The 72,089-nt window shown below is 40.0% G+C and overlaps 3 protein-coding genes and 1 pseudogene across 3 annotated transcripts; 3 read left to right on the top strand and 1 right to left on the bottom strand.

The window, feature by feature from the left end:
- The first annotated feature begins 44,148 nt into the window (after positions 1-44,148).
- LOC145073910 (histone deacetylase-like protein) lies at positions 44,149-45,378 on the top strand. The gene is made up of 3 exons (XM_079020384.1): positions 44,149-44,384; positions 44,811-44,936; positions 45,027-45,378. Exons 1-3 carry the CDS (start codon positions 44,191-44,193, stop codon positions 45,205-45,207), a joined length of 501 nt encoding a protein of 166 aa, XP_078876510.1. The 5' UTR covers positions 44,149-44,190; the 3' UTR covers positions 45,208-45,378.
- A 3,736-nt stretch (positions 45,379-49,114) lies between these two features.
- Positions 49,115-50,334, top strand: LOC145076461 (uncharacterized). Its single transcript, XM_079022330.1, has 3 exons — positions 49,115-49,356; positions 49,481-49,612; positions 49,875-50,334. The coding sequence occupies exons 1-3, from the start codon at positions 49,115-49,117 to the stop codon at positions 50,332-50,334; spliced, it is 834 nt and encodes a 277-aa protein (XP_078878456.1).
- An 11,784-nt stretch (positions 50,335-62,118) lies between these two features.
- On the top strand, positions 62,119-63,600 carry ERV1 (Erv1/Alr family protein). The gene is made up of 6 exons (XM_079020033.1): positions 62,119-62,420; positions 62,699-62,776; positions 62,895-62,942; positions 63,047-63,111; positions 63,205-63,282; positions 63,381-63,600. Exons 1-6 carry the CDS (start codon positions 62,205-62,207, stop codon positions 63,499-63,501), a joined length of 606 nt encoding a protein of 201 aa, XP_078876159.1. The 5' UTR covers positions 62,119-62,204; the 3' UTR covers positions 63,502-63,600.
- A 4,251-nt stretch (positions 63,601-67,851) lies between these two features.
- LOC145076460 (FH protein interacting protein FIP2-like) lies at positions 67,852-69,977 on the bottom strand (annotated as a pseudogene).
- Between the last annotated feature and the right edge of the window lie 2,112 nt (positions 69,978-72,089).

The following is a 72,089-nucleotide window of genomic DNA, read 5'->3' as shown; positions in this document are numbered from 1 at the left end:
ATGCGATCACCCCGAGCTCCTCCCTTCGCTACCGGAAGTACCTGAAAACAAAACTGAAAATCGTAAGCACGAAGCTTAGTGAGTTCCCCAACTTACCACATACCATGCATAACCACATACTGCACATACTGGGCCACGCCCGCTATCCGGGGCCTCGCCCCCTACTTCGGGCCTCGCCCGCTACATCGGCCCCGCCGCTCCAGGCCCCGCCTGGCTTCGAGCCCCGCTCGGATACATATCTGTTTCACTTAGGCATCGCCTGTCACAGGGCCCTGCCCACTAACATATAATAACACATACATATATCACAAAACATCACATAAGCTAAACATATACTAACAACTCTTGCTCTAAGGCCTCGCCTATCTCCGGGCCCCGACCGTGTCCTGCTACTGATGAGTCATGGAACCTCGTCCATACTCCTGCTACTGATAGTGAGATACGGGCCCCGCCCGTCCTCACTCCTTTCCTAACTTGGGCCTCGCCCCTGGACTGCTGCTACTGAGATGTGGAACACCATTCACACTCTGCTATTGGTGAGATACGGGATGTCGCCCCCACTCACCTCCCTACCAGGCACATACAAGTATCACGCAGACAACAAGTATAAACTATCACATAAACCACTCCTTGGGCACCCGCCCTCTATCATTGGACCTCGTCCGAATATCATACTAGCATACTGTGCCTAGGGCTAACCCCCGGGTCTTCTATTCATAACTACATGGGCCGACATTGTGGCCGTAGACCCATTCATACAAAGGGAAACTCACCTGCACTGGCTGAACTTGCTGATGATCCCACTAGCTGCTGCCTGACCACTCACTGAACTCCGGCTCTACTAGCTTCCCGAGCTATCAATATCAATGCAACACTTAGCATAACTGACTGTGACATCCCCATTTTCACGGCCAAAAAAGACCGATGTTGTTTATGCTTTATAAAAATCAGAGTACTTCATTTTATAAAAATGTTGCGGAATTTGTTCCCAGAAAAACATGGTAAATACGTTATTAAAACATTTTCGAAGAAACGTATTTATTTCATTTTAAAACGTTTGGGATGTCATCGTTAATACAGAAACATAAGCATAAACAGAACTTACAATTATTTACACTAGTGATCTACATCTCTTTAAATCTCTCAGTGTAATGTCACTTCATATCAACACCTGTGATATAAATAAACTGAGTGGGTCAGGTTGGGAAACCTGGTGAGTACATAGGGTTTTCAACCCACAATAATATAATTATTATGTTTAAACAATCAAACAATCAACCCAATTACCCATCCCCATTATCTTCTTTATTCTTAAGGATCTACCCTAAGAATCAGCTATTTCTCATTCATTCATTCCTAAGGATCATCCTAAGGAAACAACATGAAGTCCATTGTTGCCAATGACACATTGGTCAAGCGCAGCTGCTAATATTGTCACTTAGGCTCAGCTGCCAGAATTAGGACATTTTCTATGAGGCGCTTCTGCCGGTATTGACCTTTAAACACTACTGTCATGGTCATAAGGCTCCTTATTAGGCGCAACTGCCGATACTATCCTTAGAGCGCAGCTGCTAGGACGTTTACCGTAGATCTAAATCATCTACAGGTTGTGGCGCAGCTGCCAGTGCTCATCTATAGGGTACTAGGTCCACTGCTGCCAATGTATACCTATAGGGCACTAGGTCCGTACTACTAATGTTCCTCTATTTCAGCTTTTATCCATCATCATTCATCTACCCATGTTTTACCCAACATATTTTGTAGATATAAAATACTTTATACAGTTTACATCATTTAAAACATGTATAAAAATCTTTCACCAGCATAGACAACAAGTATTCAGACAATATGCACACATAACACGTAATTTATATTAAAATACTTCATATCTATGTGTAAGATGAAAGAGACCATGCACTCACCTGATTAGGTGGTGATTCCGAACTCAGACAGCACTTCGTTATCTCAAAACAATTTTCCTCGACAAAACCTAGTATCAATACCACTAGGGTTTAGTTTTTAACGTTAACCACGACTAATTAATAGTCTAGCTATTATTACTATTATATAAGCGTTAAATAACACTCAATATAACTCATAATAATAGCCCAAATAATTATTTTAAGGTCCTAATAATGTTACTATAATTAAATAAAATCTATATTAAATATAGTATAGGCGTAGCTCACTTACAGCGAGTTTTTATTAAAAACCGGTCTTCGCTGGAGCAGCGTTTCCAAGCCGAAAGCTTTTCTTCTCGGAGCCGTCGGGCGCTCCGGGGCTTTCTTCTCGTGCTAGGGAGGTTCCGTAGACTTGGGAGGGGTTTAGGGAGGCTAGAGAGAAGTTAGAGAGAGAAAGAGAGGCTTATGGTGTGAAGAAAATATGAGGAGTTCACCCTTGTATTTATAGGAGTTTTATAGTAAAGTAGTCTCTAAGCTTCGTCCGTAACTTTTGCATACGAGCTCCGTTTTTGTCTGTCTTTTTACCGTTGAGTTCCTATTAATGAGATCTTCAACTTTCATTTAGACCTCGTTGGCTAATTCTCATTCTATCTCGGATTTACAAAACTGTATCGAATTCGCCGCGCTCGAAAAGTAGGGACTAAGCTTCGTCCATAACTTTCGCATACGAGCTCCATTTTTGTCTGTCTTTTTACCGTTGAGTTCCTATTAATGAGATCTTCAACTCTCATTTAGACCTCGTTGGCTAATTCTCATTCTATCTCGTATTTACGAAACTGTATCGAATTCGCCGCGCTCGAAAAGTAGGGACTAAGCTTCGTCCATAACTTTCGCATACGAGCTCCATTTTTGTCTGTCTTTTTACCGTTGAGTTCCTATTAATGAGATCTTCAACTCTCATTTAGACCTCGTTGGCTAATTCTCATTCTATCTCGTATTTACGAAACTGTATCGAATTCGCCGCGCTCGAAAAGTAGGGACTAAGCTTCGTCCATAACTTTTGCATACGAGCTCTATTATCGACGTTCTTTATATCCACGCGTTGGTATTTACGAGTACTACAACTTTCATTTAGATCCCGTCGGCTAAAAATCGACCGATCTAAAATTCAGATTTCGGGATGTGCACTGCGATGCTAAATCTTAGAAAAATCATAACTTCCTCATACGAAGTCAGATTTGGGCGTTCTTTTTATTGATGTTCTTAGTTTAACATATTCTACGACTTTCTTTTAGATCGCTAAGGCTAAATCTCGCTCTATCGTAAATTCACTATTTACGCTTCCCGGTATCGTGCCGATTCCGTCGCGAAACTTCAACGGGTCATAACTTCTTCGTTATAACTCGGTTTTCGGCGTTCTTTATATGTACAAAAACCTTGTAACATACTCTACAACTTGGTTAAGATTATTTATTCTAAATAATCTTTTGTCGAAAAGTTGTTTTCGACCCCTATTGCCTCTAATTTGACTAGCCCAGATTTGCGGGCGTTACAATTATCTCCCCCTTAGGATGATTACGTCCCGGAATCATCAACGAAACAGGGTCGTATAATGACTCCATACGTCATCTCTTCATCCTAGGTAATAATTATAACTTCTACATTCCTTCGATTCTATCTCTTGAACTCATTGACTGTAAGAGTACTCGATCGTGCACCTGCTCTCTACCTCAGGTTAGACTCCAAATTATGACCTTCAAGTCACAATCTCGATCCTTGTTGGATACGGACTTGAGATAAGTTCTTTTATTACTACTATAGATCGATGTGTCATATTCTAATGACCTATCATCGTATGTTGCAACACTTAGACTTAGGTCTCTTAGAGTTAAATTCTAAAACAGACTATGCCTTCCTTCATGTTCTAATGTGATATAATCACACTTTAACATTAGGCATTTCTAGCCACCAACTTCTTTAACAACGAGTGTGATACTTCTATTGATCGCTTTGATTTCAACCGTTTGGTTTAAGTCGGACGCTACATCAAACTTGGTTCTCTGAACCACACAACATACTCATCGTAGTCGGACTCGATTCGATATGACCACTAGGGTCGGAATATCAACAATCTTCTTAGTCATTACCGAAACGATGGTAACAACACACTTGAATAAAACGAAATCAATTACTAGCTTCTTGGTAACCTTGTGACTTTCCCTGATCCAAGTGTGAGTCCTGTGCTTCCGGTAGTATAGGCCTCTACTACCATCCACACCTACTCATACCCGTCCCAAGTATTGTCTCGCAGTTTTCCAAGTCACCATACAAGAAAATCACATAACAGTTTAACACATAAAATATCAAAACGAAGGTTTTATATTATTCCTTAAAATGTTTACATAGGTGTTCAAGTTCACCCTAAACTATGCCCCTAACAGGCTACATCGCGAGGTACTATCTACACGATTACTCCATAACTCGATCCTTGGATGTCAAGCGTTAACTCCTGAATCTTCGCATTGTCATCTGCTTTGTCAAGAATCATTTGAAATGTTCTCGCCTTTTGCTTTGGCGGCACATATGGCTTTGTAGCCCCCTCTCTCTTTGGGTAGTCTTGCTTTCCTTTTTGGACCTTGAAGATCCTTCAAACTTCCGCTTCTCTCCTGACTTATCTTTTTCTAGACCATTTTCTCTTACCTGGGCCTCTACGTTCTTAGCTGCCCTAACAGTTGTTTTCAAGGTAGTTGCCATTTTGACCATTGGGCCAAAGTCAGTGGGCAGTCCGTTAGCAAACCTATCAATCTTGGAGAGTTTAGAAGGCACCAAGTAGGGGAATAGCTTCATCCTCTTGGTGAATGCGGTGGCATACTCATCAACACTCATCTTCCCTTTCTTCAGGTTCTGAAACTCGTTGTTTAGGTCTATCAGATCTATCTCCGAGCAGTACTGCATTTTCAACTGTTCCAAGAACTCTTCCCATGACATCCTTAAGGCTTCTCCTCGTGGCATCGTATCTGCCAATAGCTTCCACCAGCTCAAGACTCCAGTTTTCAGTTGTCTTACGGCGAAGACATTCTTCTGTTTCTCGCTACAGTCGCAGCTCTCAAACACCATTTCCATCTCGGAGATCCAATCCATAATCTCAACAGGCTTTGGGCTTCCTGAGAGACTTGGTGGTTTCGCACCCAAGAAATTCTTGTACATTCGCCCATCCTTGTCGTTTCTCCTCTCCAGGCCATCTTGAGTCCCCACTTGACTCACTTGGCGACTGTAGTTCCCTTCCTCCGATTGCTCGGGAATCAGCTCGGGTTGCTCATTGGGCATAGTAGGTTCGTCCCTATTCGACATCCTCCTCATTTCTTCCCTTTATTTAGTTCGCATAGCCCGAATCATGGCTTGAACTCTAGCCATCGTGACTGGCTCAGGTGCAACTTCTTCTACAACAGGTATTTGCTGAACCACTAGGGGTTGGTTCCTATTCTCATTTGCATTCACGTTTCCGCTACGGGTCCTTGCCATCTTGATCTATACACCGAATAAGGTGAATCTAGACCTTTACTTAGGATTGACGTTTAAATCATCCTTATCACTCCGAAACGTTTACATGCTAGTTCTAATATCGTAGTCGTACGTTTAGAATCCTAAACATATAAGGTTTCCAGATCCGGTCGGCAACAGACCATAGATCCGAATAAATAACAGCATATAAGGCATAAAGCATTTAGCACATAAAAGCATTTTAGGCATAATTCCTAAAATAAGCTAGTGCTCACACCTCACAATCATCGCTTAGCATTCTAAGTTTAAGTCTAGAAATAAATCCATATTCCTAGTTCGCTTAAACTAATGCTCTGATACCAACTGTGACATCCCCATTTTCACGGCCAAAAAAGACCGATGTTGTTTATGCTTTATAAAAATCAGAGTACTTCATTTTATAAAAATGTTGCGGAATTTGTTCCCAGAAAAACATGGTAAATACGTTATTAAAACATTTTCGAAGAAACGTATTTATTTCATTTTAAAACGTTTGGGATGTCATCGTTAATACAGAAACATAAGCATAAACAGAACTTACAATTATTTACACTAGTGATCTACATCTCTTTAAATCTCTCAGTGTAATGTCACTTCATATCAACACCTGTGATATAAATAAACTGAGTGGGTCAGGTTGGGAAACCTGGTGAGTACATAGGGTTTTCAACCCACAATAATATAATTATTATGTTTAAACAATCAAACAATCAACCCAATTACCCATCCCCATTATCTTCTTTATTCTTAAGGATCTACCCTAAGAATCAGCTATTTCTCATTCATTCATTCCTAAGGATCATCCTAAGGAAACAACATGAAGTCCATTGTTGCCAATGACACATTGGTCAAGCGCAGCTGCTAATATTGTCACTTAGGCTCAGCTGCCAGAATTAGGACATTTTCTATGAGGCGCTTCTGCCGGTATTGACCTTTAAACACTACTGTCATGGTCATAAGGCTCCTTATTAGGCGCAACTGCCGATACTATCCTTAGAGCGCAGCTTCTAGGACGTTTACCGTAGATCTAAATCATCTACAGGTTGTGGCGCAGCTGCCAGTGCTCATCTATAGGGTACTAGGTCCACTGCTGCCAATGTATACCTATAGGGCACTAGGTCCGTACTACTAATGTTCCTCTATTTCAGCTTTTATCCATCATCATTCATCTACCCATGTTTTACCCAACATATTTTGTAGATATAAAATACTTTATACAGTTTACATCATTTAAAACATGTATAAAAATCTTTCACCAACATAGACAACAAGTATTCAGACAATATGCACACATAACACGTAATTTATATTAAAATACTTCATATCTATGTGTAAGATGAAAGAGACCATGCACTCACCTGATTAGGTGGTGATTCCGAACTCAGACAGCACTTCGTTATCTCAAAACAATTTTCCTCGACAAAACCTAGTATCAATACCACTAGGGTTTAGTTTTTAACGTTAACCACGACTAATTAATAGTCTAGCTATTATTACTATTATATAAGCGTTAAATAACACTCAATATAACTCATAATAATAGCCCAAATAATTATTTTAAGGTCCTAATAATGTTACTATAATTAAATAAAATCTATATTAAATATAGTATAGGCGTAGCTCACTTACAACGAGTTTTTATTAAAAACCGGTCTTCGCTGGAGCAGCGTTTCCAAGCCGAAAGCTTTTCTTCTCGGAGCCGTCGGGCGCTCCGGGGCTTTCTTCTCGTGCTAGGGAGGTTCCGTAGACTTGGGAGGGGTTTAGGGAGGCTAGAGAGAAGTTAGAGAGAGAAAGAGAGGCTTATGGTGTGAAGAAAATATGAGGAGTTCACCCTTGTATTTATAGGAGTTTTATAGTAAAGTAGTCTCTAAGCTTCGTCCGTAACTTTTGCATACGAGCTCCGTTTTTGTCTGTCTTTTTACCATTGAGTTCCTATTAATGAGATCTTCAACTTTCATTTAGACCTCGTTGGCTAATTCTCATTCTATCTCGGATTTACAAAACTGTATCGAATTCGCCGCGCTCGAAAAGTAGGGACTAAGCTTCGTCCATAACTTTCGCATACGAGCTCCATTTTTGTCTGTCTTTTTACCGTTGAGTTCCTATTAATGAGATCTTCAACTCTCATTTAGACCTCGTTGGCTAATTCTCATTCTATCTCGTATTTACGAAACTGTATCGAATTCGCCGCGCTCGAAAAGTAGGGACTAAGCTTCGTCCATAACTTTCGCATACGAGCTCCATTTTTGTCTGTCTTTTTACCGTTGAGTTCCTATTAATGAGATCTTCAACTCTCATTTAGACCTCGTTGGCTAATTCTCATTCTATCTCGTATTTACGAAACTGTATCGAATTCGCCGCGCTCGAAAAGTAGGGACTAAGCTTCGTCCATAACTTTCGCATACGAGCTCCATTTTTGTCTGTCTTTTTACCGTTGAGTTCCTATTAATGAGATCTTCAACTCTCATTTAGACCTCGTTGGCTAATTCTCATTCTATCTCGTATTTACGAAACTGTATCGAATTCGCCGCGCTCGAAAAGTAGGGACTAAGCTTCGTCCATAAATTTTGCATACGAGCTCTATTATCGACGTTCTTTATATCCACGCGTTGGTATTTACGAGTACTACAACTTTCATTTAGATCCCGTCGGCTAAAAATCGACCGATCTAAAATTCAGATTTCGGGCTGTGCACTGCTATGCTAAATCTTAGAAAAATCATAACTTCCTCATACGAAGTCAGATTTGGGCGTTCTTTTTATTGATGTTCTTAGTTTAACATATTCTACGACTTTCTTTTAGATCGCTAAGGCTAAATCTCGCTCTATCGTAAATTCACTATTTACGCTTCCCGGTATCGTGCCGGTTCCGTCGCGAAACTTCAACGGGTCATAACTTCTTCGTTATAACTCGGTTTTCGGCGTTCTTTATATGTACGAAAACCTTGTAACATACTCTACAACTTGGTTAAGATTATTTATTCTAAATAATCTTTTGTCGAAAAGTTGTTTTCGACCCCTATTGCCTCTAATTTGACTAGCCCAGATTTGCGGGCGTTACACTGACCCACGGCAGTCAACCAAGTCAACTCTAGTCTAAGTCAAAGTCCTGGTCAAAGTCAACTTTCCAGGTCAACCCTACTCGCCGAGTCCACCTACTGACTCGCCGAGTTCTTATGCTCAAAGTCCTTCTAATCGCGACTTGACTCGCCGAGTCTACTGATTCCCGAATCCTGACCTGATCAACTCACTGAGTCCTGGCTCGACTCGCTAACTCGAGTCTTAACTCGAAGGGTTTGGGACCACGCGGCCTGACTCGTCGAGTCCAATAACAGACTCGCCGAGCACAAGGCAATCTCCAACCAACTCGCTGAGTTGTTCATCCAACTCGCCGAGTTCATGCCCATCTTCATCCGACTCGACGAGCTGTTCATCCCACTCGTCGAGTTCCTCCTTATCTTCAAGCTACTCATCAAGTCCACTCGAAGTACTCGCCGAGTCCATTCGGTTCCACAACATGCAGAGGAATTTCGAGTCATGCAGGGACTCCAAACAGTAGATCTACTCTTCCCAAGCCTACTCCTCACGTAAAGTTGCAAACTTTACGTGTAGAGAAGGAGATCTAGGCAAAATGCACCATAAACTAAGGTTTAAGACCAAGAGGCTCCACAATCCACTCAATGACTGATACTTTACGGGATTCTAAACCAAAACAAGCATGGATCTGAGGTAGCAACCTCAGATCTGGACCTCAAGCTCGAGATTGATCATAAACATGGCTTAAAGCCCCAAAACTCATAACCAAGGAAAACCTGGAGGAGAGAAACGACTTAATACCTTCAAGTGCTCTGAAATGATCCCCAAACTTCGGATCCAAAGTCACTCCCTGATGCTTCAAAGATTCCCACTTCTTCTTCTTCTTCTTCTTCTAAATCACTCAAAAATGGCCAAAAGCATGAATGATCGCAATGGGGGCTTAGGGTGCGGCGTTCTGGGTGTGAGAGACAGCAAAGGAGCACTAGGAAGAATAATGAGGCGATTAAATAGGCTAAAATCCCCGGATTTAGGGTTTTCCTCGCACAAACCCTACTCGCCGAGTCGCCTTGGCCGACTCGCCGAGTTGGTCACTTAATCCCCGACTCGGATCCCGCTCGGACTCGTCAAGTTCCTCCTTGGACTCGCCGAGTCCCTCCTAAATTTAGGGTTTCCTTTACTTTCTTGGCTTTCAAAATCTTGGGTGTTACAACTCTCCCCCACTTAAACTAAACTTCGTCCTCGAAGTTTTACCATGGCCCACCGCCTGCGATTTGCCTTCAATATCCCACCAATTAATCCAACTCCCGCTGCCTACTTTCGCTGGCCTTCAGCTTGGTCATTCCGACTAACACCACCCCCTACGGATAATAATCATGGGTCAACCCTGACCCTGAACATCCTGGAAGCACTGCTTACTCAACGACAATCCTTCTGGCACTCTAAGAATACTGCACTGCACCCATAGGGACTCACCCCCTCTATCATTGCGCGGCTCCTTGCCTTCCCAAGGCAACGCTCCAAACTAACTATTTCCTCTGCTGCTGAGAAGGTCCTAACCTTTGCCAACTTCATCACTCCCGCTACTACCCGCACAGGTCATCACTTTAAATAGCCACTGACACTCCTCTCTGTCAAAACTTGGTGCCGAGCACCTCTCGATCACCCAACTGAATTCAACCAAACGTTGCATACTCACACTGCCACTGCTTGACAATTCTGCTGTGCTTCTTCCGACTTCCAGATGAACTGAGACCACCCCGGTCCCTACCAAGCCTATCAATATCTGGTTTACCGGCTCCCACCGATTGCTGACCCAACACAACTCTTAGTCGCTCTCAGTGACTCCTGAAAGAACTTCAACCACCCAGCACTGCTCAATCTATCGCGTCACGATCTCGGGATCCTCAATCCCCTACCTCGACACTAAGGTCCTACCAAGTCCCACCTGCGCTGCTAAAACTCACAGGCCTCGCCCACGGGTCCCACCCCCTCTATCCTTTTAGTCCCACTAGTTTATTCACCCTCACTCGGGCCTCGCCCACGGGTCCCACCCAACCGCACTACTGAGCAATCCTGCTCCCAAGTCTTATCTACACTGCTAATCTCATACGGGCCTCGCCCACGGGTCTCACCCAACTATATCCTGTAGCGGCCTCTCCCAAGGTCTCACCTTGCTAGTGCTATACAGGCAACTCCCTATCATCCTCATCCACTATCCATCCTGATCCCCATCTGTTCACTAGGAAATGAGGGCCTCGCCCCAACTCCGCTAACGAAGCGATTAAGGAACGCTACGGCTTACCCATAGTCTTACATCACCATCCATTGCTGACTGCCGACACGAAGGCACCCATGTGCCATTAGCTCTCAAGATCCTCATTCTGACTCCCTCGAGTCCTACGGGTGATCCACGACCCGAATTCCCAACCATGAACTGACCATTACCATCACACACACTAGCTGATGGGGAATTTCTCAAACTCCCAACCTTGAAATCCTCAAACCATCAAACGCTGAACTACTCCTTTCCTCCCCGGAGGTCGTGCACTCATTCTGGGTCAGCGTGCTCCCTTCTGGGCACACTCGGAGGATTCTCCCCCACTTCGATCCTGCTTACCCCTTGCTACTCAATGCTCAAAGAGAAAACCCAATCCTTGCTACCATCCCATAATCAATCTGTTGAGGAACCCAAGCTTACCATAGCTAGGGATCTAACCAATCCATCTCTGACACTACACAACCCCGATCTAGAGAGACATACCAAGTCCCTCTCCTGCATGTTACAGTTACTGCATCCTTCGAAACCTTCTTCAATAGAGCACATCCCCTAATTACCATACAAATAACCAAGGTATGCAGATGGCATATAACTCGACCATAATCAACCGCACATAAATAAAATACTCATACCGATGATGATGCAGAACCATAACAACGTAATCATGCACAAATAAAAGAACTGAAAATGGAAATTGCATACCTGCAACGTCCGGCGTCGCTCGCGTCTCCAAGGTCGTCATCTGAAAAGCCCTGCTCCCTACTGCAGGTGCCTCTACCCGGCCCTGACGGCCATCCGTGATCCTCAAGGTTGCAGGGGTGGGTGCCATCACCCGTCCTGCTGAAGACAAACTGGGGCACTGGGCCTTCTTGTGGCCCCGCTGGTTGCAATGAAAACATATCAAGTCTGATCCCTGTGCAACGGTAACAGTGTAATCCCTGCTGAAATGACCAGTCCGACCGCACTTGAAGCAGCCAGACTCACCACCGCTACCACTCCTGCACGCGCCCCCGTGCGCCCTGCCACACTTTCCGCACCGACTGCGGTCCTGATGATCCCTCGATCTCGAATCAGATCCCTTGGGCCTTTTTCCCGAACCCACAGCTACCTGAACCTCATCCGGCTTCCTCTTTCGGATTTGCTCCAAATCAATCTCCCTTTCTCTAGCCCGAGAAATCATATCTTCCAGCGTCTTATAGTTGGATCTGCTCACGAACTCCCTGATGTCATCCCTCAAAATCTCATGATATCGGGCTTTCTTCATCTCCTCATCCGCGACATACTGCGGTACAAAAAGAGCCCTCTCCCTGAACTTGGCGATGATCTCCGCCACAGTCTCAGTAGTCTGCGTCAAATCCTGAAACTCTCGTGCCAGCTGCTGCACCTCAATCATCGACGAAAACTCCGCCCTGAACCTGGCCAAGAAATCGCTCCAAGTCATCGCGTCCAACGCGGCATCATCCCTCAAAGCATGACCAATCTCCTCCCACAAATCCCTTGCTCTGTCCTTCAGAAGACAGGAAGCGAGTCTGACCTTGTCCCCCTCGGGACACTTGCTCGTACGAAAAGCGTTGGCAACATCAGCCAACCATCTGTTGCTAGCAATAGGGTCCCTAGCCCCATGATAGTCTGGTGCCCCGCAGGCTCTGAACTCTCGAAATGTCAAGGTACGCGCTCCCATCAATGCCATCATCTCAGTACGGAAGGCTCCCAGCCTCTCATCCAAGATCTCCAGTATACCCTCCTTGACCGTGCCAAAGATCACAGGAGTCTGAGCTAGAATACTGCGCGTAACCTCAGTTGATATCAACTCTCTCATCCGTTCCTCGAGCTGCTCGGCCCCTGAACCCGAGCCCGATCCCTCTCCGGCGCCTGATCCGCCTGCTGGTCTCTCTCGCAATGTCACCATGCTGAAAATATACCACAACCACCATCAGAATACTCATCACTGATGCGAGACCAAACATATCCTACCAGGTTCCCGGTCTTGTCTCGGCCTTTCCCGAATCGAGTACGGATCCTCTGCTTTTAGTAGTACGGGCCCATACTACCTTTCACATCTATCCGTACTTTCCTCAGGAATTGCTTTGACTCCACCAGGTCCCTTATCCACTAATACTGCTCCCTGCACTATCTCATCCTAGGCTTACCCTAGGGAAACCTCTGACTTAACACAAACCAGTCCTCAGCTGTTGAAGGTCTCCTTGTGATGCCAATTAGCCATCACCTGGATACCATCACTTGTGACGAGGCTCAGATAATCCTTCGAGTAAAAGACTCGTCCCTACAACGGTTGGACTCAAACGAGAGCTGCGCAATAGAGCCAAATCCAGCACTCTGAGATTATTCGACCCTGGTCACATATGACGTGACGTATTCACCTAATGGCTAACTCCCATCACTTAGAATCCCACAATGCACAAAGCAAGCAGCATTCAGACAAGGGAAAAAATATCTAACCATAACATACTCAAGCAATCATATCCACATAGCAAGAATCTGAACTAGCATGCAACACAAACTCATAAACTCAGGCATAACCTAAACAGGCCATCCTACTACTGTCTAATCAGCACCACTATGCAGCTCAAAAGCACAAATAACAGGCACATAAGGCATCATCCCTAGATCCTTAGTCCTATTTTAGCATACTGTTCTACCAACTGGTAATCATAACATAAACTTGTATGAGTATTTTGGGGTACTTACTTGAGCTCGGTTGATTGCATGCACCACACCTCTTTTCTCTTTTCAAAGTTCTTTTCTTTCTGAATTTCTTTTGCTTTTCTAAATCTGTTTTTCGTTCTAAAAATTCTTTTTACAAAACTGTCTTTTCATTTTTTTGAAAACTGTTTATCCGACCCCTCAGTTTGAGTTCAGGCACACCCGAGAGTATGCCCGAATCCCTCAAACCAAGGCTCTGATACCAACTTTTAACGACCCAAAATTCAAGACTAAAAATTTCTTTTAATAAAACATTACTTTACACAAAGTCATCATTCTGAAGCATAATTTGAGTATAAGTTTTCAAAACACATGTTCATTATCAGAGTAAACATTCCCAGGCTGACTAATCTATGGTGTGTGCCATGCGATCACCCCGAGCTCCTCCCTCCGCTACCGGAAGTACCTGAAAACAAAACTGAAAACCGTAAGCACGAAGCTTAGTGAGTTCCCCACCTTACCACATACCATGCATAACCACATACTGCACATACTGGGCCATGCCCGCTATCCGGGGCCTCGCCCCCTACTTCGGGCCTCGCCCGCTACATCGGCCCCGCCGCTCCAGGCCCCGCCTGGCTTCGAGCCTCGCTCGGATACAGATCTGTTTCACTTAGGCCTCGCCTGTCACGGGGCCCCGCCCACTAACATATAATAGCACACACATATATCACATAACATCACATAAGCTAAACATATACTAACAGCTCTTACTCTAAGGCCTCGCCTATCTCCGGGCCCCGCCCGTGTCCCGCTACTGATGAGTCATGGAACCTCGTCCATACTCCTGCTACTGATAGTGAGATACGGGCCCCGCCCGTCCTCACTCCTTTCCTAACTTGGGCCTTGCCCCCGGACTGCTGCTACTGAGATGTGGAACACCATTCACACTCTGCTATTGGTGAGATACGGGATGTCGCCCGCACTCACCTCCCTACCAGGCACATACAAGTATCACGCAGACAACAAGTATAAACTATCACATAAACCACTCCTTGGGCACCCACCCTCCATCATTGGACCTCGTCCGAATATCATACTAGCATACTGTGCCTAGGGCTAACCCCCGGGTCTTCTACTCATAACTACATGGGCCGGCATTGTGGCCGTAGACCCATTCATACAAAGGGAAACTCACCTGCACTGGCTGAACTTGCTGATGATCCCACTAGCTACTGCCTGACCACTCACTGAACTCCGGCTCTACTAGCTTCCCAAGCTATCAATATCAATGCAACACTTAGCATAACTGACCCACGGCAGTCAACCAAGTCAACTCTAGTCCAAGTCAAAGTCCTGGTCAAAGTCAACCTTCCAGGTCAACCCTACTCGCCGAGTCCACCTACTGACTCGCCGATTTCTTATGCTCAAAGTCCTTCTAATCGCGACTTGACTCGCCGAGTCAGCCCCTGACTCGCCGAGTCTACTGATTACCGAATCCTGACCTGATCAACTCACTGAGTCCTGGCTTGACTCGCTAACTCGAGTCTTAACTCGAAGGGTTTAGGACCACGCGACCTGACTCGTCGAGTCCAATAACAGACTCGCCGAGCACAAGGTAATCTCCAACCAACTCGCCGAGTTGTTCATCCAACTCGCCGAGGTCATGCGCGCCCATCTTCATCCGACTCGACGAGCTGTTCATCCCACTCGTCGAGTTCCTCCTTATCTTCAAGCTACTCGTCAAGTCCACTCGAAGTACTCGCCGAGTCCATTCGGTTCCACAACATGCAGAGGACTTTCGAGTCATGCAGGGACTCCAAACAGTAGATCTACTCTTCCCAAGCCTACTCCTCACGTAAAGTTGCAAACTTTACGTGTAAAGAAGGAGATCTAGGCAAAATGCACCATAAACTAAGGTTTAAGACCAAGAGGCTCCACAATCCACTCAATGACTGATACTTTACGGGATTCTAAACCAAAACAAGCATGGATCTGAGGTAGCAACCTCAGATCTGGACCTCAAGCTCGAGATTGATCATAAACATGGCTTCAAGCCCCAAAACTCATAACCAAGGAAAATCTGGATGAGAGAAACGACTTAATACCTTCAAGTGCTCTGAAATGATCCCCAAACTTAGGATCCAAAGTCACTCCCTGATGCTTCAAAGATTCCCACTTCTTCTTCTTCTTCTAAATCACTCAAAAATGGCCAAAAGCATGAATGATCGCAATGGGGGCTTAGGGTGCGGCGTTCTGGGTGTGAGAGACAGTAAAGGAGCACTAGGAAGAAGAATGAGGCGATTAAATAGGCTCAAATCCCCGGATTTAGGGTTTTCCTCGCACAGACCCTACTCGCCGAGTTGGTCACTTAATCCCCGACTCGGATCCCGCTCGGACTCGTCGAGTTCCTCCTTGGACTCGCCGAGTCCCTCCTAAATTTAGGGTTTCCTTTACTTTCTTGGCTTTCAAAATCTTGGGTGTTACAAGTTAGGAGCTCATGATAGGTCTATCGGAGGGTATGTAACGCCTGTGTTTCCGGGCTTGCCATTTGTAGCAATATAATAGTCTAGGTTAACCTTTGTAACCCGTTTTGAAATAATAAGATTGTATTATTTGAGTATTATGTGTTTTGTGCTTAATTGCTTAATTATGTTGTTTGACTAATTAAGAATAAAAATAAGCGTCAAAATTTAAGTGTAAAATAAACTTAATATCTTTGGTTAATGTTGTAGTAGTTGAAACGAGGTTTCCGAATATATATAGAACGCCAAAATCTGACTTCGTATGAGGAAGTTATGATTTATCGAAGTTCCGGCTTAGCGGTATACAGCCTGAAATACTCGATTTGAGATCGAGCGGTTTTTAGCCGAAGCAATCTAAATGAGAATCGAAGATCTCATTGTTGGTATCGAAGCGATAAAAAGTTAGGCGAGAACGGACGTCAAACGAAGAAGTTATGAATTTATAACGAAAGTTTCTGTCCCGGCCTATTAAAAATAATTAATAAAAATAAAGTCAAAATTAGCCGACGGAGTCTAAACGAAAGTCGTAGAGTCTGGTCTCACCTTTCCGTGGATATAAAGAACGTCGAAAACGGAGTTCGTATGAAGAAGTTATGAATTTCCGAAGTTTATTAATCATTTAGTAATTAAATTTAAATCAAAATCGGAGATATTATCCGAAGGCGAGTCACCGGTGTGATCCGGAGTACGCCCCGCGTACGAGGTTACGCTACCGCGTACTCAGCATAGTGTCGACACTTCGGATGACGCATGCAGTGACGATTTCGGAAGCAGTATGCGCTGCGTACTGCAGTACGCCCCGCGTACTCCGAGGCTCCAGCCTCTATATAAAGGATCCGAAGGCAGCCGAGAGTTTTGTTCATTTCTTCTCATCTTTGTGCCAAAGCTCTGCGTTTTTACCCCCGAAGATACCCCGAAGCCCCGGTATCATACTCTAGTCCCGAAGCAAGTCCCGAGACCCCGAAGATCCCGAGAAGTGCGGTTCCCGAGTCGAAGCTCTGCCCGCGAGAAGTTCGATTTTCGAGGAGATCTTCCAGATCTGCTGAGGAATACTACTTCTATAAGCCGTAGTGTTGTCCGATCATCTTCTGATCAAGTGAGTGTATACTACCTTTCATAAACACAATAATAATACGAGTTTGGTTCGAGTGTATTAAGTGTATTGTTGTTTATAAGTGTGAGTGTGTAGTTATTTTCTTTCTAATACAATAATACGAAGTATTTTATATAAAAGTACGTGCTATGTGTATATATTTGGTTGTGTTATGTGTGAATGTGTATTCACTCTCTTCTATCTTATAGATCTGCTTATTTCTTTATGAGATATATGTTATGTGTGTGTGTGCCTCATCTGCTATGTGATACATGTGTTGATTAAAGCATGCTATACAGGTTTTCTTTAAACTATGTATACAAATGTATATTTTTATCTACTAATATGTTGGGTAGAACATGGGTAGATAGTTGGTGTGTAATAAACAGATGAGAGGCCTCGTTGTTGTTTGATTGAGTTATCTAGCGGAGTTTAGATGACGACCACTGGCTATTCTAGACAGTCTTGTGGAAACATTAGCAGGTTCGCCACCTGTAGGTGTTAATGAACTTGGGTGTTCATTCGTTGTACTCCATCCCCCTCATGGTTGCCTTATTTGACTTATATTGCTGAGGTACCCCCGAAGCATGTGTTGTCGCCCCGATGAAATATTCTTAGACTAGGTCCCTTATGTTAGTTGTTTTAGGGACATTAAAGTGAGAATAACGGGAATGGGTAATTGGGTTTTTGTTGGTTGGTGAAAATTAAATATGATATTTATGGTGGGTTGAAAACCCTATATGCTCACCAGGCTCCCAAGCCTGACCCACTCAGTTTTAAATTGTATTACAGGTAGTGGCGGAAGGGCATGAGATGGATGAACCATCAAGTTGTTTTGTTTACAAGTCTGCATATGTTTATATTTGTTATATGACTTGTAATGTATTCGTTTATGCTTATTGGTCTGTATCAGAACATGACACCCCGAGTTTTGATTATAATGAAAATACATTTCTTTTATGAAATGCTTCGGTAAACAATGTTTTATCATGTTTTGTTTTTGGGAACAAATTCCGCAACTCTTTCAAATCAAAAGGATTTACTCTGAAAATATTTAAAAGCATAAATGAAAATCGGTCTTTTCTGGCCGAGATTTTGGAGATGTCACAGTTGGTATCAGAGCATTAGTTTAAGCGAACTAGGAATTTGTTGGATTTCTAGACTTAAACTTAGAATGCTAAGTGAAGTTTTGAGATGTGTGTCTGTTGTGATTTAGACACGAGCACTAGTTTATTTTAGGAAAGTTGCCTAAAATGCTTTTATGTGCTAAATGTTATATGTCGCCATATATGATATTATTTGTTCGGATCTATGGTCTGTTGCCGACCGGATCTAGAAACCTTATGTGTGTAGGATTCTAAGCCTACGTCTACGATATTAGAACTAGCATGTAAACGTTTCGGAGTGATAAGGATGATTTGAATATCTATCATGATTGAGGATCTAATTTCACCTTATTCGGTGTGTAGATCAAAATGGTGAGAACAAGAAGTGGAGTTGGAAATGCTGACGAAAACAGGAATCAACCACCAGTGATTGAGCAAATACCTGTCGTAGCAGCAGCACCTGAGCCAATAACCATGGCTGGTGTGCAATTGATGATTCAGACGATGTTAGATCGTCAGATGGATGAAACTAGACGGTTGCTTCAACAAAATCGTGAAGAACTGTCGATTCGTGTGGAAGAGCCTGAACTGAATGAAGGGCACTCGGAAGGTGGAAACTTCAGTGGGTCTATTGGTCAAGCCAACCCACCAATAGTTAGGCAAGATAACCGTGATGGAAGGAATGATGGAATGGGATGCAAGTACAAGGACTTTTTGACTTGCAAACCATCGACCTTCAATGGAAAGGAGGATCCGATTGGGGTTATGGATTGGATCTCCGAAATGGAGTTAGCCTTTATGACATGTGGCTGTAGAGGCAAGTTGCAGACTATCTATGCCGTGCGACAATTCCGAGGTGGATCCGTTCGTTGGTGGAACACTCTAGGGAAGACCTTAAGCCCTAATGAGCCACTGCAATTGTCATGGGCAGAGTTCTTGGTGCAGTTCAAGCGCAAGTTCTGCTCGGCTCAAAATTTGTTGGAATTGGAGAACAAGTTCCTATCATTGACGAAGGGTAGCATGTCAGTTGATGAATACACCAATAACTTCACCGATAAGATGGAGTTTGCCTTGCGTATCGTTCCAGACGAGCTGACAAAGGTGGATCGGTATGCGAAGGGACTTCCATGGGAGTACGAGGTGCCAGTACGTCAGGCACTTACTCTAGAGGCAGCTATCTGGGCTGCCAAGTCTGTTGAGAACATGATAAAGGGAAGAACCACCATCAAGGTTGAGGTTGGTGAGAAAAGGAAGTTTGAGGGAACATCTGGTTCCAGTAAGAAGAGCAAATTTTCGAAATCTGATTCGAAAAAGTTTGGAGGAAAAGGAGGCGAAGCGAAGTGGTGTGATAAGTGTAAGAAAAAGCACTTTGGGAAATGTAGCGAGGATGTGACCTGCTACAAGTGTGGAAAGGTTGGACATTTTGCCAATGAATGTCCGAACAACAAAAGGATGTGTTTTGGTTGCAATGAAGAGGGGCATATTTTGAAAGATTGTCCGAAGAAGAAGGAGGCAGCTAGGCCCAACATTCCACCAAAGCCGAAGGCGAGAGCCTTCCAGATGACACTTGAGGCTGCGAAAGATGAAGCTGATGTCGCTTCAGGTACCTTTCTCGTAAACGAAATACCTGCTCATATATTGTTTGATTCTGGAGCCAACTACTCCTTTATTTCGCATGAGTTTGGTAGAAAGCTAGCTTTGCCTATTGATAGACTAGATAATGCTTTATTAGTCGAAGTAGCTAGTGGCAAGTTTGTACCTGTTAGCCATCGTATGAAAAACGTCTTGATCGACCTTAATGGGAATAAGTTTCACGAGGCGTTATTGCCTATCGAACTTAATGGTTTCGACATCGTCTTGGGAATGGATTGGCTTAGCGCCAATGATGCCGAAATTTTATGCAAGAAAAAGATAGTTAAAGTAAACCCGCCTGGAAAAGATTCGTTTATGGTGTATGGGGACAAACAGCGAGTGAATTCTGGGATCATTTCTCTAATGAAAGCCAGAAAGTGTTTGACCAAGGGATGTACATCATATTTAGCATTTGTGATTGATGCTAAGAAGGAAAAGAAGGTGATGCAGAGCATTCCAGTGGTGTGTGATTTTCCGGAAGTATTTCCCGAGGATCTTCCTGGATTACCACCTGATAGACAAGTGGAGTTCAGAATAGACTTGTTACCAGGAACCACGCCAATAGCAAAAGCACCTTATCGATTAGCACCGACGGAGATGAAGGAGTTAATGATGCAACTTCAGGAGTTGTTGGACAAAGGTTTCATTAGACCTAGTTCATCGCCCTGGGGAGCTCCGGTGTTATTTGTAAAGAAGAAAGATGGAAGTATGAGAATGTGCATCGATTACAGAGAGCTGAACAAGGCAACAATAAAGAATAGATATCCATTGCCGAGGATTGATGACCTGTTTGATCAATTGCAAGGTTCGAGCTATTTCTCGAAGATCGATCTTAGGTCAGGATATCATCAGCTAAAAGTAAGAGAGCAAGATATCGAGAAGACTGCATTCAGAACTAGATATGGACACTACGAGTTCTTGGTTATGTCGTTTGGACTAACCAATGCTCCAGCAGCGTTCATGGATTTGATGAATAGGGTTTGTAACCCGTTCCTTGATAAATCCGTGATAGTGTTCATAGACGACATTCTGATCTACTCGAAAAGCCAGGAGGAGCATGACAGACACTTGCGAGAAGTGTTAGAAGTTTTGAAGGAGGAGAAGCTTTATGCGAAGTTCTCCAAATGTGATTTTTGGATTCGTGAAGTCCAATTCTTGGGTCACGTGGTCAACCAAGAAGGGATAATGGTTGATCCAGCGAAGATCGAAGCTGTGACGAAGTGGGAACAACCGAAAAGTCCCACGGAGATTCGAAGCTTTTTGGGATTAGCCGGATATTACCGCAGGTTTATCCAAGGCTTTTCTTCGATTGCTACTCCATTGACAGCTTTGACCCACAAAGGAGCTACTTATGCTTGGAGTGAGAAGCATAAAGAAGCATTCGAGAAGTTAAAGAAGAAGCTATGCGAGGCACCGATACTTTCTCTACCCGATGGAGTTGAAGACTTCACTGTTTATAGCGATGCGTCTGGTGTTGGATTGGGTTGTGTTTTGACCCAAAGAGAAAAGGTGATAGCATATGCGTCTCGACAGCTGAAAGAGCATGAAAAGAATTACCCGACTCATGATTTGGAGTTGGCAGCGGTAGTTTTCGCTCTAAAAATATGGAGGTATTACCTCTATGGCACGAAGTGCAAACTTTTCACTGATCATAAGAGTCTCCAATACCTCTTTAATCAGAAGGAATTGAATATGAGGCAACGACGCTGGCTAGAATTACTTAAAGACTACGACTGCGAGATACTTTACCACCCCGGTAAAGCTAATGTTGTTGCTGATGCTCTCAGTCGGAAGGTCAATCTTGAAAGGAAGAGGCCAAGAGCGTTGAGAATTGAAGTTGTCTCGACCATTGTGGAAAGTATAAAGAAAGCTCAAGAGGAAGCTTCTGAGAAAAATGACCGAAAGGAGGAACGTTTGGGTAAAACGTTGGTGTTTGGTACTAACGGTCATGGACTGAAGGTATTCCAAAATCGTATTTGGGTACCTAAGTCAGGAGGAATTAGGGATCTTCTGATGGAAGAAGCTCATAAAACCATGTACTCGATTCATCCGGGTAGCACTAAAATGTATAGGGACCTGAAACCCTACTACTGGTGGCCGACGATGAAGCTTGATGTTGCAAAGTATGTGGCCGAGTGTGTGACTTGTGCGAGAGTCAAGACACAACATCAGAAACCTTACGGGAGTTTAGAACCATTGCCTGTGCTTATGGGTAAGTGGGAAGACATTGCTATGGATTTTGTCACTAAACTGCCCATAACAAAGAATGGTCACGACATGATTTGGGTGGTCGTTGATCGATTCACTAAGAGTGCGCATTTCATAGCGGCCAGGGAGAAATGGTCTATGGAAAAGCTTGCGAATTCTTACGTGAAGGAAATTATGAGGCTTCACGGTGTTCCGTTAACGATTGTATCGGATCGTGATAGCCGTTTCACCTCAAGGTTTTGGAAAAGTCTACAAGAGGAAATGGGTACCAAGTTATGTTTAAGCACAACTTACCATCCGCAGACTGATGGTCAGAGTGAAAGAACAATACAAACACTTGAGGATATGCTGAGAGCATGTACCTTGGAATTCCTAGGAAATTGGGATGAACATTTACCGTTGGTAGAATTTTCCTATAATAATAGTTTTCACTCGAGCATTAAGATGGCACCTTATCAAGCTTTGTATGGACAGAAGTGTCGTACGCCGTCTTGTTGGCTTGAGGCTGGGGAAAAGCAGTTTATGGGACCGGAGATGGTTCATCAAACTGCTGAAAAGTTGAAAATAATTAGGGAAAGAATGTTAGCAGCTCAAGATCGTCAAAAGAGCTATGCTGACAAGAAGCGAAGACCGATGACTTTTGAGGTTGGAGATTCGGTTTTGCTTAAAGTCTCGCCGTGGAAGGGACTTATAAGATTTGGAAAAAGGGGAAAGTTGAGTCCAAGGTTTATTGGACCGTTTAAAGTTCTTCATAGGATTGGGAACCAAGCTTACAAGCTCGAATTACCCGAAGAACTGAATGGAATTCACAACACCTTTCATGTGTGTTATTTGAGGAAGTTCACGGGAGAAGTTCCCGATATAATTCCAATTTCTGAATTGAGAATTGATGAGAACAAAAGGTTGATTGAAGAACCAGAGGTAATTGTTGACCGGAAGACTAAGAAGTTGCGACGCAAAATGGTTGGGTTAGTGCTTGTCCGATGGAAACACACGAATGGGCCGAATCTCACCTGGGAGACGGAGAGTGACATGTTGAGTCGCTATCCGCATTTGTTTGTTGATGTGTGATTCCGGGGACGGAATCATTCTAAGGTGGAGAGAATTGTAATGCCTGTGTTTCCAGGCTTGCCATTTGTAGCAATATAATAGTCTAGGTTAACCTTTGTAACCCGTTTTGAAATAATAAGATTGTATTATTTGAGTATTATGTGTTTTGTGCTTAATTGCTTAATTATGTGGTTTGATTAATTAAGAATAAAAATAAGCGTCAAAATTTAAGTGTAAAATAAACTTAATATCTTTGGTTAATGTTGTAGTAGTTGAAACGAGGTTTCCGAATATATATAGAACGCCAAAATCTGACTTCGTATGAGGAAGTTATGATTTATCGAAGTTCCGGCTTAGCGGTATACAACCTGAAATACTCGATTTGAGATCGAGCGGTTTTTAGCCGAAGCAATCTAAATGAGAATCGAAGATCTCATTGTTGGTATCGAAGCGATAAAAAGTTAGGCGAGAACGGACGTCAAACGAAGAAGTTATGAATTTATAACGAAAGTTTCTGTCCCGGCCTATTAAAAATAATTAATAAAAATAAAGTCAAAATTAGCCGACGGAGTCTAAACAAAAGTCGTAGAGTGTGGTCTCACCTTTCCGTGGATATAAACAACGTCGAAAACGGAATTCGTATGAAGAAGTTATGAATTTCCGAAGTTTATTAATCATTTAGTAATTAAATTTAAATCAAAATCGGAGATATTATCCGAAGGCGAGTCACCGGTGTGATCCGGAGTACGCCCCGCGTACGAGGTTACGCTACCGCATACTCAGCATAGTGTCGACACTTCGGATGACGCATGCAGTGACGATTTCGGAAGCAGTACGCGCTGCGTACTGCAGTACGCCCCGCGTACTCCGAGGCTCCAGCCTCTATATAAAGGATCCGAAGGCAGCAGAGAGTTTTGTTCATTTCTTCTCATCTTTGTGCCAAAGCTCTGCGTTTTTACCCCCGAAGATACCCCGAAGCCCCGGTATCATACTCTAGTCCCGAAGCAAGTCCCGAGACCCCGAAGATCCCGAGAAGTGCGGTTCCCGAGTCGAAGCTCTGCCCGCGAGAAGTTCGATTTTCGAGGAGATCTTCCAGATCTGCTGAGGAATACTACTTCTATAAGCCGTAGTGCTGTCCGATCATCTTCTGATCAAGTGAGTGTATACTACCTTTCATAAACACAATAATAATACGAGTTTGGTTCGAGTGTATTAAGTGTATTGTTGTTTATAAGTGTGAGTGTGTAGTTATTTTCTTTCTAATACAATAATACGAAGTATTTTATATAAAAGTACGTGCTATGTGTATATATTTGGCTGTGTTATGTGTGAATGTGTATTCACTCTCTTCTATCTTATAGATCTGCTTATTTCTTTATGAGATATGTGTTATGTGTGTGTGTGCCTCATCTGCTATGTGATACATGTGTTGATTAAAGCATGCTATACAGGTTTTCTTTAAACTATGTATACAAATGTATATTTTTATCTACTAATATGTTGGGTAGAACATGGGTAGATAGTTGGTGTGTAATAAACAGATGAGAGGCCTCGTTGTTGTTTGATTGAGTTATCTAGCGGAGTTTAGATGACGACCACTGGCTATTCTAGACAGTCTTGTGGAAACATTAGCAGGTTCGCCACCTGTAGGTGTTAATGAACTTGGGTGTTCATTCGTTGTACTCCATCCCCCTCATGGTTGCCTTATTTGACTTATATTGCTGAGGTACCCCCGAAGCATGTGTTGTCGCCCCGATGAAATATTCTTAGACTAGGTCCCTTATGTTAGTTGTTTTAGGGACATTAAAGTGAGAATAACGGGAATGGGTAATTGGGTTTTTGTTGGTTGGTGAAAATTAAATATGATATTTATGGTGGGTTGAAAACCCTATATGCTCACCAGGCTCCCAAGCCTGACCCACTCAGTTTTAAATTGTATTACAGGTAGTGGCGGAAGGGCATGAGATGGATGAACCATCAAGTTGTTTTGTTTACAAGTCTGCATATGTTTATATTTGTTATATGACTTGTAATGTATTCGTTTATGCTTATTGGTCTGTATCAGAACATGACACCCCGAGTTTTGATTATAATGAAAATACATTTGTTTTATGAAATGCTTCGGTAAACAATGTTTTATCATGTTTTGTTTTTGGGAACAAATTCCGCAACTCTTTCAAATCAAAAGGATTTAATCTGAAAATATTTAAAAGCATAAATGAAAATCGGTCTTTTCTGGCCGAGATTTTGGAGATGTCACAGTTGGTATCAGAGCATTAGTTTAAGCGACCTAGGAATTTGTTGGATTTCTAGACTTAAACTTAGAATGCTAAGTGAAGTTTTGAGATGTGTGTCTGTTGTGATTTAGACACGAGCACTAGTTTATTTTAGGAAAGTTGCCTAAAATGCTTTTATGTGCTAAATGTTATATGTCGCCATATATGATATTATTTGTTCGGATCTATGGTCTGTTGCCGACCGGATCTAGAAACCTTATGTGTGTAGGATTCTAAGCGTACGTCTACGATATTAGAACTAGCATGTAAACGTTTCGGAGTGATAAGGATGATTTGAATATCTATCATGATTGAGGATTTAATTTCACCTTATTCGGTGTGTAGATCAAAATGGTGAGAACAAGAAGTGGAGTTGGAAATGCTGACGAAAACAGGAATCAACCACCAGTGATTGAGCAAATACCTGTCGTAGCAGCAGCACCTGAGCCAATAACCATGGCTGGTGTGCAATTGATGATTCAGACGATGTTAGATCGTCAGATGGATGAAACTAGACGGTTGCTTCAACAAAATCGTGAAGAACTGTCGATTCGTGTGGAAGAGCCTGAACTGAATGAAGGGCACTCGGAAGGTGGAAACTTCAGTGGGTCTATTGGTCAAGCCAACCCACCAATAGTTAGGCAAGATAACCGTGATGGAAGGAATGATGGAATGGGATGCAAGTACAAGGACTTTTTGACTTGCAAACCATCGACCTTCAATGGAAAGGAGGATCCGATTGGGGTTATGGATTGGATCTCCGAAATGGAGTTAGCCTTTATGACATGTGGCTGTAGAGGCAAGTTGCAGACTATCTATGCCGTGCGACAATTCCGAGGTGGATCCGTTCGTTGGTGGAACACTCTAGGGAAGACCTTAAGCCCTAATGAGCCACTGCAATTGTCATGGGCAGAGTTCTTGGTGCAGTTCAAGCGCAAGTTCTGCTCGGCTCAAAATTTGTTGGAATTGGAGAACAAGTTCCTATCATTGACGAAGGGTAGCATGTCAGTTGATGAATACACCAATAACTTCACCGATAAGATGGAGTTTGCCTTGCGTATCGTTCCAGACGAGCTGACAAAGGTGGATCGGTATGCGAAGGGACTTCCATGGGAGTACGAGGTGCCAGTACGTCAGGCACTTACTCTAGAGGCAGCTATCTGGGCTGCCAAGTCTGTTGAGAACATGATAAAGGGAAGAACCACCATCAAGGTTGAGGTTGGTGAGAAAAGGAAGTTTGAGGGAACATCTGGTTCCAGTAAGAAGAGCAAATTTTCGAAATCTGATTCGAAAAAGTTTGGAGGAAAAGGAGGCGAAGCGAAGTGGTGTGATAAGTGTAAGAAAAAGCACTTTGGGAAATGTAGCGAGGATGTGACCTGCTACAAGTGTGGAAAGGTTGGACATTTTGCCAATGAATGTCCGAACAACAAAAGGATGTGTTTTGGTTGCAATGAAGAGGGGCATATTTTGAAAGATTGTCCGAAGAAGAAGGAGGCAGCTAGGCCCAACATTCCACCAAAGCCGAAGGCGAGAGCCTTCCAGATGACACTTGAGGCTGCGAAAGATGAAGCTGATGTCGCTTCAGGTACCTTTCTCGTAAACGAAATACCTGCTCATATATTGTTTGATTCTGGAGCCAACTACTCCTTTATTTCGCATGAGTTTGGTAGAAAGCTAGCTTTGCCTATTGATAGACTAGATAATGCTTTATTAGTCGAAGTAGCTAGTGGCAAGTTTGTACCTGTTAGCCATCGTATGAAAAACGTCTTGATCGACCTTAATGGGAATAAGTTTCACGAGGCGTTATTGCCTATCGAACTTAATGGTTTCGACATCGTCTTGGGAATGGATTGGCTTAGCGCCAATGATGCCGAAATTTTATGCAAGAAAAAGATAGTTAAAGTAAACCCGCCTGGAAAAGATTCGTTTATGGTGTATGGGGACAAACAGCGAGTGAATTCTGGGATCATTTCTCTAATGAAAGCCAGAAAGTGTTTGACCAAGGGATGTACATCATATTTAGCATTTGTGATTGATGCTAAGAAGGAAAAGAAGGTGATGCAGAGCATTCCAGTGGTGTGTGATTTTCCGGAAGTATTTCCCGAGGATCTTCCTGGATTACCACCTGATAGACAAGTGGAGTTCAGAATAGACTTGTTACCAGGAACCACGCCAATAGCAAAAGCACCTTATCGATTAGCACCGACGGAGATGAAGGAGTTAATGATGCAACTTCAGGAGTTGTTGGACAAAGGTTTCATTAGACCTAGTTCATCGCCCTGGGGAGCTCCGGTGTTATTTGTAAAGAAGAAAGATGGAAGTATGAGAATGTGCATCGATTACAGAGAGCTGAACAAGGCAACAATAAAGAATAGATATCCATTGCCGAGGATTGATGACCTGTTTGATCAATTGCAAGGTTCGAGCTATTTCTCGAAGATCGATCTTAGGTCAGGATATCATCAGCTAAAAGTAAGAGAGCAAGATATCGAGAAGACTGCATTCAGAACTAGATATGGACACTACGAGTTCTTGGTTATGTCGTTTGGACTAACCAATGCTCCAGCAGCGTTCATGGATTTGATGAATAGGGTTTGTAACCCGTTCCTTGATAAATCCGTGATAGTGTTCATAGACGACATTCTGATCTACTCGAAAAGCCAGGAGGAGCATGACAGACACTTGCGAGAAGTGTTAGAAGTTTTGAAGGAGGAGAAGCTTTATGCGAAGTTCTCCAAATGTGATTTTTGGATTCGTGAAGTCCAATTCTTGGGTCACGTGGTCAACCAAGAAGGGATAATGGTTGATCCAGCGAAGATCGAAGCTGTGACGAAGTGGGAACAACCGAAAAGTCCCACGGAGATTCGAAGCTTTTTGGGATTAGCCGGATATTACCGCAGGTTTATCCAAGGCTTTTCTTCGATTGCTACTCCATTGACAGCTTTGACCCACAAAGGAGCTACTTATGCTTGGAGTGAGAAGCATAAAGAAGCATTCGAGAAGTTAAAGAAGAAGCTATGCGAGGCACCGATACTTTCTCTACCCGATGGAGTTGAAGACTTCGCTGTTTATAGCGATGCGTCTGGTGTTGGATTGGGTTGTGTTTTGACCCAAAGAGAAAAGGTGATAGCATATGCGTCTCGACAGCTGAAAGAGCATGAAAAGAATTACCCGACTCATGATTTGGAGTTGGCAGCGGTAGTTTTCGCTCTAAAAATATGGAGGTATTACCTCTATGGCACGAAGTGCAAACTTTTCACTGATCATAAGAGTCTCCAATACCTCTTTAATCAGAAGGAATTGAATATGAGGCAACGACGCTGGCTAGAATTACTTAAAGACTACGACTGCGAGATACTTTACCACCCCGGTAAAGCTAATGTTGTTGCTGATGCTCTCAGTCGGAAGGTCAATCTTGAAAGGAAGAGGCCAAGAGCGTTGAGAATTGAAGTTGTCTCGACCATTGTGGAAAGTATAAAGAAAGCTCAAGAGGAAGCTTCTGAGAAAAATGACCGAAAGGAGGAACGTTTGGGTAAAACGTTGGTGTTTGGTACTAACGGTCATGGACTGAAGGTATTCCAAAATCGTATTTGGGTACCTAAGTCAGGAGGAATTAGGGATCTTCTGATGGAAGAAGCTCATAAAACCATGTACTCGATTCATCCGGGTAGCACTAAAATGTATAGGGACCTGAAACCCTACTACTGGTGGCCGACGATGAAGCTTGATGTTGCAAAGTATGTGGCCGAGTGTGTGACTTGTGCGAGAGTCAAGACACAACATCAGAAACCTTACGGGAGTTTAGAACCATTGCCTGTGCTTATGGGTAAGTGGGAAGACATTGCTATGGATTTTGTCACTAAACTGCCCATAACAAAGAATGGTCACGACATGATTTGGGTGGTCGTTGATCGATTCACTAAGAGTGCGCATTTCATAGCGGCCAGGGAGAAATGGTCTATGGAAAAGCTTGCGAATTCTTACGTGAAGGAAATTATGAGGCTTCACGGTGTTCCGTTAACGATTGTATCGGATCGTGATAGCCGTTTCACCTCAAGGTTTTGGAAAAGTCTACAAGAGGAAATGGGTACCAAGTTATGTTTAAGCACAGCTTACCATCCGCAGACTGATGGTCAGAGTGAAAGAACAATACAAACACTTGAGGATATGCTGAGAGCATGTACCTTGGAATTCCTAGGAAATTGGGATGAACATTTACCGTTGGTAGAATTTTCCTATAATAATAGTTTTCACTCGAGCATTAAGATGACACCTTATCAAGCTTTGTATGGACAGAAGTGTCGTACGCCGTCTTGTTGGCTTGAGGCTGGGGAAAAGCAGTTTATGGGACCGGAGATGGTTCATCAAACTGCTGAAAAGTTGAAAATAATTAGGGAAAGAATGTTAGCAGCTCAAGATCGTCAAAAGAGCTATGCTGACAAGAAGCGAAGACCGATGACTTTTGAGGTTGGAGATTCGGTTTTGCTTAAAGTCTCGCCGTGGAAGGGACTTATAAGATTTGGAAAAAGGGGAAAGTTGAGTCCAAGGTTTATTGGACCGTTTAAAGTTCTTCATAGGATTGGGAACCAAGCTTACAAGCTCGAATTACCCGAAGAACTGAATGGAATTCACAACACCTTTCATGTGTGTTATTTGAGGAAGTTCACGGGAGAAGTTCCCGATATAATTCCAATTTCTGAATTGAGAATTGATGAGAACAAAAGGTTGATTGAAGAACCAGAGGCAATTGTTGACCGGAAGACTAAGAAGTTGCGACGCAAAATGGTTGGGTTAGTGCTTGTCCGATGGAAACACACGAATGGGCCGAATCTCACCTGGGAGACGGAGAGTGACATGTTGAGTCGCTATCCGCATTTGTTTGTTGATGTGTGATTCCGGGGACGGAATCATTCTAAGGTGGAGAGAATTGTAACGCCTGTGTTTCCAGGCTTGCCATTTGTAGCAATATAATAGTCTAGGTTAACCTTTGTAACCCGTTTTGAAATAATAAGATTGTATTATTTGAGTATTATGTGTTTTGTGCTTAATTGCTTAATTATGTGGTTTGATTAATTAAGAATAAAAATAAGCGTCAAAATTTAAGTGTAAAATAAACTTAATATCTTTGGTTAATGTTGTAGTAGTTGAAACGAGGTTTCCGAATATATATAGAACGCCCAAATCTGACTTCGTATGAGGAAGTTATGATTTATCGAAGTTCCAGCTTAGCGGTATACAGCCTGAAATACTCGATTTGAGATCGAGCGGTTTTTAGCCGAAGCAATCTAAATGAGAATCGAAGATCTCATTGTTGGTATCGAAGCGATAAAAAGTTGGGCGAGAACGGACGTCAAACGAAGAAGTTATGAATTTATAACGAAAGTTTCTGTCCCGGCCTATTAAAAATAATTAATAAAAATAAAGTCAAAATTAGCCGACGGAGTCTAAACGAAAGTCGTAGAGTGTGGTCTCTCCTTTCCGTGGATATAAAGAACGTCGAAAACGGAGTTCGTATGAAGAAGTTATGAATTTCCGAAGTTTATTAATCATTTAGTAATTAAATTTAAATCAAAATCGGAGATATTATCCGAAGGCGAGTCACCGGTGTGATCCGGAGTACGCCCCGCGTACGAGGTTACGCTACCGCGTACTCAGCATAGTGTCGACACTTCGGATGACGCATGCAGTGACGATTTCGGAAGCAGTACGCGCTGCGTACTGCAGTACGCCCCGCGTACTCCGAGGCTCCAGCCTCTATATAAAGGATCCGAAGGCAGCAGAGAGTTTTGTTCATTTCTTCTCATCTTTGTGCCAAAGCTCTGCGTTTTTACCCCCGAAGATACCCCGAAGCCCCGGTATCATACTCTAGTCCCGAAGCAAGTCCCGAGACCCCGAAGATCCCGAGAAGTGCGGTTCCCGAGTCGAAGCTCTGCCCGCGAGAAGTTCGATTTTCGAGGAGATCTTCCAGATCTGCTGAGGAATACTACTTCTATAAGCCGTAGTGCTGTCCGATCATCTTCTGATCAAGTGAGTGTATACTACCTTTCATAAACACAATAATAATACGAGTTTGGTTCGAGTGTATTAAGTGTATTGTTGTTTATAAGTGTGAGTGTGTAGTTATTTTCTTTCTAATACAATAATACGAAGTATTTTATATAAAAGTACGTGCTATGTGTATATATTTGGCTGTGTTATGTGTGAATGTGTATTCACTCTCTTCTATCTTATAGATCTGCTTATTTCTTTATGAGATATGTGTTATGTGTGTGTGTGCCTCATCTGCTATGTGATACATGTGTTGATTAAAGCATGCTATACAGGTTTTCTTTAAACTATGTATACAAATGTATATTTTTATCTACTAATATGTTGGGTAGAACATGGGTAGATAGTTGGTGTGTAATAAACAGATGAGAGGCCTCGTTGTTGTTTGATTGAGTTATCTAGCGGAGTTTAGATGACGACCACTGGCTATTCTAGACAGTCTTGTGGAAACATTAGCAGGTTCGCCACCTGTAGGTGTTAATGAACTTGGGTGTTCATTCGTTGTACTCCATCCCCCTCATGGTTGCCTTATTTGACTTATATTGCTGAGGTACCCCCGAAGCATGTGTTGTCGCCCCGATGAAATATTCTTAGACTAGGTCCCTTATGTTAGTTGTTTTAGGGACATTAAAGTGAGAATAACGGGAATGGGTAATTGGGTTTTTGTTGGTTGGTGAAAATTAAATATGATATTTATGGTGGGTTGAAAACCCTATATGCTCACCAGGCTCCCAAGCCTGACCCACTCAGTTTTAAATTGTATTACAGGTAGTGGCGGAAGGGCATGAGATGGATGAACCATCAAGTTGTTTTGTTTACAAGTCTGCATATGTTTATATTTGTTATATGACTTGTAATGTATTCGTTTATGCTTATTGGTCTGTATCAGAACATGACACCCCGAGTTTTGATTATAATGAAAATACATTTGTTTTATGAAATGCTTCGGTAAACAATGTTTTATCATGTTTTGTTTTTGGGAACAAATTCCGTAACTCTTTCAAATCAAAAGGATTTACTCTGAAAATATTTAAAAGCATAAATGAAAATCGGTCTTTTCTGGCCGAGATTTTGGGGATGTCACAGGGTAGCCAATGCATAGCGAGAGTAGAGTACTTGTGATCCGGGATCCAAGGAGGAGGACTTGGGGTGAATGCTGATGCGGTGGGGTCAGTAGTATAGGGCCCGTACTACTGAAGACACCGGATCAGTGGGCAGTCCAAGTAAGAATCCTTTGGACATCGGAGGACGAGTAGGGTTACGTCATCGAGTGCGAGTATGCTCGATCGATTCTCTGATGTTTATATGTTGTATATCAGAGGCATTATGGTTGGGACTCGACACACACCTGAGAGCAATGGTGTCAGCGACGAGGAGATCCGTCGATTGATTCATGAGGAGGTGGCTGCTGCCATCCGGGCTGAGATTCCAGAGGGGGACATCAAGACCACATTGATTGAGACCATTGATGAGCGGTATGCAGCAGTGACTGAGGCTGCGGCTGCTGCAGCTACTGCTGCCAGACCTCAGGGAGGTGACTCGTTGTTGTTTCGGGAATTCAGCAACACGAAGCCACCAGAGTTCGACGGGACGCAGGACCCGATTGCTGCGATGAGATGGATCTCTGACATCGAGGGATGTTTCTATACATGTTCTTGTCCAGAGCACTTGAGAGTACGGTTCGCTCTGAACCAGCTCCGCTTGGGAGCGAAGGATTGGTGGAAGTTCGTGACGACGAGCTTCACTCTGGCGGAGATTTCTGAGGTGACCTGGGAGAGGTTCACCGCTATGTTCAGAGATGAGTATGTTCCCCCGGTGGAGATGGAACGGTTGATTCAGGAGTTCTTGACCCTCAAGCAGGGTACTGATTCTGTTGCAGTGATTACCAGGAAGTTTCATGAGAGGGCGATGTTTTGCCCTGAGCAGGTGTCTTCTGAGCAGGCTCGAATGAGCCGGTATCTGAGTGTTCTGAGGAGAGATATTCGGGAGTTCGTGGCGAACTCGACTTACCGGACATTTGCTGAGCTCCAGGCAAATGCCCGGAAGAGGGAGATCGAGTTGGAGACTCAGGCCAGGGAGGAGGACGAGTCACAGAGGGTGGATCGGCGGCCGGCTCAGTCACAACCGGCAGTCAAGCAGGCTAGACCCGCTGATTCAAGATCTGGGGGTGCGAAGGGCCGCACTTGTGGGAAGTGTGGCAAGAGTCACGAGGGGTCGTGCAGGGTTGGAGTATGCTACAATTACGGGAAGGAGGGGCATATCGCGAGGGATTTCCCCAAGGGATTTTTGGTTTCCTTTCATGGCAACCAGACCAGCCATCGGAAGGTCGAGTGCCCTCAGCTACGTCAGGGATCAGCGCAGGGATCTGCGCCTGCTGCTAGGGCTACCGAGGTTCGGCCAGTGAAGGTCGAGGCACCGAAGGCTCGTGGGAGAGCTTTTCAGTTGAATGCGGAGGAGGTCCGTGCGGTGCCCGATGTTGTGGCTGGTATGTATTCTGTATTTATCTTTTATTTGAGTTGAGTTATTGTGCTTATATGATGATATGCGTAGGTACTTTTCTTGTGAGTTATGTGCCTGCTTTAGTATTATTTGACTCGGGTGTGAGTCGGTCGTTTTTTTCCTTGGCGTTTAGTCAGCACATTAGTATTTGTCAAGAGGCGTTGGGTCGACTTCTGCGAGTTTCCATAGCTAATGAGCGAGCAGTGTATGCTACAGATATGATTCAAGGATGTATCCGTGAGATCTTCAGTGTGGAGTTCCTGATAGATCTGTTCCCGATTATGATGGGGGATGTATGTGTTGTAGTGGACATGGATTGGTTGAGTCGATATGGAGCTGTTATAGATTGCGAGCGTCAGTTGGTGACGATACGAGACCCTAGTGGGGGAGTACTTACAGTGTTCGGTGAGGGAACCTGATGTGGGTCGGTGTTTTGTTCGGCCGCCAGGGCGAGGCAGAGTTTGCAGCAAGGCTGCAATAGATTCGTAGCCTATGTGACGGACACACGAGTGGCCGCTGGGAGGCCAAGTTCGATTGATGAGGTTCCAATAGTGTGCGAGTTTCCGGATGTTTTTCTCGAGGAACTACCGGGTGTGCCTCCCAAGAGGCAAGTAGAGTTCCGTATCGATTTGGTTTCGGGAGCAACACCTATCGCCAAGGCGCCTTATCGCCTCGCGCCGCCAGATATGCAGGAGTTATCCTCGCAGCTTTAGGAGCTGTTGGGGAAGGGGTTTATTCGACCGAGTAGCTCACCTTGGGGAGCGCCGATCCTTTTTGTCAAGAAGAAGGATGGTTCACACCGGATGTGTATTGATTACCGGGAGTTGAACAAGTTGACGGTCAAGAACCGTTTCCGTTGCCGAGGATCGATGATCTGTTCGATTAGTTGCAGGGGGCGTCTTGGTTCTCCAAGATAGACTTGAGTTCGGGTTATCATCAGATGAGGGTTCGGGATGAAGATATCCAGAAGACAACATTCAGAACTCGTTATGGGCATTACGAGTTCGTGGTGATGCATTTTGGGCTCACCAATGCACCAGCTGCGTTCATGGATCTCATGAACAGGGTGTGCATGCCGATGCTGGATCGGTTGGTGATCATATTCATTGATGATATTTTGGTGTATTCGAAGTCTAGAGAACAACACGAGGAGCATTTGAGGGAGATCCTTGGAGTTCTGAGATCGGAGAGGCTTTATGCCAAATTCTCCAAATGTGAGTTTTGGTTACGAGAGGTTCAGTTCTTGGGACATCTTGTCAACCAGAATGGGATATTGGTCGATCCGGCCAAGATTGAGGCGGTCATGAGGTGGGAGGTACCGAGATCAGGAGCTTTCTGGGATTGGCCGACTATTATCGGAGATTTATTAAGGATTTCTCCATGATCGCCGTGCCACTTACCAAGATGACCCGGAAGGCTGTCGCTTTTTCCTGGGGTCCGGAGCAACATACCTCATTTGAGACACTTCGCCAGATGTTGTGCGAAGCCCCGGTGCTCGCACTCCCAGAAGGGATGGAGGATTTTATGGTGTATATCGATGCATCGATATCTGGTTTGGGAAAAGGGGGCATGTGATAGCATATGCATCGAGGCAGCTGAAGCCTCATGAGTCGATGTATCCCACCCACGATCTAGAGCTAGGGGCTGTGGTGTTCGCCCTCAAGATTTAGCGTCACTATCTGTATGGGGTTCGGTGTACCATATGCACTGACCACAAGAGTCTGAAGTACTTGATGGATCAGCCCAACCTGAATATGCGCCATAGGAAATGGTTGGATGTGGTAAATGATTATGATTGTGAGATCCTGTACCATCCGAGCAAGGCTAATGTTGTAGCCGACGCTTTAAGCCGTAGGGCGGAGAGCGCCCCGATTCGATACGTTTGTATGATGTTGACAGTGATGACTCCGGTGTTGGACACCGTTCGAGGGGCCTAGGCGGAGGCCGTGAGACCGGAGAAGCACAAAAAGGAGCCGTGATCGGGCAGGTATCGGAGTTCGTTACCGATAGTCGAGGACTTATGCCTTTTCAGGGCCGGATTTGGGTACCGTTTGTGGGCGGAGCGCGTACCATCTTGATGGAGGAAGCCCATAGGTCGAAGTTCTCGATCCATCCCGGAGCCACTAAGATGTTTTTGGACCTAAAGAAGGAGTATTGGTGGCCCTGTATGAAGAGGGATGTTGCATGGTTCGTAGAGAGGTGCTTGACCCGTCGCAAGGTTAAGGCCGAGCACCAGCATCCGCATGGTAAGCTGCAGCCGTTAGAGATTCCCGAGTGGAAGTGGGAGCAGATTACCATGGATTTTATTACCAAATTGCCAAGGACTGCTAGAGGTGTCGATGCAATTTGGGTGATTGTGGACAGGTTGATGAAGAGCGCTCACTTTCTTGCTATCAATGAGAGCTCTTCTGCTGAGAGGCTGGTAGAGCTGTATGTGAGGGAGGTGGTATCACGACATGGAGTTCCGATCTTAATTGTTTCAGATCGAGATGTGCGATTTACTTCCAGATTTTGGAAGAAGTTTCACAAGGAGTTGGGTACGAGGCTGCATTTCAGTACCGCATACCACCCACAGACGGACGGACAGAGTGAGCGGACGATTCAGACGCTCGGGGACATGCTTCGGGCGTGTGTACTGGATTTCGGCGGAAGTTGGGACACGTATTTGCCCTTGGCTGAGTTTTCCTACAACAACAACCATCACTCGAGCATTGCTATGCCACCTTTTGAGTTGTTGTATGGGAGGAGGTGTCGGACCCCCATATGATGGGGGAAAAGTAGGGCAACATGTGATGGGTAGTACAGAGATTGTACTTCAGACGACAGAGCAGATCCAGCAGGTCAGACAGAGGTTGTTGACCGCTCAGAGTCGCCAGAAGAGTTATGCGGATAGGCGACGATTTAAGCTCGAGTTCCAGGTTGGCGATTTCGTGCTCCTTAAGGCGTCTCCTTGGAAAGGAGTGATCCGATTCAGGAAGAGGGGCAAGCTGGGACCCCGGTATATTGGACTGTTTAGAGTGATCGCGCGAGTGGGTAAGGTAGCGTATCGCTTGGAGCTACCTGCATAGTTGAATCAGATTCATGATACCTTCCACGTGTCGCAGCTGAGGAATTGTATTGTCGATGAGTCGGCGGTGATGCCATTAGAAGATATCTAGGTGGATGTGAGTCTGAATTATGCTAAGAAGCCGATCGCAATCTTGGATTGGAGGATCAAGGTTCTGAGGAACAAGGAAGTGCCCCTAGTTCAGGTCCAGTGGCAACATCGGAGAGGGTCTGAGCTGACCTGGGAGCCAGATTCGGAGATGCGGGAGTAGCATCCAGAGTTGTTCGCAGCATGAGACTTCGAGGGCGAAGTCTGGTTCTAGTGGGGGAGAATTGTAACAGCCCGGAATCCAGGTAAGCTTTATGATCCTTCTATTTTTAGAGAGGTGTTAGTTTTGGCCCTTAAAGTTGTATGCGAGATTGGTGAGTACGCTGGGCATACTGAGATGTACGCCGCGCGTACTCGCGCGCTTAATTTGAACGCGGACTCGCCCGGGACGCTGAGCGTACCCAGGGGTTACGCTGGGCATACTGAGCCCAGATGCAAACCCTAAATTTCGGGCTTGTGCACTATAAAAGGAACATGTAGTCCTTTGCCCTAACCACCATACCCCCTTGAGTGAGTCCTTAGAGAGTTGAGATCCGTGCTTTAGCTTGTGAGTGTGTTTTTGAGCTTGAAGTTAGCTTTTCAAGGTAAAGAATGAGAAGAAGGAGCCATTGTTGGAGCTAGAAGTTGAAGAACAAGTGTAGATCCGAGTTCTACAGTGGTTGGAGATCACTTCTGAGGTAAATAGCTCAAAGCTTTCCTTGTTCTTCATGAGTTTTGCTTTTTGGAACATTTTTAGGGTTTTTGGTTCAAAGTTGGAGACTTTATGTGCAAAGAGTCTCCATGATTTTAGATCTGACCTTTTCTAGTGTATATTGTGTTAAGGATTCATAAAAATCTAGTCTTGGACGTAGATCTTGTGTCATGCATGAGTTATAGTCTCATTATGGAAAGAGGAAAGGTGTTTTGAGGTCAAAGTGACCTTTACAACCATGCAAAGGCTTAAAGGATTCAACTTTATGGATTAAGTCATGTTAGAAGGGTCAGATCTGAATTTTGGATGAAGGTCTTAACCGTTTAAGACCTAAATGAGTTGGATGAGGAAGCTGGGTATTACGTTGGGTGTAATCCCAGTACGCGCGGCGTAAGGGGCTGCGTACCCCGATTCTATGAAGGCTCCGGGTACGCCCATCGTACACGTTTGGTACGCGCAGCGTAACCTGGAGGGTTGACTTGACTTTTAGGGTTTGGTCAACTTTAGTGTATTTGAGCCAAGTAAGGGGTAAAATGGTCTTTTACCTCTCCTGAGAGTGATTAGAGGAAATGGTCTAGCCTTGGGAATTATGTTGATGACAAGTGATTATTTCATATGATTAGGCGGAGGCTAGGTCTTATTTCTCTGAGTTTGAGATTTCCAAGTTACCGAGTTACACGAGGTGAGTCTTCTCACTATACGTTACCTAGAGTGGTATTATATGTTGACCAGAGGGTCTTATGTGTTATGTATGAGATTATGTGTTATGTGTTATATGTATGTTGTATGATGTTATTGTAACACCCAAGATTTTGAAAGCCAAGAAAGTAAAGGAAACCCTAAATTTAGGAGGGAATCGGCGAGTCCAAGGAGGAACTCAACGAGTCCGAGCGGGATTCGAGTCGAGGAATAAGTGACCGACTCGGCGAGTAGGGTCTGTGCGAGGAAAACCCTAAATCCGGGGCTTGGAGCCTATTTAATCGCCTCATTCTTCTTCCTAGTGCTCCTTTACTGTCTCTCACACCCAGAACGCCGCACCCTAAGCCCCCATTGTGATCATTCATGCTTTTGGCCATTTTTGAGTGATTTAGAGGAAGAAGAAGAAGTGGGAATCTTTGAAGCATCAAGGAGTGGCTTTGGATCCGAAGTTTGGGGATCATTTCAGAGCATTTGAAGGTATTAAGTCGTTTCTCTCCTACAGATTTTCCTTGGTTATGAGTTTTAGGGCTTTTAAGCCATGTTTAAGATCAATCTCGAGCTTGAGGTCCAGATCTGAGGTTGCTACCTTAGATCCATGCTTGTTTTGGTTTAGAATCCCGTAAAGTATCAGTCATTGAGTGGATTATGGAGCCTCTTGGTCTTAAACCTTAGTTTATGGTGCATTTTGCCTAGATCTCCTTCTCTACACGTAAAGTTTGCAACTTTACATGAGGAGTAGGCTTAGGAAGAGTAGATCTACGGTTTGGAGTCCCTGCATGACTCGAAAGTCCTCTGCATGTTGTGGAACCAATGGACTCGGTGAGTCCTTCTAGTGGACTCAGCGAGTAGCTTGAAGATGAGGAGGAACTCGACGAGTGGGATGAACAGCTCGTCGAGTCGGATGAAGATGGGCATGAACTCGGCGAGTTGGATGAACAACTCAGCGAGTTGGTTGGAGATTGCCTTGTGCCGACGAGTCTGTTATTGGACTCGACGAGTCAGGTCGCGTGGTCCCAAACCCTTCGAGTTAAGACTCGAGTCAGCGATTCGAGCCAGGACTCAATGAGTTGATCAGGTCAGGATTTGGGAATCAGTTGACTCGGTGAGTCAGGGGCTGACTCGGCGAGTCAAGTCGCGATTAGAAGGACTTTGAGCATAAGAACTCGGCGAGTCAGTAGGTGGACTCGGCGAGTAGGGTTGACCTGGAAGGTTGACTTTGACTAGGACTTTGACTTGGACTAGAGTTGACTTGGTTGACTGCCACGGTTCAGTTAGACTAAGTGTTGCATTGATATTGATAGCTCGGGAAGCTAGTAGAGCCGGAGTTCAGTGAGTGGTCAGGCAGCAGCTAGTGGGATCATCAGCAAGTTCAGCTAGTGCAGGTGAGTTCCCTTTGTATGAATGGGTCTACGGCCACAATGCCGGCCCATGTAGTTATGAGTAGAAGACCTGGGGGTTAGCCCTAGGCACAGTATGCTAGTATGATATTTGGACGAGGTCCAATGATAGAGGGCGGGTGCCCAAGAGATGGTTTATGTGATAGTTTATGCTTGTTGTCTGTGTGATACTTGTATGTGCCTGGTAGGGAGGTGAGTAGGGATGAAAGTGGGTCCAAACCCGGACCCGATGGACCCGGACCCGGAAAACCCGGAACCGGTTAACGGGATTTTATAGAACCGGAAACCGGACCGGTATATAGGAACCGGTTCCGGTTCGGTTCCAAGTATGGTTCCGGGTAAAGTGGGTCTAGAACCGAAAAACCCGGAAACATCAAAGTGGGTAGGTTGGAACCGGATAAAGTGGGTTTAGACCCGGAAAACCCGAAAAAACCGGAATTTTTTGGTAATTACTTACAACTTAGTGGGTTGAACTTTGAAAATTTTCATATTGATATCCCCACTTTGGGGGGCTGTAACTTATTGAATACGAAACCACAATTAACAAAATTAGAGTCTAAAATCATGTACAAACTCTAAAATACACTCTGGAAAAACCCGCATGTCAATCCAAATTTAAACGAATGAGATATACTTGTGTTAATATTTTCACATAGTACAAAGTATAAAAACAAATAGCTGAAAAGTTGAAAATTTTCAGTTTTGATATCCCGACTTCGGAGGACTGTAAATCATTGAATGTTAAACCAAAAATGACAAAATTATAGTCTAAACTCATGTACAAACTGTAAACTAGAAGTTGGAAAAAACCACATGTCAATCCGACTTCAAACGAATTAGATATGCATGCTTTAAAAATTTAACTGAATACAAAAAAACTAAAAAATTAAAAACTTTCAGCTTTGGTATCTCAACTTTTGAGGACTGTAAGTCAATGAATATAAAACTAAAAATGAAAAATTTATAGTCTAGAATCATGTACAAACTCTAAACTACATGTTGGAAAAAACCGTATGTCAATTGGAGTTGAAACGAATAAGATATGCATCTTGTAAACGTTTCACAAAAAGTGGTTCCGGCCCTAAAAGTGGTTTCGGTTCCAAAAACCGGTTCCGGATTTTAGACCCGGTTTACCCGGACCCAATGGACCCAAACCCGGATTACCCGGAACCCGGATAAAGCCATTTTTTAAACCCGGAACCGGACCCGGTTCTATATATTCCGGTTCTAACGGGTCCGGGTCCGGTCCGGTTCGGTTCCGGTTCCGGTCCGGTTTTCCGGTTCTAAATCTCATCCCTAGAGGTGAGTGTGGGTGAGGTCTCGTATCTCACCAATAGCAGAGTGTGGATGGTGTTCCACATCTCAGTAGCAGCAGCCCAGGGGCGAGGCCCAAGTTAGGAAAGGAGTGAGAGTGGGCTGGGTCCGTATCTCACTATCAGCAGGAGTATGGACGAGGTTCCATGACTCATCAGTAGCAGGACACGGGCGGGGCCCAGAGATAGGCGAGGCCTTAGAGCAAGAGCTGTTAGCATACGTTTAGCTTATGTGATGTTATGTGATATGTGTATGTGCTATTATATGTTAGTGGGAGGGGCCCTGTGACAGGCGAGGCCTAAGTGAAACAGATATGTATCCGAGCGGGGCTCGAAGCCAGGCGGGGCCTGGAGCGGCGGGGCCATTGTAGCGGGCGAGGCCCGAAGAAGGGGGCGAGGCCCCGGATAGCGGGCGTGGCCCAGTATGTGCAATATGTGGTAAAGTGGGGAACTCACTAAGTTTCGTGCTTACGGTTTTCAGTTTTGTTTTCAGGTACTTCCGGTAGCGGAGGGAGGAGCTCGGGGTGATCACATGGCACACACCATAGATTAGTCAGCCTGGGAATGTTTACTCTGATAATGAACATGTGTTTTGAAAACTTATACTCAGATTATGTTTTGGAGTGATGTCTTTGCTTAAAGTAATGTTTTATTAAAAGAAATTTTTGGTCTTGAATTTTGGGACGTTACAGTTATACACCGAACCGGAGGGTCCAACGATACAGACCGGGCCGGAGGGTCCAACGAGGTATGACCGGACTAGAGGATCCAATGAGCCATGGGACTGGAGGGTCCCGCTGAGACACATCGACCGGAGGGTCGTATTATAGCCTCAAGTGGCGTGTGAGTTGTATGCGGTATTTTGGGGAACTCACTAAGCATTTATGCTTACAGTTGTTGTGTTATGTGTTTCAGGTACTAGCAAGGACCGTGGAAAGGCGCCGGCGTGACCCGTACACACTAGAGAGAGGATTTGATTTGGTGATCTTAGGATATACTATGATTTGATAATTATTGTTGGATACTTTTGAGAATATTTTTTATATGAATTTGGTTGTTGAAAAATGAAAAAATTGTTTTGAAAATTACGTTGTTACACACACAGAGAGAGAGAGAGAGACCTTTTTTATTTTTTAATTATTAAAATAAATAAATAGGTATTTTTTTAAAAGAGGGATATATTTTTTTCAGGTGCAAAAATGATCCCTTAGAAATGAAAAGAAAAATATACCCTCATATGGGAGACACATGAGGGGGTTAACAACAACTTAATGGAAGTTAAGTCGGTGACCAATTCTACGTACAAACTAGGCCAAAAGGACCATAAATCCAAAAAAATTGAAGTTTGGACTGAACCCCAAAAAATGCATATCACCTAACCATTTTTACAAGACAAAACTTCAAAAATGGTCCCTGTGGTTTTCGAAAATATCAAGTTTAGTCCCTAAGTTCAAAAAACCTCACAGCTGGTCCCTGTGGTTTCAAAACTTTTAACAAATGGTCCTTTTCGTTAACTCCGTTAGCTTTTGACTGTTAAGTGAAGGGTATTTATGTCATTTCACTGCCATAGGGACTATTTATGAAGATTTGTCTTATTTAAAAAAATATAATTATTTATTATTAAAGGGTCCCATCCTCTCTCTCTCTCTCTCTCTCCATAGCGTTGACCATCACTATCATCTTCTTTTCACTTCCCTCGATGCATAAAGCACCATTATCATGACATAAGCACCATGAGCATCCCTCCTGCAAATATACATATCATCTTGGTGTCATTGCTTCACTTCTCAGCGGAAATCAACGCTTTGCGCTTACAGGTCAACAAAATCAACAATTTTTGGAAGTACGGTTTCTTTTCTTACTAAAATCGAAGAGTTTCTGCTCATAGAGTAAGGAAATTAAAAAATCGAAGGTTTAGGGCTTCGTTTCTTATTGAAGTCAAAGGGTGTCAGCTCACAGAGCCATGATATTTAAAAACGTAGGGTTAGGGCTTCGTTTCTTATTGAAATAGAAGGATAAGTGGTCCTACATAACATATATCTCCATCTTGACCTCTTATCCATCTTGAAAACATGTATCTCCTCTTTGAATGTGTACCAGCTACCCAAATTGACACAACCCACATGTCCTCTGACTGTAGAAGCACACAACTATTTCCTGTTACATCAGGTGGCTCTTCATCTTGCTCAGATGAAGGAAAAATGGAATTGGAGACAGTATTAAAGGTTGCTATTAGTTTAAACAAAAAAACCATGAAGAAGAAGAAAAACTTTTACAATTTATATCTATATTCACCTCCTTAAGGTCTCCTTTTCGAGCATTGACATGAAGATTTGTCTAACCTATGTCGTCCCTATCATCACCCCAGGGCTATCGGAGAGCAAGTTGTTGGAATGTTTGATGTGCCTCCGAATCCGATTACTATTCGAACGCAATAAGTGATTGTGGATCATTGTTCCTTCTTTCAATTATCTTTCGAATATACCAGATTTTGAAGAAGTTCGTTGCAGCCAAATAAACTAAATTTAATAGTTTCTTGAAACAGGGAACCTAACATTGTCTAGAAATAGAGAAAAATCAGAAGAAACACAGCATGATTTCTGAAATGTTTGGTGGTTTCATGGATGAATAAAGTATGAAGTTGGATGAGAAGGAATCGAAGATGAACACAACCCTAGATTTTGTAGAGATTGGATGACTTACGAGAGAGAGAGAGAGAGAGAGAGAGAGAGAGAGAGAGAGAGAAGGTGGGACCCTTTAATATTAAATAATTATATATATATATATATATATATTTTAAATAAGGCAAATCTTCATAAATGATCCATGTGGCAGTGAAATGACATAAATATCCTTCACTTAACGGTTAAAAGCTAACGGAATTAACGAAAAAGGACCATTTGTTAAAAGTTTTGAAACCACAGGGGCCAGCTATGAAGTTTTTTGAACTTAAAGACTAAACTTGATATTTTCGGAAACCCCATTTTTTAAGTTTTGTCTTTTTACAATTTTGTCGAAAAGAATATGAAAGGTTAATATTCTAATGATCTACAAAACGAAGCGATTGAAAGAAAGAGAAATATGGCGGACAAAGAGAAAATGGTATACGATTCTTCATCGTCTTCTCGTGATCAGAGCAGCGTAGAGGAAGAAGATTTGATGGCGTTCTATGGGTCCGAATCCGGGTGGGTCGAAGCCCGTACCCATTGCGATCATTTGGATACACTCTCATCGGATCTAACCCACATTCCAACACCAGACACTCCCTGTAACAGGTTCCACATAAACCCTAAACCCCAATCATTTACAACCAAATAACATCTCGCGTCATGCCAAAATCGATTCAAATTTCTTCATATATTAACACGTCTGTATTTGTAAGTAATCAAAGTTTTCAACAAAAGGTTTACAATTTACTTCGATTTTGAAATTGAAAGCTCAACCTCTTTCGATATCAAAGCTGAAGTGCTAAAAAACTTGATATCAAGTTGTAGAAAATTGGTATTTGAGCTTAACTATGTCTTATTTTGGTTCTAATGGATGCAATTAGGGCATAAAACAGTTCAATTCTAATTAAGTACATGGTTTATAGTTTGAATCTATGATCAGAGAATAATCAAACCAATTCAAATTACAAACTTCAATTGATTGTGTATTTCATTGACGAGTTAGAAGATTAATTTTTTTGTTACATGATTAAGGTGCCAACATCCCACTGAGAATTGGATGTGTTTAAGCTGTAAGGATGTTTTGTGTAGCCGATTCATCAACAAGCATATGCTAGAGCATTATCAACAACAAAAGCATAGTATAGCACTAAGTTACAGGTGTAATAAAAAACACATTCTTCATAAAACCCTTTTGGGAATTTATAATTTCTAAAAGTATTTTTTTTTAATGTTTGTTTCTTGTTTCAGTGATCTATCAGTTTGGTGTTTTTCTTGCAATTCGTATTTGGATGCTCAGGTTATCCTTCCTCTTCGTTCTGTTCATGAAACTGCTTACATATTGAAATTTGGTGAAGCTCCACCATTTCGGACTATTGAATGTTTGGAAGTAGGAGATAACAAAGTAAATGGCTCCACATCAGGAAATTAGTAGTCTTTCTTCTTTTTGTGAGGATGATGTTATATTCGAAATCTTGTTTTATGCTTCTTTTATATGAAAGAATCTAAAAAAACTCTTGCATGGGTTTTACTTAAAGAAAGAAAATGATGTGTCTTGCCATTTTGATTGTTTATTACATGGAGTGAGGAGAGTATTCATGTTTTTTGCACACGAAATACAGACACAAACATTGTTGATTTTTTTTTGGATGGGACAAAAATATTGCAATTTTTGTTCTATAGACATGGGTCTTGGTCTAAATAATGTTTTGTTTATTGGAAAAACCAAACAAATTTATACAATATGAAAATGGATTTGTTTAGTTTCATCTAATTCTCGTTTCAAATTTAAACACAATGCTTCCCATTATAGTTTTGCATTGATCGCGATCTTATATTCTTTATGTGTGCTTACAAATCTTACTTGTTCAGAAATTGGAGATGAGATATTGGAGGAAACTAAACAAATTCTTACTTTAAAAAAAGAGATTCGTTTAGGGTGCGTTTGGTTGTGGAAAATTTTCCGGTTTTCCAGGAAATTTTTTTAAGGAAAACGGAAATTTTGAAAACGCGGGTTGGTTCGTCAAGTTCTCCAAAATTTTCAACGAAAACGAAAATTTTCATTTTTCCAAATTATGTGCAAATTAGAAAACTCATTTTATCACTTTTCCAGAGTTCATTTTCTAAAACTTTTCCACAACGTCATTAGAAAATTGGGCCTATACGTGTTCATTCTAACAGATCGGGCCTATACGCGTTCGTTCTCACAGATACCCTAATCAGTCGCTCTCTCCATTGTGTGATTCGAGCATCAAGCGTCTCCTCCATCTCGCCTTTGATTCATCTTCGGAGCACCGGCAGAGCGCCAATTGTCGGGCATCTCACCCCTTTGACCATCGGAGCTTCTAGTTCACAGATTACTTCTGATTCATCACCCATGGTAGACTTTTCCCTGAACAATTATTTAGTATTCAATTTCACCCATTTGCCAAATTGCTTTAAATTTCGTTTCTCCCCCTTTCAGTTTCAATTCATTTAGATATTATCTTTTTAGCAGCCACAATACCTTCTCTCACATCTCCCGAATCGAAGGTTGTCTCTTCTTGTTCAAGAATCTCAGGTACTACTCCACAAATTCACCGGTTTCATATATTTCTCAGGTACTATTCTTTTTTTACTTTTTTACTTTCGTTTCTCCCCCTTTCAGTTTCAATTATTGTATCCACCTGTTTTTGCATGTCGTTTAGGTTTAACGTTCAACTTCTAGAAAATACCAAATCATAAAGAATTGCTATAATCAGTTTCTGCTAAGTGTTCTTGCTATTTTGTTATTAATTCATATGGGCTTCGTTTCTTTTGTTGATTTTTATTTTGCTTTGATTTACTTGATGTATTTGAATGACCTAAAAATTTGGGAATTTTTGGTTTTCTTTTCTTTTACCTCCACATATTTGTTGTTCTTGGTGCTTGTTGTATTTGGCTAACTGATGTCTGATACATAAAATACATAAGAGCAATTCAGAGTTCAGTGCACTTAATTTGAAAATGTAGGAGTGCACAATATATCAACAGTATTATAAAATTTGAAAAAATTGAATAATTGCACAAAAATATCATGATTCTTGGTGATATTTTCAAAAAGTTACACAACTTAGTGGTATATCTTTGTTGTTTGTGTGATGTTTTTGTCCTGTTTATGTGCTGATTTTGTTATTTATATGCTGTTTTGTGCTGTTTTTTCTATTGATTTTGCTGTTTATGTGCTGTTTTGAGTTGTTTTGTAATGTTTTTGAGCTTTTTTTTCTTGTGTTATTTTTGTGTTAATTGTGCTGTTTTTTTGTATGGATTTTGTGTCATTATCGGGTTGTGGGGAATTGGTTTAAATTTGGGCGATACATAGATGGGTGGACATAGCGGTGATGCTATGGATCGGACTGAAGAATGTGAAAAGTATTTGTTAGATATTCTACACGAAAGAGTTAAAAGAGATCCTAATGGGGCTCCAATCTTCAAAGGAACTGATTGGGTAGAAATGGATGAACAAATTTTTATGAAATTTGCTATAAGATATGGCCCTGAGAAGTTGAAAGGAAAATACCACCATATGAGATCTATGCATACGAAGTTTAGTGAGTTGATCAACCATACAGGTGTCACATGGGATGCTGCATCAGGAAAAGTATTTGCTAATGACACTATTTGGGATGATTATTTTAAGGTATAAACTTTTTTATGCTTGATAATTTGTTAATTTTGGCTTACTATACTAACTAGTAAGGTATTGTTATGCCAAATATTGCAGCCAGATAAAGTTTTTAAAACATTCAAGAAAAGGGTTGCAAGATCTATCCATTGTTGAGTCTTGTGTTCAGTTCTACAGCTTCTGGTGCATTTCATAATGCATCCACTTGTGCTCCTCAAACATCAGAAGAAGAGCGTAGAATTGAGGATGAGTACCTAGATGTGGGTAGTGTTGGCGAGAGTGCGTTTGATGGGAGTAACCGGAAAGGAAAACGTAAGACGAAAGGGGACATTGAGGGTTTACCCGGTACAAGAAGAGAGAAAAAAAAGTGATGGAAACTCCAAGTATGATATCCTTTTAGATGCATGGTCAGACTCAATGATTGCTAGAAAGGAAAGGGATTTAGCAAAAACAGAGAAATATAAGTCAAAGTAAGGAGACACAACAAGCTTGTTTGTAGAGGAATACTCTGTTGGTGATTGCATGACTACCTTGGAAGCTACAAACGGTGTTAGTTCTAGATCTTACAACAAGGCATTATCGTTCTTTCCTGATATTAATTGGATAAAAATGTTCCTAATGATGTCTGAGAATAGGAGGAAAGATTGGCTTGATTCTTTGGATGAGTAGTTGTTTTACAATGTAGGGATGTCGTATGAAATTTGATACATATTATTACACTAGTTTATTTGGTATTTGAATTTGATGTGTCGTGTGTTTGATGTTTATGTATTTGATGTTTATGTATGAACTTGATGTCATTTATTGTACATTTTGATATTTTGATATATATATATATATATATATATATATATATATATATATATATATATATATATATATATATATATATATATATATATATATATGGGAAAAGTGAATATACCCTTAAGGGTATATAAGCTTAGGTACCCAAACTCACTATATTACGTCGTTTTATATCATATATATATATACATTGTAATTGTTCAATGTTCTTATAATTCAACTTCTAACTTGATTTACTTCGAAGATTTTTATAAATTTCACATTTATTGTCCTGTTACATAATTTTCACTTTTAACTAAAATATATATAGCTTAGTAGTGTTTGACAAAAAGTTGATGTAAGAGGAAGATAATGGTGAAATTTTGGAAATGTTGAAAGTAAATCAAGTTAGGGTTTAAAGTTTAAGAACATTATAATGAATATATCAAACAAAACATTATATTATAGTGGGTTTGGGTACCTAAGCTTATATACCCTTAAGGGTATATTCACTTTTCCCTATATATATATATATATATATATATATATATATATATATATATATATATATATATATATATATATATATATATATATATATATATATATATATGGAACTTGATGTGTTATTTTACTTGACGAGCAGTAATTATGAATGATTTATTATGCAGATAAAGTGCTACAATGTCAGATTCCTCAGATAGTAGCTCTTACTTAGATGATGATGATGATGATGTTCTTTTTCAGAAAAAAGCACGAGAAGAATTTTATTGATCGAGTTCCTTGTAGGACATCTATGCTAAGCGGAAAAGAATATATTAGAGAGATATTATGCGGGAATCCTATTCAGTGTTATGAAGCAATTAGGATGAAGCCACATGTTTTTTTGAACTTGTGTGATAAACTAAAGATGATGGGTTTGTTGCAAGATCGTAAGGAAGTAAGTGTAGAAGAAGGTTTGTCAATGAGTTTGCGGATTCTTTGTCATGGCACAACACAACGTTTGATTTCTGATCGTTTTCAACATTCGACTTCGACCGTGCATTATTGGTTTAAGAATGTATTAAGAGCTTTGAAGGCGTTTGCTCTTTCAGTAGTTAAAACAGTTGATAGAGGTGAAGTTCAACCAGAAATTCGAGCAAATTCAAGATGGTATCCATTCTTTAAGGTATTCATTGATCTCTCCTTATTAATATTTACACATATAAGCTCTATTTCTCTATATATATCTCTCTCTCTCACAAATATATATAATTTCTATGCAAAATTGTATTAGTGCTATTGATGGCACATATGTAGCAGCTTGGGCTCCATCATCAAAGCAAAAGTCATTTCGAGGTAGAAAAGCAGTTCTTGTAACACAAAATGTGATGGCAATATGCTCCCATGATATGATGTTCACTTTTGTGTATGCCGGCTGGGAGGGAACAACAAATGACTCTTGTGTATTTTACGATGCTGTTATTTGACCCGAAAACAAATTTCAATACCAACTGGTGGTAAGATTTCTCAAATTTTTGTTTATCTTATTTATTTAATCTAGTTTTTAAATACTCTAACTCAAATATATATATATATATATATATATATATATATATATATATATATATATATATATATATATATATATTTGCATTATGTGGTTGTAGATCATTTTATGTTGTTGATAGCGGGTATCCGAATTTGAAGGGATTTTTAGCACCATATCGTGGTGAACGGTATCATCGTTCAGATTGGCAACGTGTTAGTGGAGTTAGGGGAAAGAAAGAATTATTCAACTTTATGCATTCATCCGTTCGTAATGTCATTGAACGAGCATTTGGTGTTCTTAAGAAAAGATTTCATATTTTGCAAAATATACCAAATTATCCGTTGAAACGACAAATGTTGATTCCGCATGCATGTTGTGCATTGCATAGTTACATACGAATGGAAGATAGGGCAGACACTTTATTTACTAGATATGGTGATGAAAATATTCAAAACTTTGAAGAGAGTTTGCAAGTGGTTCAAGAGGGGTTTCCTTTGGATATGACGAGTCAAGATGAGATGCTTCAAGTTAGAGATTCGATTGCGGATATGTTGTGGGAAAAGTATACACAGCGGCACCAGAGACACTTGCGAGCTTGATACCATTATAGTATTAGAAATGTCTTATTGGAAAATGCTTCTTTTTTATGTTTACTTTTTATGTTGAAGTATACATTAAGATTTATGTTTGATATTCCTATATTAAAATTGTGTTTGATTTTATGTTAAAATATGTTTCATTTTATGTTATTGGAAAATGTTTAATTTTATTTTAAAATATGTCTAATATTGTAATATTTGAAAAACTGAAAAATGGAAAATGAAAAGTGATAGAAAAATGCACAACCAAACGCGTTCTCTAATTTTCCAAAATGGAAAATGAAAACTCCACCGCTTTCAACCAAACGCCTTTTCAAAATTTTCAGGGAAAACTAAAAATGAAAACGCAATTCTATTTTCTGAAAATGTTTTCTTAGAAAATGAAAACAGTTTTCCACAACCAAACGCACCCTTAGTTTCCTTCGATTCTCACTTCCAAGTTAAACATACTCTTGTTGAAGGTATACGTTTGCAAATCTTTTTGTGTGTTTGAAAATCTTACTCGTTTACAAATCGGAGATGAGATATTGGAGGAAACTAAACAAATTCATACATTAAAACAAGATTTGATTAGTTTCCTCCAATTCTCACTTCCAAGTTAAACACACTCTCGTAGGCGGTGTATGTTTTCAGGTTTTCATTCTTATATATATAGCCTTTAAATGGGTCACAAGTTGTGGATGAATTGGTTAGTCAAAATGCACAAAGTTTGTTTTGACACACAACTTGGGTTCTGTCAGAGCCCTTGTTGCTTTATTGTTACTTTATGAACGGTTATGTACTTATGTTCCTACTACACGACATCAAATTTTATTTTTTATTTTTTATTTTTTTGAACTTGATGTAGAGAGAAAAATTAAAGTTTTATAAATTTTAAAGTAGTTTTTTTGATGGTTTTTTTTTTACTATTGCTTAACTACTTAATACGGCTGAAGTTGAACATTTTTTTTGTTATATTCCGATCATTTAATATTTTGTAACCACAAACAATTTATTGTAATTTTGTATTTTATCCCCTCATCTCAATATTAGTTTATTTTATCCTTAGGTTATTATCGACAACTATTGTAAATATAGTAATAACATAAACGAACAAAGCTAGGTAGTAGGGCAAGTCGGTCAAATCCACAAGGTGGTAAAGTTTATGTTAATAGTAGTTAATTAACTAAACTATGAGTGCCAAATGTTAAAGCAATTATTTGAATTCAGTTAGAAAATTTTGAAAGTTTTTATAATTGCAAAGATGCCAAATAACACAAGAACGAAATTTTACTACATATAAAAAGAATCTAAGTGGTTATGAGATGGAGACTTTATTTGTGAGTAATCGAAGTTTTCAACAAAAGTTGTAGAATTCAATTTTTTTTGGAATTGAAAGTCAACATCTTTTGATCTCGAAATATGAAAAAGTTAAAAACATGATATCAAGGCCCATAATTAGAATTTGAGGTTGTTTAGGTTAAAATTTGAATAAGCATGCTTTAATTTTTGTTGCAATCAATGAAATTAGGCATAAGACATTTCAATTCTATTTAAGTCCACGTCTATGATTCAAAGATATGATCGCAGAAAATTCATACAAGATCAAATCCCAAACTTCATAGCACTAGTTTTGTATTTTATTGATGATTTTTTTTTTTTTTTTTTTTTTTTTTTCATCTAGTAGGTCATTGTATTGTACAACCGGTGTACATGATACTTCAACTCTTCAAGTGTAGGGTATCGAGGGTCATTCCAAAGTTTGTTATAAGAATAGCCATTTCAAATGAATGCATGAATTATGGTGTATTTGCTTTAATAAGTTGGTGTTTCCAAAATGCTCATATTCATATAGTAGATTTCAACCATATAAAGACAAGATATTTTTTTTATTATACTAGTAAAGGCGAGTTATTGAGGCACATGACATTGTGGTTTTCCAGGTAGAAATGTTAAAGAAACAGGGACCTTTAGATACCAAATTTTATGTTGTTTAAGAGGTGTAAGTTGATTACCCTTTTTTCAGTCCGAACTATGGGGCACTACTTTTTTTCCGTAACTAAAACTTATTGACACTTTCAGCTACAGTCTAATTAATTGGTCATGATAATGTGAATATGTGATTAAAGCCTTTGATTTTAATTAATGTTGCCTATTACAGAAGAAATGAAAGCTGAAAGCTACATACTTTTGGAGTATAGATACACAATTCGGGTGACAAGTTAGAGACACCAGAAATTAAACTAATTCCTCTTTCGCCTCCAATTATCCTTCAGCTTTTTGTTGATGCTTCAAAGCAAGCTAAGTAAGATTGGGGTGGTGGTCTCGAAGAATCACTTTTAGCTGCTTTATCTTGAGAAACAAACACCAGATAGTGGAATAGCTTTTTTATTATAATTTTGGAAGAAGTTAAGAACCAACCTAGTTTATCCCACATCCCCACAATTACAAAAGAAAAGGAGGGGCATAATTTTTTAAAAAGGAAATCTTCCTTCTTCGGTCCTTACCTGTTCTTTGTTTCTCAATTATATTTGGTTGGTTTAAATTTTTATATATGGAGACTTTTACTTTTTTATTACTTTTTCCATAAAATAGTAAAAACAAACATTTATTAGTTAAAAGAGCTGAACCCGTTAATTTATTAGTTAAAAGAGCTGAACCCATTAAGAAGTTGGAGATGAGGTACTGGAGAAAGCTATAGAAGTATAGACTGCACTTAATAGTTATGGATCGAACAAAACCATTGTTTCAATGGATGAAATACATCTAATGTCATGGATGTAGTAATAGATATTAAATCAAACACCTATCGATCATACATCAAAGTGGCTTTGGCCTGGTGTTATGATGAGTTGATGGATAAGTCGTCCTTCAGCCAAAAGGTTTAAGCGTAGATTTAGAACTAGAATAATGTGTGCATATGTAAGTCATTTTAAAAAAATAAGATCATATATACCGGGCACCGGCTATGGATCACATCCAACTTGTAACCATCTAATCTAACTCTTGGTAAACTAGTTGTAAACCTGCACAATACAACAAGAAATAATTTTTAAAGGTGCTCGATTTGGTTTAGTTTTTGCATAAAACCAAAAACAGATTGAAAAAACAGTTAGTTTGACCAGAATAGTTTATATTTTATGAAGCTTGACGCTTTTGGTCCCTGATGTTCCTTCGCCGCCTCTTACTTCCGATTAAATACTTACAAAAATACCTCTATCTCTCAAAAAACTCACCCGCTCGATCGTCTCTCACCACCACCGTAGAAACCATCATGAACGTTCTCTGCAACCCTAAATCTTGTTTTCCTTCCCTACCGTAGAATTTATCCTCCACTATACAACGCCATTGTCAAAAATCGTTTCACATCTTCACTACCTTGAACAACTATCCTCAAACCTAGATGTCAGCTTGCCAAAGTTTTTTTTTTGTCTGTGTGATGGCGTTTCCCCCAAACCGTAGGTTTTCTGTCTTCAAACGTTCGTCCTTATCCGGTGTTGTGCTATAGCAGGTTTCCATGGTCGAAGGATGAAGGTTTGAGACTATTATCGGCTATACTACTATCCCCTTTTCTTCAACACCATAAAACGACCGTTCAGTTCCCACCATCTCGTCCAAATTTCCTCTTGTGAATTCAGTACCTTTTAAATAAGGGGGAGAAAAGAAGATCTTATGGTGGGAAAAACTAATGGCCAGGAAAACAGTGTTTATATTGACAACCCAGGTGAATATCCTTTTGCATTTAAAGATATATTTGTTAAGGGTGAAGATGTTGGTTCGACAACAATTTCTTCTATTTCTTTTCAACCAACCACATGAGTTATGGTCCTTTTGGAGTTGAGTGTGGCCTTCCTTTTTTTCCTTTGATGCACACGAGTTTACCATTTCTGGATTGTGTGTTCGTTATGATTCCGAGTCTAAAATCCCTGGGATTTTTGCACACGAGTTTACCATTTCTTTTCAACCAACTATTTCTTCTATGTGCCAAGACCAAAGCTCAATTGCTATATATGCTGAACCAACTAAAGGTATGTCCTTACGCTAGGTTATAGCCCGTGGAACCACGATTACAAAAAGAATTAATTTTTTATAGTAAAAAATTATAATTATTAGTCAATTATTTTAAATGAATTATTAATCAAGAGATTTATATTATTTAAGTAAAATTATAATCGTTGATTCAAATAAATATGTGAAATCATTTTTCAAGATATATGAGAGTTTTTATTTGTGAATTAATGAAAAAATGATGATATTGTATAATGAAATGTTAAATTGATTATAAAAATAAAACAACCACAATAAGTGAAGTAAATTAAAATTAGTATATAGCAAATTAGAAAATTAAGTTGTTGAAATGAACATGTATGAAAAAATATAACAAATTACAAATGAAATGTCCAAGATCATGGACCAATCCACTTGTAACAACCCAAATTTTACAAAGAAAATTTTTCATTTTAATTAATCAAACCGATTACATATTCCATAGGTTTTCAAAACATATGTTTCCAAATCACATTCATTACATCATTGTTGTCTTTTTCTGAAAACATCAGAGAGTCCCAAAACATCCAAAAGAGAGGTAGAGTACGCGCCGCGTCATCACGCCTTGCCCTTGCCCTTAGGCTCCAAAGTACCTGCAACAATCAACAACTTGTAAGCGAAATGCTTAGTGAGTTCCCCAAAGCATACCACACACAATCCACACAACACATATCCTAATAGCCATAAAAGCTACACACATAACACATAAGCCATGTATACATAAAATCTATAATAGTGCCATGGGCTACCCCGCATGGTCTTTACCTAGGACTGCCATGGGCTCCCCCGCATGGTCTTACATCCAATGCCATGGGCTACCCCACATGGTCTTCACCTAGGACTGCCATGGGCTACCCCTCATGGTCTTACATCCAATGCCACGGGCTTCCCCCCGGGGTCTTCATACAACATGCAATCACATATCATAACAAACACAAGATATCTATCACATCTACCGTAATCACATAATGGGCCGGCCTTGGTGCCTTAGACCCATAGGTATGGTGAGAAGACTCACCTGACACGAATGCTGAACTAACACTTTTCGACTGAATATACCCCACGAGCTGCTCCAACTCAACTGCCTAAAGAGCGACATATGATAACCAGTCATTACCCTCAAAATCCGCCCTGGTCCACTTCAGTTAAGATCGACTCAACAGTCCATGTTGACCCTAACTCGCCAAGTGCAACTAGTGACTTGCCGAGTTTTAGGGAAAATATTCTACACGTCGAGTCACCCAGGTGACTCGTTGAGTTGCTCCTTCGACTAGCCGAGTATACGACAATCTTCATCCGACTCGCCGAGTTGTTCATCAAACTCGTCGAGTTTATGGCAACATTCATCGGGTTCGCCGAGTTGTTCATCCAACTCGCCGAGTCCATGCCTATCTTCATAAGACTCGCCGAGTCACCCTATGCGACTTGTCGAGTTCCTACAGATCTGAGGCCATGCAGACCCATTTGAAGCCATGCAAAGCTTCCAAATTACAGATCTAAGCTTCTAAGGTACGCTTCTCACGTAAAGTTGAAAACTTTACGTGAATGTAAGGCTTTTAAGCTCTCAAATAGCAATTTAAGCTTAAAATGGAGTCATACACTTGAGGGGAAGGCTCACGCTAGGCACAACTGATAAATTTATGCATCTAAAGTCCAAAAGGAGTCCAGATCTGAAGTTACAACTTCAGATCTTGGCTTAAACTCAAAAGCCCTTTCTTAGATTTCATGCAAAAGAGGGTTTTAAGTGGAAGTGAGCCAAAGAGTGGCCTAATACCTTCAGGGAGTGCTTCACAAGGGTGGATCTTGAATCCCCACGAGTTCTTTGCTTCCTCTAGCTTGCTTCCTCAAGTGTTCCCTTCACCAAGTCCTTCCTTCAAGCTTAAACCCAATAAAGATCACACACACACGAATCAGGGTTTTTGGAAGATGAGGAGCTGTAAAGGGAAAGCTGGGGGAGGCTAATGGCCCCTTTAAATAGGGAGTATGGCGCCGAACTTAGGGTTTCATCTGCCAGAATCTACTTGTCGAGTGCCTTCCTGGACTCGACGAGTAGGTCATTAAACTTCGCGGACTAACCCGCTACTACTCGACGAGTAGGGAAGTCAACTCGTCGAGTAGATCCTTCAAAACTTGAACGAAGCAATACTAATATTAGTACCTGAGGATCAGGGTGTTACACCACGCCACAAATCTCATTCTCTATCATGCATGAGACATGTTGCAAACCTATCCTTTACCCCATACGGGCAAAAAAATCATCATGAACGTGCTCTTCATATCTGCAATCCAGTGCATGCTCATAATGGGATCCTTCTTCCCAAATATATATGTGGTCCCATAAGCATGAAACTCACGGAAAGATAACTCATAAGCCATGGGATAATCAGCCCTCAGCTCGTTGTGGATGGCTCTCAGGCGCTCATCCATCATAACTATTAGCTCCTTCCTGATCGTGTTGAACATACCCGACATCCTCCAAGACGATCCTTGAAAACTCCGCAACAATCAAATAGCGGATCTCCGTATTACCCGATCCAGAACAAGAGTCTAAACTTGATCCTTAACCATCTCCATGTTGGGTCACGACCATGCTGGAAACACAACAATAGAGTCAAAACATGTAACACTCCAATCCAGGTAGTTACCCTTTATGCCCTTGAAATGAAATTTTATTGCAAATTGGTCTTTTCCATACGTTGGGCGTACTTATGAGTATGTTTAGCGTACTAAGGTGGAATTATCACGAAGGTGAGCCACGTATGCGGGGCGTACGAGTTGGTATGAGGGGCGTACGTGGCAGATAGCCAAAACCCTAATTTTCGGACTTGTGACCTATTTAAGCAACCTTTCACCATTTGGACCATACCCTAATCAACCTCCATAGCCTCATTTCGTCCCTTAACCCCCAGATTTCCTTGTGAGTGTAATTCTTGAGCTTAAGAGGGTTTTGGTGGCCTTTTTAGAGAACATTAAAGAAGGAGAAGGTGGTGATCAAGTCTTGAGTGGCATTGAGCTTCTAGATCCTGCATCAAGTTCATATTGAGGAACTTCTGGAGGTATAAAGTCATAACCTTGTCATCTCTTTTGTTAGTTAAGCTAGGTTCTTGCCATGGAGTCCCTTTTTGGTTATTGGACTTTCTATTGTGAGTTGAGCAACTCCAGAGACTAAGATGGTTAGATCTGAGCTTTTTAAGTATGCTAGATGCATAAAGGTGCCATCTTGAAGATTGTCTATATTCCATGCATGAGTTTGAGGCCTTATATAAAGTCTTAATATGAAGAATTAAGTTTTGGAGTCCCTTATGGCATGCAAGGGCATAAAGTTGCCAACTTTATGCCTTAGAATGTCTTAATGAGCTCAAATCTGAATTTGGATGTTGAAATCCCAAGCATTAAGCACTTAATGGTCGTGGTGCTTAATCTGCTTGTACACTGGGTGTAATATTATGTACGATGCGCGTACATCCAAAGGGCTTAGTACGCTAAGCATACTGGAGTGGTACGCTGGGCGTACGTACCCCAGTTGGGTTTAGGCTTCGTGTGGGCTTGTAAGCTCTTTGGGCCTTATTCAGTTTTGGGCCTGGTTTCATAATGGGTTAGTGGTACGATTATTCTGTTTGGGCCATAGTTGTTTTGGTTGGGCCTTATTGGGCCATGTGGCCGATTAATAGTTTTTATCTTGGATCTTGTGGCCAATTAATAGTTTTTAGAGAACATTCAAGAAAGAGAAGGTGGTGATCAAGTCTTGAGTGACATTGAGCTTCTAGATCCTGCATCAAGTTCATATTGAGGAACTTTTGGAGGTATAAAGTCATAACCTTGTCATCTCTTTTGTTAGTTGAGCTAGGGTCTTGCCATGGAGTCCCTTTTTGGTTATTGGACTTTCTCTTGTGAGTTGAGCAACTCCAGAGATTAAGATGGTTAGATCTGAGCTTTTTGAGTATGCTAGATGCATAAAGGTGCCATCTTGAAGATTCTCTAGATTCCATGCATGAGTTTGAGGTCTTATATGAAGTCTTAATGTGAAGAATGAAGTTTTGGAGTCCTTTATGGCATGCAAGGGCATAAAGTTGCCAACTTTATGCCTTAGGACGTCTTAATGAGCTCAGATCTGAATTTGAATGTTGAAATCCCAAGCATTAAGCACTTAATGGTCGTAGTGCTTAATCTACTTGTACACTGGGCGTAATATTATGTACCTTGCGCGTACATCCAAAGGGCTCAGTACGCTAAGCATACTGGAGTGGTACGTTGGGCGTACGCACCCCAGTTGGGTTTAGGCTTCGTGTGGGCTTGTAAGCTCTTTGGGCCTGGTTTCATATTGGGTTAGTGGTCCGATTATTCTGTTTGGGCCATAGTTGTTTTGGTTGGGCCTTATTGGGCCATGTGGCCGATTAATAGTTTTTATCTTGGATCTTAGGCCCATTAGTAAAGAAAAGACTTTTGGGCTATCATGAAAGGACTTAGGATAGGTCTTTGGACTCTTTGACTAGTTTGAATTATAATCTTAATTTAGGGTTATTTGTATTATTGTTCAGTGTGAGGTATCAGACTGCTAGGCGAACAACTTTTGTGTTCAACAGACTGAGGTGAGTCTTCTCACCATATCAATGGGTTGAAGGCACCAAGGCCGGCCCATATTTATTATGAAGCTTAATAATAGTATGTGTAGTAAATGTGTTATTTGTTATGTAAAGACCATGGGGGAGCCCATGACAGATGGTTAAGACCATGGGAGGAGCCCATGGTCCACGGGCGTAAGACCTAGGAGGTAGCCCATGGCATGCCGGATGAAGGCCATGGAGGGAGTCCATGACATCCTTATGTGTATGTTTGCATGGCATTATGTGATTATATGGTTGGGTATGTTACTAGGAACTCACTAAGCATTAGCTTACAAATTGTTGGTTGTTTCAGGTATTTCGGGATCTAAGGGCAAGGGCCTGGCATGATGGCGCAACGTGCACTCTCCAACATTTTTCCCATCTAGTTGTTATGGGCACTCTGATCTTTCTAAATAATATGTTTATGTATTGGAATCTTGGAAATGAATTATGTTTTGAACTTCTAATTATTAAATGGGAATTTTTAGTATTTAAATGAAAATTTTTACTTGAACTTTTGGGTTGTTACAAAACATAATCATAATGTTATTCCATACTATCTACTCTCTATCAAATTCTTAGAGTTCCTGTGACTCTTCCTTATTCAAGTACTAATCCCATGCTTTCTGTAGTATGAGCTCATACTACCTTCCACACCTATCAGTACCTACCCCGGGAATGATCGAAGAATTCCTAAGTCGCTTCTCTATAGCCACAAACCATCATTCTACATGACAATATACTAATACACTAACATATTCCTTAGGCATCCCTAAGGTTCTACTCCACTCACTTGTGCTGAAAGACTTATGTTGGCGTTGGCAAATCATCCCATGAATGCAGGTCATACATAATCAAAATAAAATAGACCTTCAAATAAATGTCTCTACCATAAGGCCTTCATCTAACAAGAACATCCAATAGGGCTGAACCAAACATTAAAAGGCTATATAATCTTAATCATGTACCACCCTATTGCATTCATCAAACAATTTTATTTATCAGCATAAACCTTAAAAGCACCTAGCAACACATATCAGACATAAGAAGACATCTCTCCTAAGCAGACATTCTAGCATGAAAATCCTTAGCCTAACTTCTATCATGTATATCATACTAGAGAACATATAACATAACATATATGCGTATTTTGGGAATTGCTTATTTGAGCTCGACTGATTGCACACATCACATATTTTTTGTTTTAGGAAAGCTTTTTAGAAAACTTGTTCGTGAAAAGAATTTGTTAGTCTTCAATTTGAGTTCAGATGCACCCAGTACGCCGAATCCCTCAAACCAAGACTCTGATATCAACTTGTAACATTCCAAAATTTCAAGACAAAGTTTTAAATTTTAAAATCCAAATAAGACATTCCATATATATAACCATAAAGAGTAATCATCCAAGGATTTAAAAATAAAAATCAGAGTAATAAAGTCATAATGCAGAACATTCCAAAAAATAATAAGCAGATGTTGTGCAAGCATGTCGGGTCCATCCTTTTGCTACTAGAAGTACTTGAAACATTTAAATTTAAACCATAAAGTTCCTCAAAATACCACATACAACACATAAAAGTGGGCCCCGCCCTAGGAATTTATTTCAACCTTTGTAAATGCTATGGTCGACCTATAATCTTAGAATCACTTCTATTGCTATAGTCGCCCTGTAGTCTTTCATGCTATGGCCCACCTATAGTTTTTAATGCAATTGCTATGGTCCACCCATAGTCTTTCATACAAGTCACAAAGATAAGAAAACATACATTGACACTTAGTGTCGTACACAACATAATGAGAAGACTCACCTAAATAAAAAATTAAAGCAACAACACTCTAAGTCACACATAGTCAACTACACGAGTCACCTATAAGAAATAAAGGTCACATCTCAGTCTACAACCTAAACCTCCAAGTTGACCAAAAGTCAACCTAGTCAAAATGTCAATTGTCAACGGTCAACTCTCACTGATCACCGTGTCACGACCAGACCCTAGCTGTGCCGTGGTTTTCAAGTGACAAAACAGTCAAAGACTTCCTAGCCCACCCCATCATGACAAGGCCTTAGTCGTGACATGGTTACGTCCCTAAACAACTTAACTTATTAAGCTCTTAACCCTTATCTCCAGAGCTCTAAAGCTCATATATGGATCAACTTAAGCCATTCATGGATAAATTTTCCAACTTTATCCATTCCTTAACCTCTAGAGACCTAGATCTCAAACCCTAACACTAAAAGGGGCCAAAATAACCTAAAAGGTACTTGCATGGCTAATTTAAGTGAACGCACTCAACTTTATAGGACCATAAGGTCCAGAAACTAGCATACCAAGACCATGAAGTTGCTCGAAACTCCAAGTATCCTCTTTTAAGGACCATAAATGAACATCTAAGCATGCATAATGATGCAATAAGAAGATAGGTATGAACTTTATACTTTCAGAAGCCTGAAAATGCTTAGAAGATCCACTCTCTACCAACAACAACTATATCTACAAGGAATGATCACCTTCTTATTCTCGAAACACAAAGATACACACATTAAATCACCAAGAACACACACATACACACACTCAACTTAGGGTTTTCTCTCCAAAGGGCGGAGGCTGAGGATGAGCCAAAACCCTAATCATTAGGAGCTTAAATATGGCTCAATGCCGAGACATAGGGTTTAGAGCCCAACCGCCATCGCGCCACAACCATTCCATGACCACCTGCATTTAAATGGTGTGGTTGCTGGTACGATATTCACATAATATTTAAAATGTAATGCCATCACCACACCAAATTTACTGAATTAGTATGATACTACCAACCAAACATATTGGCCACCAAATGTATTGATAACCAACTTTCTTGGTTCGGTTGATAGCATGTTGGTTGACTACTTCAAACTATGTGGGATTGTTAGCATAGGCATGAGCGAATGTATATGGTTGTGGTATATAACTATATATAGGGGTTGGGTGAGGTTATCATCGGTGTTGGCATTGGCGGGTTTGTCGGGGGTGTAGGGGTGGGTGAGTGGGTGTGAGAGAGAGATATTAACGTGTTTTTAATTGATAAATTATAATTCAAGAAGATAGAAAGCATTTTTATTTTTATATTAAAACACAAATAACGGAATTTAAAATCCAAATCATGTAAATTAATTCGAAATCGGTATACCAAAGAAGCTTTTATTTCATTGAAGTGAAGGATTTTCACGGCATCCTCTTGCTCTCCATCTCACAGTCAAAAATGTCCGATAATCCTTTGGAGGCAATCTGCTGCACCATTGGAAGAATTTCAGTGTCCCTCCAAACAAATCTTTCCAAATTCATTTGCATCCCCCAAAAACCATCTACACTCACAAATGTAAACGTTTCAGTTTCTCCATCCGGACCACCCATAGCTACTCCATCGATAGTAGCCGCTGTTTCTTCTCTTCCTCAATCCACGAACCCACACACAAAGGTAACTAATCCCTGTTTTGTACTCTTCATACTCGTTCATAACACAGGCTTAATCAAACTTGATTTTGAGCTTTAGTCTTAAAATCTTTAGAATTCATCATGCCCGCCAACTGTTCGATGTAATTCCTGAATCAGGAGTACGCCATATTATCTTTATCATTATTAGTAAACGCATCTTTCTGATACAAATACCCTTTCCACATCCATCAAAGTGGCGTTTAATTGTAGATTTCTGTGAGATCATGAATTTTTCTCTGTATGTTTATATCCTTTCTGCAGCAAATCTCAACTGGTCCAGTGAGCAGAGAAGAGCTTGGAAGGGCCACTTGGACTTTCATTCACACTCTTGGTGCTCAGGTTTTTATCTAATTAATTACACTTCTTTCTATTTCATGTATATCATGTGTATTGTATTCATAAATAACATTAAAAATGACATTAACTAAACATTCTCAGTTTTGATAAAACTTTTCAGTATCCAGAAAACCCAACCAGGCAGCAAAAAAAAGATGTTAAAGAATTGGTATGTAAATATATTATACAATATATACCCCCTTTGATTATTCTGCATCAATCTTTTATTCTTATTGGCTAAATATCATGATATTATTTATATCGTGTTTGTAGATGGCAATAATATCCCGTATATACCCTTGCAAGGAATGTGCGGATCACTTCAAGGAAGTGCTAAGGTGAAATTTCTATTCCAAATTTCAAATTGTGACATATAATCATATTAATTTTATCATATGGAAACATTAATGATGCATTGGTATGTTTGGCAGATCGAATCCTGTACAAGCGGGTTCTCAAGGCGAATTTTCACAATGGTTATGTCGAGTGCATAATGTTGTTAATCGGAGGTAACTTATAATATGTCATGAATTACATAAAAATCTTGATATGTAAATTGGAACAGTTGTGGTGGTCAAATTTTGACTTTTGTGATTTATTTTTTTAGCCTTGGAAAGCCAACGTTTCCATGTGAACGAGTTGATGCAAGATGGGGGAAGCTAGATTGTGAGCATCGTGTATGTGATCTACAAGGATCCATGACACTTTTTAGCACTCGAATTGATTGAATGTATTGGTGATTGATGTATATTATTCGAACTTTGTTACTCAAATATCAAGTTAAGAAATTGGTTAAATATAAAAGCTAAAATTTACTTATTTATTTATTTTTTGTGTGTGTGTGTTGCATTGATTTGCTACATTTCTTAGTTGTGCTTTGTTAGATGTCTTGGTTTTTGTATCTTAAAAGATAGTGACCAAGTTTTGGATATTTTTTGGTGAAATATAAAAAAGCACAGCTTTGGCCCCTTTCTCAAATTTCTTAAGTACTAAACTCTTACACGATACTTGTTTCATAAAAAAATTAGTTTAAGTTTAGCGACATGACCAAAGAAACAGTTACATACTTAATGGATAAAACGTAGGGTTTAATCACTAAAAACAAAAGGTCGGAGTTTTAATTGATAAGTTGATAAAATGCGATGTTCATGTATTTTGCAGATTTTTTAATGGTTCTTTTTTTTTTTCATTGAACAAAAAATATTTTATTAACTGAAATATGCACGAATAAAGCAAACCAAAGTAAAAAAAAAGTATTGTTTTAAAAACTATAATTATCAACTAAAGAGTTAATTTCAATAGCTTTACCCTATTTGAATGTGTCTAATGTTGGACTCACCGTTCCCATACCAAATGTATCATTGACAGTACTAACAAGGAGAAAGTCACAACTGTATAAAAAAATGGATTAGTCATCTGTGACATCTACCCATACCGCCAATCAGCGAATTCTTTCTTGGATAATTTTTCAACTCAACTTAGAAACGAATAATAAGAACCGGGTCACTTAATTTCGTTTTAAAATGAAAGTCTTTTCGAATCATTATGGAATGAAATTATTAAATTATTCCTCTTTTTATAATTTCTTTATTTATTGTATCGAATAAATTTTATATTTTAGAGCGAACAAATGGTCGGATAGAATACTAAGGTTGTTTTTTTAGAAACGACAATTTTTATAAAAGAAACAAGAACCCACAGACTAGGCTGGGAGCCTGGGAGAAACAACAACAAAAACAACTTATAAAATTTTGAAGGGGCAACATACCCATTTAGACCAATTATAAAATCCTAAATTACCCCTAATATTAACCCAATTGAACACCATAGCGATAATGCAGTCTTCCGTTTTTGTGGGAGAAGAGTAACAATTTTTGAAACACTTATCATTCATTGCAATCCAAATGCACCAAAGAAGCCCGTAAATGATCGCAATAAAAATCTTTATTTTCTTTGGACATTGCCCTCAGTATGCAGCAAAATCAATGAGATCTTTAACCGAAGAAAAACCTTGGAAAGGAATATCACACCAATTGAAGATCCAATGCAAAAACTCATGAGCATAGGGGCAGCCAACCAAGATATGATCCATGGACTCTATACCATCGGGGTAGAATTGGCAAGAAGAGGAAGGGTTCGGGATCCCCCTTGGCAAAGAGCATCAGTAGTAGTAGGGATACAGTCCATGCAAGCCTTCCAGATAAAGCAAGTGACTTTTAACGACATCATCTTAAGCCAAACAGTCGGGTTATCCACCATACAATTCAAATGAGAGTCTATTTCGTGCCTGAGATCACATACATAGAATCTGCCGTTAGGGGAAAGCATAGATTATATGAGTACGGGTTGTCAGAGGGAGATAAGCTGTTAAAAAGATCGTAGAGTTGGCCCAATTCGAGAATCTCAAAAGGCAATTTGGGGTTACGTCTCCATTTCCAGGAGAATCCGTCAAGAGATATTCTCTCAGAAATATAAGAAGATTTCCTGGAATACAAATCCAGTAGGCAGGGAAAATGAGAAGCGAGAGTTCCAACTTTGCAAGACAGAATTTGTTTGAAGCTGATATCAAGGTGTCACACCCTAATTTTCAAATATAAATTAAATGAAAAATAATCGTTCCAACATCTCCCAAGATCAATTATGAACTTACTTATAGACTAAACTACAACGTAATCAAAATAAAATAAAATAAAGTCTTCAATTAAACAACTTCGGTTGTTACATCTTTGTGGAATTCCTCTATCGTCTTCTGGATCAATCCCTCTCTTTGGACTTTTCTCTGCCACTTGCTAAATAGTTTCCTGGATTGTGCACATTTAAGGTTTCTAAAAGGGTAAGCATAGGACTTAGTGAGTTCGTGTTGCACATACATGTCCATCACTTAAAAAACAAAAAGGTTTTATCATATAGTTTCAATAAATCATACAACAAACATAGCACCCGATGATATAATTTAAGGGAAAAATTAATTATCCAGAGAAAGAACCAAAGGTTCATTTCCCTTCTCCTTGAGACAACTCATCATCCATTATACTCAAGTATTTTAAATATCCAAGGAAATGAGTATAATTCTCAATTCTCATCCCTGCCGATCACACACATTCGTCATGATCATGACGATTAAACACTCACTCGTTCCCGCTAAACATGTTATCCATAAAAACACACAATAGATAACAAATCCAAAATCATATTCGCACGCAACTATGCTTATCATAAAACATACTGTCAATCCTCTCTAATAAATAAAAGTTTTTTTTGCCACTTATCACATTCTCATTCAATTTGCCAAATGCCATTTTGTGGTTATTTTGAATTAATTTTTTTCCACGTGCCATTTTATGAGTTTTTCTATTTTATTAGATTAAATTCCACATAATATTTTAATATAATAACTGCAATAAATGTAGTAATAAATGAATATCAATTTCATTAATGAACTTACCTTTTAATTTCAAAATTCTCAAAATTAAAGATTATTATTTTCTTTTATTTATTTGAATTGTTTATTTAAATTTAAAAGATAAAAAACATTTCTATTATAATAATTCATTATTTTTCTTATTTTCTTATAAATTCAAAGTTCTCAATATTTTGATATTTATATTTATTTTTTTTTAAATAAATCCATGTAATACATGGGTCTTACAACTAGTAAATAAATAGAAACCACATAATAAAATCATGGTTGCAGAAATTGGGATTAATCGGCGATTAATCGTGGATTAATCGCTTGGCGTTCTCCAACCGTCGAGGATTAAGGCATTAATCGGAAATTTATGATTAATCGGGTTTGGCGGGATTAATCGGCCTTGGCGGGATTAATCGGTCAACAAAAGTCAAAAAATCCGAAAAAAGTCAAAAAAATCGAAAAAAAGTCAAAAAAATGTCAAAAAATTGAAAATTTTTTTTAGAAAAATTCAAAAAACCAACTTTCTTTTTTTACTCCAAAAATTTCAAATTTTCAAAATTTCAAATATTATACCAAAATGTTCATATTTTCGTATTTCCAAATTTCCAAATTACAACTTTTCTAATTTTCTAATTTTGAAGTACTTGTTTTTCTTATGATATATTAATATTTAATTAATTTTAATATTTTATTAATAATTTATGGTCTCCGATTAATCCTCGATTAATCCCCGCCGAGACCGATTAATCCCTTAATACCAGTCGACCGTCGAGCTACCGTCAAACGATTTTTACAACCTTGAATAAAATGCATGATAAACATTTATGTGCGAGCAATCACAGAACACAAAAAAAAAACTCATCTTGTAAACGATAAGTCTTAACCAAAGCTTTATTGCAAATCTGTAACCTACATTCCACGAACAAATTTTCAAAGACAATAGTCTTAGAAAACATCATACATGTCCATTTTGGTTCAACTATCTACGTCTCTCGTTCGGCCGATTAATAACCATTCAACAACGTTAACTAAAACGTTCATAATAATCTTTGTAAAAATACTACATCTTTTTTTTTTTTTATTGTCGAAATTCCATTATTAATAAGAGTTTACTCTTAAAAATTTTACTCAAGTCAATACATTTAAACATTTAAAATGCAAAATTATGGTATATATAAAAAGAACAATAATAAAGACTATCAAGTTATTAAAACTAAACTTTAGGGACCGTTTTCGCAATTCACAACTCCTCGTAAGAAATTTGAATTGTCAAAGTATTGATAGTTTAGGGACCATTTATGTACCTTGAATTTTATATTAAAAAGAGCATTATACATTATACATTTGCCAGCTCTCTTAATAAAAACTAGAAGGAATTACTTGGCGCTGGGTTAGATAGGTTTGCTTAAATTTGGTAGACCAAATCCCATGTTTCATATAATCCTAACACTAAACCCCCCACTAAAAAAATATAGACCGATTTTACAACCCCACAAGATAGCCGGGAATCGAAATGTCCATTGAAGAAATGCGAAAGAAAAAGAAAAGGAAAAACTGATCTCATAACAATTATTGAAACCAAAAGACATCAAGTAATATATACAAATGGAATTACAAATAGACTCTTCATCACAAGATATTCCACATCTTCAACCGTAAGTTTTTTCTACCTAGCAATGATGCTGAGTGAAACACGTGTGTCTTGAAATGGCAACTTCGACCAAACAAAATCAAATGTAAAACTAAATCTAAAAAGTGAAACTCAAAAGTCTTTCTTTTGAAAAAAAAAAGACACAAATATACAAACATGAAGTAGACAGAAAGAGTTGAGAACATAAGATAAAAAAAAATCAGCTTCAAAAGAAAACTCTGTTATATCTTAACCACAAAAAAAAACATATACTTATACCGTTAGATTGGCTCCTTCCATATTTGCTCCCTCCAAATTTGCATTTGTAAGATCAGCCGTTTGTAGATATGCAGAGCACAGGTGTGCACCGCAGAAGCAACAATCTACTAAGCAAGCATCTAAAAATAAAATTAATAGAACTTATATTTCAAATCAATAAAAGAACAAATTAATTCGCCTCCTTTGAATTATTCACCAAGTATTACATACGTTTGAGAATTAACCAATAAATAAATAACAGAGAGAATTTTGCCTTGTAAATTTGCACTCTGAAGATTAGCACCTGCCAACAAAGAGCCACGTAGATTTGGCCACGTGAACTCACATCTTCCTTAGGCTAGACAAAATCAGTTGAGTTGAGTTGACTATGGAAGAGGGGTTTGACTATTGGACTGATAAAAGATATCCATATAAAAAAGCGAAAGAACATTGTTTACACATATAATTTTGTACATAAAAGAAAAAAGTAATAATAGGTTTGATGAATCTTACTCACGCAATGTTGCATTGTGAAAAATTGTATTTTCAGCATCAACATCCTGGAATCAAACATAGAAAGAATATGAATATTATGAAAACTCTATAGACAGACGTCATTAGCATCCAACCAATTTATCCATACATCACTTAATGGGAAAAAAAAAAAACCTAACTCACATATATAAATCACCTAAAATTTTGCACATTGAATATTAGCACAAGAGAAGAAAACATATTTCAGACAAGCATAACCTGAAGTCCACATGTATTTGATCATACCAGTTTGAAAAGATCGAGGCCAGAGAGATTTACTCCTCTTAACCTAAGCTTTTCAGATTGTACACATTTGATGATATCAGTACGTGTTAATTTAGTATCCATTTCTTCATCCTCCTTTCTATTATTAAAAACCTCCTTTCTATTATTAAAAACCTCAGTTATCCCATCTACTAATCCCTACAACCAGTCAAATTTGAAAAGGGAGAGTTGAAATGAAAAAAGAACTTGTCGTCTTTCTTCCCAGTTCCCCCATTATCACAACTATATTCGTCTATTTTCTGCATGCACAATGCATGAACACCGACTTTCCTGTGTTGACAAAGAGAGATTCAAGAGACATAGAGAAGCATATGAAACATTATAAGAAAACAGAAATCGAATGGGAAAAAAATGAGAATGGAAGGAGAGAAAAAGCTTTATGATGTATAAAGGAAGAAATCTTGTAATTATAATGTTAGATGCCAAGATTCATTCATATATCATATATACTCAAATTCAACGCCGTTTGTAATTAAGACGAACGTTGACGAAGACCACATGCATCCCGTTACCATACACCTTGTTCCCAAGCAGTGGCGGACGCAGAACATTTGAAGAGGGGTGTCACTCGTATACGAAGGTGGTGCACCTAACATAATTTTTTTAGTTTTTTATTTTTTTTTATTAATATTTTTACACTACGGGGCGGAATCGAAGCAGTGGCACAGGACCCCAAATGTTCTTCATAGGTCCGCCAATGTTCCCAAGTTCTACTTAAGGAGAGAAATGGGAGGATACGGAGGGAAAGGGAGGGGCGGCGAAGGAAAACTGTGTTCCCGAGTTTCATTAATGGAAGGAAAGTGAGGGGAGGGGAAGGATTTTGGAGCCATATTTTCCTTCCAAATTTTCCTCCCAAATTGGACCGATTTGGGAAGAAAGTGAGGGGAAGGAAAATTTCAAGTTTTATTTTCTTTTTCCTCCTAACTCGGGAACACAAAACTTAAAATTTTCCTTTCATTTCCCCCGAACTCGGGAACACGGAATAATTAATATTTTTCTTCACCTCCCTTTCTTTCTGTCAAAATTTTTCTTCCCTTTCCTTTAATGAATTTGCGAAAAAACTCGGGAACAAGGCAAAGCGCCATCGATGAGTTTATCGGAGGCCCACATTCTCTGGTCGTCGTCTAGGGCTTGGATCACATGAACCACTCCTGGATGCCTTAATCTACTTAATTTGGACGCATCAACTCTGATGATATCGATGAAGGAGTATTCGGCTGCTCTGGAAAGTCCGGAAATCGCAAGAGACATGAAAGCCTTTTCGGATGAAATTGGGAGGAAATTCATAAGCAAAGAAGAATATAAACAAAACACAAACGAACCTTATTGGAGGAGAAAGGCGGCAACCGATGCTGACGAGAAGAAGATAAGCATGAAACAAATTAGAAGTTCTAACCGAGGAAAAGAAGATAATCACCAGCAAAACCCTAAATTCCAGTAGCAAAATAAGAAAAGAAGAAGAGTTTCGTGTGCAAATAAAAAAAGGTTACTGTTCACAAAGTTTTTAATAATAGTATCTCTATACTAATAAAAGAGTAGTCATTTTGCCAAGTGTCATAATATTAGAACTCCTAATTAATATGATGCCACTTGTCATTCTATTAATTTTCCATTTTAAATTCATTAAACCTCCTAATTAATGTGATGTTATTTGTCAATCTATTTATTCTTTATTTTAAATTTTAAATTTTATATTATTGTTTTCATTAGTTCACAAATAAAAAGAGTCTAATATATATAATAAATTAATTATACATATTTATTTGAATCAATAATTATAATTTTACATAACTAATAAAAAAATCTCTTAATTAATAATGTATTTAAAATTTTATATAAAATAATTGATTAATAATTTTGAATTTTTTACTATGAATATTTAATCAATTTTGTAACCGTGGTTTCTACGGGTTATAAACTAATATATAATAAAATGATTACCAAACTTCAGGGATTAAAGAGTAAATCAGAGTTTCCCAAAATTAAGCTAGGCCTACGACAACCAAGTGTCGATGAGTTTCTTTCTTTCTTTATATATATATATATATATATATATATATATATATATATATATATATATATATATATATATATATATATATATATATATATATATATATATATATATATATATATATATTGCATCTTTTTTTAATAAAGGTTATGTTAACCTATAGAATAAAAAGATCCGTATCACATTCTTTTATACCTGAAAATTCCTTTTTTTCTATTTCTGTCATTTTTGAAATGATGAAGCTCGAATATTACCTAACATTATGTTAGACCTTTATAAAAAAATCACCATTATTTTTCTCTATTTCTTACTAACAAATATCCAAAATCAGTCATCTAATATTCGCTCCATAGTAGAGTGGATTAGACAAATTATATAAAAAAACGTTCCTTAAAATTCCTTGTCAAATTGATTCTAGTTGGACGAAATTGAGATAGTAGGTTGAACCAAAATGCGTTTAACATGTATATAAACTTATGTAAGTGACTATATCAAGTTTAAATCGAGTGGTCATACCTTGATTTTAAGAAAAACTTCGAAAACTTTTCAAGAACTTCCAAGCACTACTTCTCCTTTGATTCTCAATCAATTTCAGAAATTTTTGTGGGGTTTTCACTCGATTTTTCGTGCTACTTATAATGCCTAAGAGTATAGCCGATGAAGACCTCTCATTTAGGACTGTTCACTTTTTGGATAAGACCGAATTGTCCAATTGGACAATTTGGATCAGACTATTTGGTTCGGATATTCGGATTTTTGGATTGGTTTTTAGCAAAACCGAATTATTATTTTGGATTTCGGATTGGTTTTGGTTTATAAAATAAAAACTGAATAGTCCAAAAAAACCGAATTGCACTTTATTATTTTGTTCTTTTTAATATATATCTTTAATAATTTATAAATTTACTAACTTATGCTTTTAGTATATTAAAATTTTTCATCTATTATAATACTTTAATATGTATTTCTTATTAAAAAAATTGTCTATAAAGTAGTAAACTATAATATATTTTTCTTGATAGTTATTTATAAGTTTTAGTTCACAACTAATTAAACAATATTTTTTAGTTTATATTATAGAGTAAGTTAATACTAAAGTTATATATTTGTTGAAATGTCTTCATTCTTGAAAACCGAATTGTAAAAAACGATCCAACCGAATTATAATTTGGTTGGATCGGAT

Source organism: Lactuca serriola, chromosome 9 (genome assembly GCF_051521515.1).
Source record: "Lactuca serriola cultivar US96UC23 chromosome 9, Lser_US96UC23_V15, whole genome shotgun sequence".
NCBI lineage: Eukaryota > Viridiplantae > Streptophyta > Magnoliopsida > Asterales > Asteraceae > Lactuca > Lactuca serriola.
The sequence above is the reverse complement of the archived record's forward strand: the minus strand, read 5'-3'. Positions and strand labels throughout refer to the sequence as shown.

What these genes read in the sequence shown, in the direction of transcription:
- LOC145073910 (XM_079020384.1), top strand. Translation starts at nt 44,191, where the DNA reads ATGGCGGACAAAGAGAAAATGGTATACGATTCTTCATCGTCTTCTCGT. An exon ending in CCAGACACTCCCTGTAACAG is followed by an intron (nt 44,385 to 44,810) that starts GTTCCACATAAA and finishes TACATGATTAAG; the next exon opens with GTGCCAACATCCCACTGAGA. An exon ending in AGTATAGCACTAAGTTACAG is followed by an intron (nt 44,937 to 45,026) that starts GTGTAATAAAAA and finishes TTCTTGTTTCAG; the next exon opens with TGATCTATCAGTTTGGTGTT.
- LOC145076461 (XM_079022330.1), top strand. Translation starts at nt 49,115, where the DNA reads ATGATGGGTTTGTTGCAAGATCGTAAGGAAGTAAGTGTAGAAGAAGGT. An exon ending in ATTCGAGCAAATTCAAGATG is followed by an intron (nt 49,357 to 49,480) that starts GTATCCATTCTT and finishes AAATTGTATTAG; the next exon opens with TGCTATTGATGGCACATATG. An exon ending in GATATGATGTTCACTTTTGT is followed by an intron (nt 49,613 to 49,874) that starts GTATGCCGGCTG and finishes TGTTGTTGATAG; the next exon opens with CGGGTATCCGAATTTGAAGG.
- ERV1 (XM_079020033.1), top strand. Translation starts at nt 62,205, where the DNA reads ATGTCCGATAATCCTTTGGAGGCAATCTGCTGCACCATTGGAAGAATT. An exon ending in CCACGAACCCACACACAAAG is followed by an intron (nt 62,421 to 62,698) that starts GTAACTAATCCC and finishes TCCTTTCTGCAG; the next exon opens with CAAATCTCAACTGGTCCAGT. An exon ending in CACTTCAAGGAAGTGCTAAG is followed by an intron (nt 63,112 to 63,204) that starts GTGAAATTTCTA and finishes TATGTTTGGCAG; the next exon opens with ATCGAATCCTGTACAAGCGG.